Source organism: Sceloporus occidentalis, unplaced genomic scaffold (assembly GCF_023333645.1).
Source record: "Sceloporus occidentalis isolate IW3139 unplaced genomic scaffold, rSceOcc1.0.p SCAF_146, whole genome shotgun sequence".
NCBI classification, from domain to species: Eukaryota; Metazoa; Chordata; class Lepidosauria; order Squamata; family Phrynosomatidae; genus Sceloporus; species Sceloporus occidentalis.
Window position 1 is genome coordinate 1,627,272 of NW_028317126.1, and position 72,089 is coordinate 1,699,360.

Sequence of the window (72,089 nt, forward strand, 5' to 3'; positions counted from 1 at the left end):
ATTTATAAATGATCTCGCAAGCTGCATTGAGAGCCATGTCACAATTTTTGCTGATGACACAAAATTAGGCCAGGTAATTCAGACTAATCTTGATGTTTCTTTTTTGCAGGAAGATTTAGACAGAGTTGGGGACTGGGCGTGCAAGTGGCAGATGAGGTTCAATATTGAGAAATGCAAAGTTATGCATTATGGTAAAATTAATAAAAATGCAACCTATTCTTTAAATGGAATATCCTTGGGGGAAACTACCAATGAGAAGGACTTAAGAATAATGGTTGCCAGCAAGCAGCTGTGAGGGTGTTACAGGGTCACCGTACCCAAGGCTGGGTACCCCTGTTTGAGGGCTGAGGAATCACCAGTCAGTCCCTCATACGGATAGCACTCAGCTATCCACGGATCATCTAGACCACCATTCGTAGTAAACCAACAAATCCCATCAGTATACAGGGGATGTATCAGGTGAGGGGATTACAGAATACAATGGGTTCCCCCACCTGTGTTATCCCCCCTGTAGTGCGGGTGCCGTCTGGGCAGACAGGGCTGTGCTGGCTGATTAAGAGCCCCAGCCAGATTATAGGATTGTCTCTTTAAAGGCTGGAGCTGCAGCCACATTCAGTCTCTGGGTCGAATACACAATAAAACGTCTTATAAAATATTACCGGGTCATGGTATACGGAACCGGACACAAAACTGCTCCATGACCCGGCTAAACTTCATATGACACATGAGCCAGCTAGTCTGGCCCTGTCACAGAGGGCCAATAAGGTTTTGGCATGCATAAAAAGAGGTATTGATTCAAGGGAGGAGGATATTATCTTGCCTCTTTACAGGTCATTGGTAAGACCTCACCTTGAATGTGCGGTACAATTCTGGGCACCGGTCCTTAAAAAGGACATTATGGAATTAGAAAAAGTGCAAAGGAGGGCTACGAAATTAATAAAGGGATCGGAAGATACTAGTAATGAAGAGAGACTAAAAAAGTAAAAATGATATACGCTCGAAAAATGGCGTCTCAGAGGGGATATGATAACATTATATAAATATATGCAGGGCCAATATAAAGAGCTCTTCAGTGACCTGTTCATTAACAGAAATATACAAAGAACAAGAGGTCACCCTCTGAGACTGGAAAAGTGCAGGTTTCATAGACGACAAAGAAAGGGATTCTTTACAGTGAGGACAATAAAATTCATTTCCAAGGAAAGTGGTGTTATCCAATACATTAGATACCTTCAAAAGGGGCCTAGATATTTTCTTAGAAAGGCATGACATACAGGGATATAAATAGAATAACATTAATATTTGAGAGCTTCTTGATCCAAGGAGAAATCCGATTGCCTCTTGGAATCAAGAAGAAATTTTTTCCCCTGATGGCAGAATTCGAAGTAGCTTAATTAGGATTTTTTTATTGCCTTCTTTTGGATCAAAAATAGGAAGGTTAGGTAGAAGGGTTGAACTTGATGGACTTAGGTCTTTTTTAAACCTTATGAACTATGTAACATCTCGGGCCCGGCAGCAAAGCCCTGGGTCGAGCTGGAGCTGGGTGTAGGATTGGATGTGGCGTAGAGCAGCCTTGATTTTCACTACTTTGGCGGTGTGGAGGTGCGCGAGCCCTCGGGCACGGCTCTCCACATCGCCCTCTCCCATGTTGTCCCTTTGGCAGATCCTCGGGGAGGTTGGTATTCTTGGGGGCCCCGCCGCCTGTTGGCCTACATACACTTTTGGGGAGCAGAGTATTCTGCCCTTTACATATTTTCGCACGCATGGGATTCCTTCCTGGTCTTCCGCTGCACTTACAATCAAATGTCACATTATGTGTTCTCCCTCCTGAATCAACACTGTTTATACAGACTTTGTGCATTAAGAAGCGCCCGCCGGACGGGGCCATCTCCTTGCTATACACAATGTTACTGTCAATGTTGTCTGAAACGCCACCCTCATTCTGCCTGACTTGGAGTCCTCTTGTGACGTACGACTTTCCAACGCGGACTGGACTAAGATCTTTACCCTCGCCCACCAGTTCTAGGGCCACTAAGACGCAGGAGACGAACTACAAAATTCTGACCATATGGTACCGTACACCCGAAAAATTACATGTCATGTTCCCGACTGTTGGAGGTGCGGCGGGGATGTGGGCACTATGATTCATATCTGGTGGGCCTGCCCCGCAATCCAAGTATTCTGGAGAGAGGTGTACCGGGTCATCTCGGAGCTCACTGACTCACCCCCGCCTTTACAGGCTTTGTTTATGCTTTTACATCACACTTTGCTTTAGGACTGCAACAAATAATCGATAATTATAATCGTTGCCAATGAATTTCATTATCGATTAGTTGAATCGTTTTTTATCGATTATAAAATTAGGGCAAATGCTCTGAAAAATACCCCTCGTTTTATAATCCGTTTCATTCAGTGTGACTTAGTTACCACTTGGCTCCGCCCCTTTCTTTCTCCCAGTCCCTTCCTAAAGTCCTCTGCCGATTGGCCCCTAGTGTGGCTCAGGAAGCCATCTGACTATGAGTATAACATTAATATTTGGGCTGCTGAAAGTTAGGGGAGGTGGGGGTTAATTTAGGGGCAGTTGTGATTAATGGGGTGTTTAGGGTTAATTTAGGGGCAGTTGTGGTTAATGGGGTGTTTAGGGTTAATTTTGGGGCAGTTGTGGTTGATGGGGTTTTTAGGGTTAATTTAGGGGCAGCTGTGGTTGATGGGGTCTTTAGGGTTAATTTAGGGGCAGTTGTGGTTGATGTGGTCTTTAGGGTTAAAGCCACCCCATGATGCTGGCTGAGCATCATGGGAAATGCAGTTAACAGTTGATAAAGCTGCAGATGTTAGCTGTGAGTAACAATTCCCATGATGCTGAGCCGACCAGGTGTCCACCATGATGCTGGCTAAGCATCATTGGAAGAGTAGTCCACAGCAGAAGAGTTTTTTTGTTTTTAGAATTACAAAATTTTCTATTGTTAGCCATTCTTTTTAAAATTATATTAATACCTATTTAGTCTTGATTTATATAATGCCGCAGCCTTCACCTCATTGTGTATTGTTGCCCCTTTTTTTTTTGTTACCTTTTTTTCTGACTTTCCCGCCTGCTCCGTGCTCTCGTCCACGGGACTGACTGCCACAAAAGGAACTCTATTGACTCTGAGCCCGCCCCCTCCAGCGTCGCATCACATCTTTATGGGGGCGGAACAAAGAGCCTCACTGAAGCAGAAGCAGCACACACAAGCCGGCTGCTTATCAAATTGCGCAGTTCCTGTGCTCCACTGGCCAGCCCATGGGACAGTAAATCAGGACAGAGGTAGGGACAGGCGGACAAAATTGGGACTGACCCGCCTAAATCGGGACAGTTGGGGGGCCTGTACAATCTGGATATGCCTGGGCATGATTGCAAGTGTGATTGCTGTTAGCAATCATATATATTTAATATTGCAGTCACACTCCTATCATGCACAAGCAGCCAACACATGCTGAAACCTGGGCTACCTGCCCCTTTTGTATTCATGCTGCCAGCACAGATAAAATGCTGCCTTGCAAGATGGGGTCTGCACATCACTTACAGCCTACATGTGCCATGCCCCCCTCCCACTTACACATCCATGCTATCACACTTATATTCATTAATTTACACAAACATTCATTCACCCATTCATATACTCATTCACAAATACTCGTTCATACATCCTCCCCCACCCCCTTACCTGAACTACAGACTTCACGGTGTGTCAGGGTCCGGCGACCCGACGCGGCAACCTACCTGGGTGCCCGCTACGTCATCCTCTGCCTCCTCCGCTGTCCGTCTGTCTTCTGCTAGGCGCGTGCCCCGTTGTAACGTTATTGTTCCCCGAACACTGTTCTACACTGACTTGTCCTACACTGAAGTTGGGCCCCAAGTTCATTGGTCCATTTCCTATTGTGCGACTCTTCTCCTCCTCAGCAGTGGAGTTACAACTACCTTAGTGAAACCTTGGGTCATGAACCCATTTCCCGGTAGACACACTAGTCCTCCTCCACCGGTTATGATAAACGATTCTCCAGAATACGAGGTTGAAGAGATTCTGGATTCGTGTTATTTTCACAATCATCTGCAATACTTGATTCGATGGAGAGGCTATGATCCTGACGAGGACTCTTGGGAACCTGCCAATACGGTTCATGCTCTTGCTCATGTTTCCTCTTTTCACCGTAGTCACCCTGGTCGCCCAGGTCCTAACAGAGGCCTTCCATTGGGAGGGGGAACTGTCAGGGTCCGGCGACCTGACGCGCCAACCTACCTGGGCGCCAGATCCAGCACGCCATCCTCGGGAACATGATTCAGCTTTGCTCAGTGCTCAGTTATTGTGCTTCCCTGTTACATCCTGAGTGCGTTCCTGATTTGATTTATCCATGTACCTACCTGACTTCGCTCCTGTCCGACCCTTATCTGCTAAACGGCTCGTGGTTTTTCGTGTACCTACCTGGCTTCCCTCTGATTATGTTTTGGCCACTGACTTGACTTCTGTTCATCCCTAGTCACAACCAACACAAAAGCATGTACATGTACGGGCCCAAAATGCATTGTTTTCAATGCGTTTAGGGACTGCCCATTGTCCTTAAGGGGTTAAGAATTTTAATAAGTGGTTCTTGCATTCATTCTCCAAATGATATTTGCATATGTAAGTAGCTTAACTTTTATTTATAATTAAAAATCAATTATGTACCATCACTAAAGCTATACCGCTAAATTAGTAAATTAAACGTATAACAAATGCATACTCTCTTCCTCCCTCTTCCTCTAACCCATCCTCCATAACTATTTTAGAAGATCTCCCACATCCTCTTCTTCTGTGCAATTTGATATTGGCCAAAAATTCACAGTCTTACCTCCGTGGCAGGTGCTCTGGTTCTCCCTCCTGTGTCACTCTCTGTTAAAACTGAGCCATCATGGATCCTACAGGAATGGCCAACGCACTTACCTAGCAACTTGTTACTCTGATGCAGACAATCCCAAGATTTGCAAGCAGGGCAGCTCCATCTGAACCAGGAACTCCAGAATCTTAAGGTTGGTGTCTCTTAAGTACTCGATTCTCCACCAGCCCACTCTTTGGCTTCTCTTGGAGACTTAGCATCTAGTACTTTTCTCTTTCAAACCATGTATATATGGCTCTGATTTTGTCACATCTATACCGTGATTTCTCTGCTTTCAAGTGAACCACACAAATGGGCCTGTCATCGTTAACTCCTGGTCTCCTTTTATCAAAAGTCATGGACACCTTGTAAGAAAGCACACAAGATCTACACCTCTCAGGCCCTAATTCGCAACATGGCCTTAAGCGCCGGGCTGTACGAGTGTATTCTAGATTCTATCTGTAGAACTTGTAGAAGATGAGACTTCAACGCCTCCCAGATGGGGTAATGCTGCCCGGAGTTCTTGAAACCGGCAGGTAAGTAACATGGGCACTGTTCTTTTCTCATTTTCAACTCCATGTTGCTTAACTGCCAGGCTCCAAGGACAGGGCAGTCTTATCTTGTCTGGGTGATGTTGCTGTCCCATCTTCTACCTGGTCTATGTTTACTATCTTTCCTCCTAACGTGTTCCTTACCCTACAATCTGCCCTTGTGGATACCATTTGTCCCAATGGTAAATTGCAGGACTTACCCATGTCCTTCAGTACTGCCACTACTCAGGACTGGGAGGACATGGTGGAATCCACAAGACCAAGGAAATGATCTTTTGTTGGTTTTGGTGGGACTTTATTTGTAATCTGCCTCCTTGGCAGGGTTATAATCTTTTTAGTGATCGTATCTTACTTTTCTAAGATAGCTGGTTTTGTTCCTACTGAAGGTCTTACTTCCTCTCCAGCTTTGATCTTCCTCCGTGAGATTTTCTGTTTACATGGTCTTACTCAGTCTATAGTCTATAGTATCTGACAGAGGAGTACAATTCACAGCCCGCTTTGGGAAAGTTTTTTTGTGTGAAGGACTTGGTATCACTTGCCTTTTGTCCACAGCCTTCCATCCACAAATATTAATGGGCTGACAGAAAACTAACCAAAGCCTGGAACAACAGTTGAGACGGTTTACCTTACATATGCAAAACATCTGGTTTCCTTTTATTGCCATGTGCAGAATTTGCTTACAACAACCTGGTTTTATGTTAATGGACTCCACCCTCCTGGATGAACCAAGAGTTACCAATGTTCTTGAGAGTTTCAACTGCATACAGGCCTTAAATTCTCAATTCCTCACTATAAAGAGTATTCTTCAGAAGGCTCACAAAACATATAAATGCTTTGCAGACCATAAGACTAGACCTTCTCTTATTTATAGGGTAGGTGACAAGATACGGCATTCCACCACTAATTTATGCCTATCTTTTCCCTTAAAGCAGTTAGCCCCAAGATTTATAGGTCCTCTTATTAAATGTTTTTTATTTTATCAACTCTTTGGTCAGACCTTCAGCAGTTTGTCTGAATCTTCAGGCTCACTATCGCCTTCGTCCTGTATGCCATGTGTCCTTTCCGGCTCTTCTTTGAAGAATGATCAGAAGAATTTGAGGCCGAAGCTATTCCATAGTCAAGAGGTCATCTGGAATATTTGGTGGAGTGGAAGGGCCATGGCCTGGTAGAATGTTTGTTAGAACCAGCCCGGAATATACATGCCCCCAGGCTAGTGAAATAGTTTCACCAAGCTCAGCTTCAGAGCATGACTGGAGGTCACCCATAGGGAGGGGGCTAATGTCACGGCCAAGACTTAAGTGGCGGGTGCTCCAGTACCTGCTGCCCACCATGTCTCCCTCCCACAGGCCAAGCCTAGGCCCTCTTCTCAATGGGCATTGACAAGCTTCCCTCAGCTTCACCACATCATGTGGTCTCGATGCTTGCCAGCCCATGGGGGTGGGCTCTTAAGGGCACTACTTACCATTAAGGGCAGAGTACTCCCAGAGGCTATACCACCCTATAAAAAAAACTCTGAACACGTATAGACAGGTGCTCAGTTGTATTGTGTGCCTTTCCTGTATAATTCAGCGTGAGCTGTAGTGCCTGCTGAGGCATCGCAGTGAGTGAAAGGAGTTGCTTGAGTGTGTGTCTTGATATGTTTGTGTGTACGAGTGGATATGTCCAGTGTGTGAACATGTGTCTCTGGGTATGCATGTGTGGGTGTCTCAGTATGTTTATGGGTGTCAGTGTGTAAACATGTTTTTTGGGGTATGTTAGTGTGTATCTGGTATGTTAGTGAAAGTGTGTCCAGGTATGTCAGTGCCTGAACAGTGCCAGAGCCTGATGTCTTTGTGTGGGTAGGTTAGTGTGAGTGACTGGGTATGTTAGTTTGTGTATTTTATTGCGTGAACGTTGTCTGGGTATTTCACTGAAAGTGTGCGTGCCTGGGTATAATAATGTGTGAACATGTGTTTGTTGGGTTTTTTTGCTTTTTTTTGATATGCACACTGCATGCTAGTTTGTAAGTATTTGTTTATACAAATTACAACTAACAATTAACCCCTGCAATACCACGAATGTGTCATACACAATTGTGACATTGAAGGGGTTAACGCGGCACTGTCGCTCTCATGGAGCGATCAGGCAGCAGGGGGGTGTTGGGGCTGGTCTCTACACTCATGTGGAGACCAAAGAACCCTCTCCCCCTGTCCCTGAAGCTGCCTCTGGCAGCTGGGACGCAATTGCTGGTCTATAGACCAGCCATTGCAGGGGGAGTCTCTTTGATGACTGCTGTAGGCTTCCATGCCTACAGGAGTCATCACAGGGCTTGTTGGGCTTCTAGGCAGACCACCAGCAGCAGAGCCCCGTACAAAATGGGAATTAACCCCTAAAATGCCGCATTGAAGGGGTTAACGCTGCACTTTCGCTCTCCTGGAGCGATCAGGCAGCAGGGGGATGTTGTGTCAGGTCCCCACCCAATCAACACTCAACCCCCTTTCCTGAAGCTGCCTGTGGCAGCTGAAAATGCGATTGCTGGTTTTCCAGCAACTGCGTTTTCAGCCTACAGAATCACCCCGTGGGAGTGATCTGAGGCTCGGGGGCGGGCTCTGAGTGGCTGTGCTGTCTGACTCCTGGGCAGACAGCAGCAGCAGCAGCTGACAAACACCTAGGCGCCTGGGATTTGTCGAGCCCTGCCTTATACCCCAGATATGGCACTCTACCCCCCAAATAGGCCACTATGCCCCCCAAATATGCCTTATACCCCCTATAAGCCAATGTGCACACCCAATATAACTTATATCCCCTAAATGCCACTCTGCACACACACCCCCGGACTTACCCCCCAGCACCGGACTCCTTGGTGTCTAGCAGGAGAGGCAGATGAACGTCTGCGCGATGCACATAGACAAATCTCTGCTGCTGGAACTTCTGTGACTGAGCACCGGAAGGTCAGTGGACCCCAGTGGAAAAGCCAGCAGTGTCAGAGGGTGTCTGAGCGCATCGCAGACACCCACCGGCTGCCAGAGAGGAAGATCTAGGTCCCTTGCAGCGCTGCGGGGGATCCACCTCTCTGGCAGCCGGCGAAGGCTGCACAATGTGCACATACAACCTCCGCCACTGATCGGTGCTTCCACCGGGACTTCTATTGTGGAGCATCGGAAGGTAATGTGACGCTGGTGCTCCATCATAGAAGCCCCAGCTGAAGTGGAGGACAGTAGGATGTCTGTGTGCATCACACAGACGCCCACCGGCTGTCACAGAGGAGGATCCGGGTCCCCTGCAGCGCTGCGGGGGATCTGGATCTTAGTGTTATTATTATATGACAAAGGGTGTTTTTCAAAGCATTTGCTTTGAAGAAAACTCTCATCTTATATTCGATAAAATCGATTCAACTAATCGATAATGAAATTTGTTGTCAACGATTTTCATTATCGAATATCGATTTTATCGATTAGTTGTTGCAGCCCTAGGGAAGGGTGAAGGCAGAAAAACAAGAAGCGCCAGAAGAAGAAGCAGAGCTCTGAGAAAGTAGATAGGGACACTGAAGCAGTCAGTAGGAAGACGTTAAGTGAGTGAAAGAGTATGAGCGTGGTTTTGATGTTTGTGGGGGGCAGTGTTTCATGCTTGGACCCAGGCAGCACAATCTATTGGGCTGGCCCTGTCCAGAAGTAACTGCTGACTGCCTCCTGGCGCTTAGATGGTCACACAATGAGCAATGGAATAAAATAGAGCAATGGAATGAAAGGCATGGCTAAACTAAAGGTATGATTATGTACAGTTGTGCTCAAAAGTGTGCATACCCTGGCAGACTGATAATTTTTTTTAAGGCTAGCAATCATATGAAGCCATTTTTTTTATTTAATTTGTAAGATTTTCCATATTATACATATTAAGAAACTCCTTCCATAGTTAATGAAATTTTTTTTTTTTTCATAATTTCAACATTTTACAGGAAGGTAAATACCAATATAATCTCAATTGCCAATTTAACATAATAATGTTCAAGTCATACATTCATACATCATTCATTCATTCATTCATTCATCATGTATACTTGGGGATAAGATTTAGGCGAGAGGAATGTCACTGGGCCACTGGGGAATGTCTATTCTTTTTTTATCACTAGGGAGATTTTCCCAGGGTCTCCAGATTTGTTCGTATAATTTATATTGACCTCTAGATCCAAAGAAACCTAGTTCCATCTTTTGATATTCAAACTGTATGACAACATCTTTCCAAGCAATTTTTTCCACTAGTTTCCATTTTCTTGCCATACATATTTTGGCTGCTATATGTAGCTGCGGTATTAATATTTGTTTTGGCTTATTAAGTACCGGAAGGTTTATATTAAATAGAAAGGATTCCACTTTGATATCTTGATTTATTTTTAACCCCTTAACGCCTATTGCCGGGTCAGGCATGTCATGCAAAACGGTCACTTAACGACCTATGACGTGCCTGACACGTCATGAGTCTTAAACAAGCTTCTTCGCTTAACCGGTGTTGCTGTAATGCCTCGATGTCGAGGCATTCAGCAACACCGAGATCGGCATCATGGGCCATGTCTGGTCCCTCCCTGTGGGCGTCAACATCCCCCATACACTGTATGGCGGCAGACGCCCGTTTTCAAAGTTTAGGAGGCAATCAACGATCACCTCCTAAACTTCAATGGTGATCACGAGGCATTCAGTGACACCAAACACTTACCCCAGGACACTCTGTGACCGCTGCGGAGAGTGGTCACAACCGCCACTGCGCCAGCCGCAAAATGGCGGTCGCCCTGTAAAAAAAAAAAAAAAAAAATGAAAAACTTCGCTAGATGGAGCCTTCATTTATTTTGATCAGCAAAAACTGTGACATGGCTCTCAATGCAGCTTGGGAGATCATTTATAAACAAATTAAAAAGAAGAGGACCGAGGACAGACCCTTAAGGCACTCCACTTAATACCTGTGTACAGGCTGAGAAACATCCATTCACAACAACTCTGCATTCTATCTTTCAGCTAATTTCCGATCCAAATACAGACATTTTCCCCTAAGCCTATTTCTGTTAATTTGTAGAGTAGCCTTTTATGTGGGACCATATCAAATGCCTTAGCAAAGTCCAGATAAAACACATCTACAGCCACACCCAGGTCTATATTTTTACTAACCTCTTCATAAAATGCTAATAGGTTGGTTTGACAAGACCGGTCTTTCACAAATCCATGTTGACTTCTACTAATTGGAATATGGATCAAGATATGATCTTGAATGTATACCTTTAGCAACCTTTCAAATAATTTCCCCACTACTGGCTTGTAATTGCCCGGTTGAGATTTTGCACCGTACCACACCTAAGCTGTGCATGGGACGCTCTTGGACTTTCCAACACAACCATTACCCTAAGCCAGGGGTGAAAATGAGCGGCATGCTGGGCTGCCGACTGCTCACCTACATCATGCTGTGCCCCCCAAATTGAAACGCCGGTTTTTGATGTTTTTGCAGTCAGGAGAAAGCACTAGACACGGAGGAGAGAGGGGGGCGCCAAGAGGTTGCTCAAGTTTTCAGCAACCACAACCTGGGGGGGTTAGATAGTAAGAAGGAAGGGGAGAGGGGGGTTAGATAGTAAGAAGGAGGGGGAGAGGGGGCTTAGATAGTAAGAAGGAGAGGGGGTAGATAGTAAGAAGGAGGGGGAGAGGGGGTAGATAGTGAGAAAAGAGAGTAATAAGAATGTTGAAATATAGTCAGAGTGAGAGAATGGACAAATGAATTTGTGTATGAATTGTGTAAATGAGTTAGAGAATAAATTAATGTGTGGAAGAATTGTGTGAATTGAGTGAAAGAATTAATCAAAATGTGAGAATGCATTAATAAATATGTGTAACTAAATTGTGTGAGAGTGAAAGAATGAATGATTGTATGAATAGTGAGTGACTGTAAAAGCCTCTGTGTATTATAGATGTAGTAATTGATTTTTGGAAAGATCGCCCGGGCAGGGTGTTTATGGCATAAAAGGTGGCACAGGTAGCGTGTTTATGGGACAAAGATGTCATATGCGGGGCTGTTTGGGGACAAAGATTGCAAATCCTATTTGTGTTACCTGTGTGCTGGTCAGGTTCTATGTGGACAGTGTGGACGCCAGAGCTGCTTTGGGGTGTGCAACCTGTGATCTAATTCCAATTGATCTATACTTGCAAAGCTGTTTCCATACATTATTTATGTATACCTGCAAATACGGGGCTTGTTTGTCTTATTATTATTGTCATTATTATTTTTTGAGGGGGTAGGTAGGAGGTTGGTTCCAGTGTATGGGGGGGGAGGTGAAAAAATGCACCCAAACGAAATTTCCACCTTTGCAGTGAGGCGGTTTTCTGAGAGAGAAAAGCAGTTTTTCATGATGTTCCTTGTTTAAGGAATATAATTTTTTTCAAATATTTACTTTCTCAACCATTCGCTCCTCTTTGAAATTATTGCCGGCACACTAAGGGACTTGAAGGTTTTACTTTGGTATACCACTACCAAAAGTTTGCCTACCCCTGCCCTAAGCACAAGGCCAAGTTAACCCTCCAGTGGTTACAGCAGAAAAAGGTGAAGGTTCTGGAGTGACCATCACAGTCTCCTGACCTTAATATCAACGAGCCACTCTGGGGAGATCCTAAACGTGTGGTTCATGCAAGACAACCAAAGACTTTGCATGACCTGGAAGTATTTTGCCATGATGAATGGGCAGCTATACCACCTGCAAGAATTTGGGGCCTCATAGACAACTATTACAAAAGACTGCACACTGTCAACAGGGATCATTTCATTTTTGTTGCCGTGTTTAATGATTGTGCCGTTCTGTTATAACCTACAGTTGAATATGAATCCCATAAGAAATAAAAGAAATGTGTTTTCCCTGCTCACTAATGTTTTCTTTAAAAATAGTACATATATTACCAATTCTTCAAGGGTATGCAAACTTTTGATCACAACTGTAAGTCTGCGTTAATGTGTGCATGTGTGTTGGCGTGAGTGTGTAAGTCTGCAAGTGTGAGAGTGTGTGTAAAAATGTGTTACAGAGAGAGGTCAAATATAATGAGTAAGAGGAGAGATTGACAGAAAGTGGATAATGAGAAAGGGGAGAGAGTGTGTTCTGAAAGTGTTTGTACAGTGGGGCAAAAAAGTATTTAGTCAGCCACCAATTGTGCAAGTTCTCCCACTTAAAAAGATGAGAGAGGCCTGTAATTTTCACCATAGGTACACTTCAACTATGAGAGACAGAATGAGACAACAAAGTCCATAAATCACATTGTCTGATTTTGAAAGAATTTATTTGCAAATTATGGTGGAAAATAAGTATTTGGTCAATAACAAAAGTTCATATCAATACTTTGTTATATACCCTTTGTTGGCTATGAGGTCAAACATTTTCTGTAAGTCTTCACAAGGTTTTCACACACTGTTACTGGTATTTTGGACCATTCCTCCGTGCAGATCTCCTCTAGAGCAGTGATGTTTTGGGGCTGTCGCCGGGCAACACGGACTTTCAACTCCCTCCAAAGGTTTTCTATGGGGTTGAGATCTGGAGACTGGCTAGGCCACTCTAGGACCTTGAAATGCTTCTTACGAAGCCACTCCTTTGTTGCCCGGGCGGTGTTTTTGGGATCATTGTCATGCTGAAAGACCCAGCCACGTTTCATCTTCAATGCCCTTGCTGATGGAAGGAGGTTTTCACTCAAAATCTCACGATACATGGCCCCATTCATTCTGTCCTTTACACGGATCAGTCGTCCTGGTCCCTTTGCAGAAAAACAGCCCCAAAGCATGATGTTTCCACCCCCATGCTTCACCGTTGGTATTGTGTTCTTTGGATGCAACTCAGCATTCTTTCTCCTCCAAACACGAGTTGAGTTTCTACCAAAAAGTTCTACCTTGGTTTCATCTGACCATATGACATTCGCCTAATCCTCTTCTGGATCATCCAAATGCTCTCTAGCAAACTTCAGACGGGCCCGGACATGTACTGGCTTAAGCAGGTGGACACGTCTGGCACTGCATGATTTGAGTCCCTGGCGGCGTAGTGTGTTACTGATGTTAGCCTTTGTTACTTTGGTCCCAGCTCTCTGCAGGTCATTCACTAGGTCCCCCTGTGTGGTTCTGGGATTTTTGGTCACCGTTCTTGTGATCATTTTGACACCACTGGGTGAGATCTTGCGTGGAGCCCCAGATCGAGGGAGATTATCAGTGGTCCTGTATGTCTTCCGTTTTCAAATAATTGCTCCCACAGTTGATTTCTTCACACCAAGCTGCTTGCCTCTTGCAGATTCAGTCTTCCCAGCCTGGTGCAGGTCTACAATTTTGTTTCTGGTGTCCTTCGACAGCTCTTTGGTCTTGGCCATGGTGGGGTTTGGAGTGTGACTGTTTGAGGTTGTGGACAGGTGTCTTTTATACTGATAACAAGTTCAAACAGGTGCCATTAATACAGGTAATGAGTGGAGGACAGAGGAGACTCTTAAAGAAGATGTTACAGGTCTGTGAGAGCCAGATATCTTGCTTTGTAGGTGACCAAATACTTATTTTACCGAGGAATTTACAAATGAATTCATTAGAAATCCTACAATGTGATTTCCTGTATTCTTTCTCCCCATCCTGTCTCTCATAGTTGAAGTGTACGTATGATGAAAGTTACAGGCCTCTCTCATCTTTGTAAGTGGGAGAACTTGCACAATTGGTGGCTGACTAAATACTTTTTTGCCCCACTGTATGTTAGGGCAAGTAAGTGTCTGGATGCAAGGACAAGTATGAATGCGCGTCTATGAATGCAATCTAGGTGCTGGGTAAATCCTGAAGATACAAGTCCCGTGTGTGTAATCTGGTTGCTGGGGCAAGTCCTCATGTGTGCAATTTGGGTACTAGACTAAGTCCCTTTGAGTGGAATATGGATGCTGGGCAAGACTTGTGAATGCCATCTGGGTGCTGGGGCATTCCAATGTGTGCAATCTGGGTGCCAGGACTGCCCTCTGATTTGTGCAACCTGTGATCTATACCTGCAGTTTAGGGTTCACATACATTATTTGATCTATACCTTCAGTGCTGAGCTGAGGTCTAGCACATCTTTGCTAGACCCTCGCGGCTGGGGGCAAGTCATGTGTATGATGTGCTCACCTGACTCAGTTCTAAGGACAGGGCATAAACGGGTGGGGCCCAAGGGGGTGACAAAACAAAGCTTTGTCTGGGCTGGCAAAAATCCTTGTACCGTTCCTGCCCTCGTGTGTCTGGTTTTCAAAAGTATATGGTTTGATGGGGAACAGGATTACTAAATTTGAAGAAAAAAAAATAGCAAACACTGCTTGTACTTATTGCCCTGTAACTTGAAAAAAAAAAAAACATTAAAACAGTATTTCTAAAATCTGGGCAAATATCAGAATCTATGTAGAAGGTTTTTTTTCGATTTTGTAGATGAGATAACAATAAACAGCATTTTGTTCAATTTTTCACCATATTTTATTTCTTTATGTAATAAATTAGATGATATGATCAAAATAATGGTATCTAAAGAAATCGCTTCTTGTCCTAAAAAAAAAACAAAAAACATTTTGCGTGGGAACAGTAAATAAGAAAATAACTTAACAAAAAACAGCAGAAGCGTTAAAACAGCCTCAGTCATGAAGGGTACAAAAATGAAAGAAAAAAACAGCCCGGTCCTAAAGAGATTAAGAAATAATTGTTGCAAGTCCCACCTTTGATCTCAAATGCTGCCTGTCTGGCAGGCATGAGCATCACTCATCCTGCAATGCAGAGCTATGTGTGGGTTTGCTGACAGCATCTCTAGAGGCACATTGTCTAATATGACACATGCCACTAAAAACTCTAGAGGAGGAGGTGTTAGACATATATCCTTTTGATAGGGGTGATTTTTGGACTCGTTGGTGTAATAAATTTTAGTAAAATTGGGACATACATATATATATATATATATATATAAATTATATGTTATATATTAATATATTGTGCACATTTGTATTGACATATCAGAAATTCCTTCAGACATGGCATCTCGCATCGGGCTTCGCATGCAGCTAATGAAGGAGCAGGCACAACAGGAGGAGCAGAGGGAGCGGATTCAGATGCAACATCAGCAGAATTTCCTGCAGCAGAATCACATGGTGACACCAGCTGCTACTCCTGCAATCAGCACCCCGGCATCTTTCCAACCACCCCCGCCTGTCCCAGTAGAAGTCCTAAAGGTAATGCTACTTTTGATGCATACATCATAAGACATGCGTTATCACTAATGGGTTTGATTTTTAGGTGTACATTCTGTCAACATTCATCAACATTTTATTGAAGAACAAGGAGATTTATTTATATTCCATCTGTTAACTGCAACAGTCCATTACTTTCCATGGTGATAAGAAGGTTGCACCAGAATCTGCTCTTTAATAACACAGTTTAAATCGATAGGTTATTCTTTACTAATTTTCTTATCAAATGATGATAAACCTGTTCATGATCAGATTAAAAGGTAGGCTCCGTACAATTTATTCAAAATTATTTTAATATATTTTACTTTTTATGGTTTCTTATGTAAAATATGACATTTTTAGCAGGAAATAAACACAAATTGACTTAAATTATTTTAGCGAGCTAAAAACGGGATGGTTATAGCTGCGATTGATGGGTCCAACAACCTATGAGAGTTTTTCCTTTTTTTTTCATTCTGGCCAATCAGCAAGAGGAATGGATAAGAATTGGATATAAGTGTGCTGATGCCATTTTAACAGACAGATGAGAGTTGAAGTGTGAGACCGTGAGAGTTAGGTTAGTAGAGATTAATGCTCATTGCTCACCTACCATACTACTATTTAATCCAGTATCTTATTTTAGTGCAGAGAGGTAAATTGCAGAAGCTGTATTGACTACTGTAGTGTATTACAGGGGTTTCAGCAGACAATTTTTTCCCTGTTCCAGAGTAGGTTAGTTGATGAAGACACTTGCCCATTTACTTTAGTACCAGCCAAACCTCTAATATGTGGACAACACAATATATTTTCAATTGTCTTCAATTAATTGCTGAATAATAATTGGTGACAAAATCTGGCATTTGACTGCTTGAAATTCCTAAATGGGGAGTATACCTTTTAATCAGTTTTGTCCCAAGTAGGCAAAAGCCTTCTGGCTTGGAGTCAGAAGTTGAGCTACCACCGCCACGAGTCGCATGCAGCAGTACCGACTAAAATCTTGTCCACCCCACCTACCAAAGCAAAGAGAGGTTTTAGTCACAATACAACCAAGTACTCACTAAAGGGTCAGGATCCCTTGCAAGCTATTTTATGTTGACGCATGGAATAAAACCACCACTCCAACCATAACGGCCCTTAAGGCTACTACTACCGTAAGCACTGGCAGGACACTCCAGACCAAAGAGAGGTAGCAAGCAGTGACACTGTCAGATAACAGTAGCAGATCTCTTTTTGCCCCAGGATATAGTGAGGAAAAAGAGGGAAGGTCTACCCTTGCAGGAGGAGCACACCTTACTTCGCCTTCTGCCCAGGTGGAAAAAGACATGTCATCTTTGATGATGACGTTGATTACGACAATGACCTGGATTTAGATTATGAGCCAGACTTGGGGGAGTCAAGCGACACATCTCCCAGTTTCTCTGTTGAATATGTTCCTCCTAACACTTCCTCTTCCCCTGCATGCACTAGCAGCATCACAATCATTACAAATTATCAATCAATTATGGAAAAAATGAACAAAATATCACTAATACCACTGCTACCTTGTCTGGTGGGCGACATCATAGTAAAGTGTGGGAGCATTTTTGTGGGAGATGGGGGCATTGCAAGTTGTCGTAAGGTAATGATCAGGGGTAAAGGAAAAGGGACATTTCACCAAATCTTTGATGAATCAAAACCTACATACACATCACAGTGCAGCTTTGCTTCACGGGGAATACAGAAGGCATTGGCAACAAGAGCCGCCACTAGCAGCAACCTTCTCGAGGAGTGTGACTGATTCCCACAGACATCCACTGCACCAGCCTAACCTAGAACGCTTTCGGGCTTTCCATTGAAGGCCGAGCTGTCCAAGGCAGCTGGACAAACCACCCACTTCACCTCCGACATACGGTGCGCCACTAGTGCACAGCATGCTTTTCTTTCACTGACAACACACTGGTGACCACCAATGTTCCCTAAAATTTTTCTTAGGTGGTGTGCGCAGACAATTTCTGTTCCCAGAGCCAAAATTTTGTGCGCAGAATATGCTTCTACAGTCCATATAAAGAGAAGTGGAGCTGAAAAAAAAACTGCTAAAGTTAATTATGAGTGAATCGCGAGTGGGGGCTCCGGGCTGCATAAAGCATCAATATATATATATATATATATATATATATATATATATATATATAAAATATTTTTTTTTTATTGGGAAAAACTGCATAGCTTCTGTCGTTAGGCAACCATTGACAGGGGTACAGCATAACACCTATCACTATATACTGAGGCACACATTGACTGCATAACACCTATCACTATATACTGAGGCACACATTGACGGTGTTGCAGCATAACTGCTATCATTATATACTGAGGCAAATATTGACAGTGGTACAGCATAACTGTTATTATATACTGAGGCACTCATTAACAGTGGTACAGCATAACTGCTATCATTATATACTGAGGCAAACATTGACCGTGGGGCAGCATAACACCTATCACTATATACTGAGGCACAGCAGAACACCTGTCACTATACATTGAGCCAGACATTGCCAATAATGTAGCATAACCCCTATCACTTTATACTAAGCCAAACATTGATGTGGTGTAGGCCTACCGCTTCAGTGTCTGGCTTAGTATATAGGGATGCACCAAAACTGAAAATTCAGCATTCATATGACCAAAACCGAAAATGATCCCCCCTTTAAAAAAAAACACTTTATTAAAAATAACACACCAAAATTGGACAAAAAAACCCAAAAACAATATTATATTATATACATATATATATATTTATATATATATTTATGATTGCTAACAGCAATCACACTCCTATCATGTCGAGGCTGCCAGTGTATGCTGGAACCTGGGCATCATATGAATGTGATTACAGCCTCCCTATGCCATGCTATCCCCTCCCACTTACACATCCATGCTATCACACACACACACTCATTCACAAACATTCAGCATAAACTACAGCATAACACCCATCACTCTCACACACTAATCCACTCTAACTTAATGTTTTCCTACCTTTGTTCTGTTACTTTTCCTCCTCCTCTTCGTTCTTCCTCTTGACTCTTCTTCTTCTGTGTCCTGTCCTTCCGGTGCAGTGAAGGTGGTGGGCGTGGCTTCAGTTTTGTGCGCCGGGATCTGACATCAAATCCCGACGCACAGCATCAGTTGCCGTGCGCATCGCAAGGGAGCAGAATCGGAGGTCTATATTAACAGACCTCCCGCTCCCTTGATTGATTTTAAGCCGGTTACCGAGCTTGCTCCTCCAGCGGCGGACATTACTGTCCGTCTCTGGAGGAGTGCAAGCATGGTGACACCCCCCTGATGAGCGGCACCCTGGATGGACTGCCGGCCCCCCCAGCTCCCCGTTAGGTACTGTGCGCACAATTTTGGGACGTGTGCGCTCTTTCTAAAAGTTATGTGCGCGCGCACAGCTTAGAGGGAACTCTGGTGGCCCATATCTTTGGAGTACAAGGTCCAACATAACCCAGCACACCACTGCTTGCCCCATCCATGCAGGATGGTGGGCAGAGAGAGACTGAACTAAGATTTTGCATTCAACAGGCATATTAAATCAACGTAGGTGTGCCCTCGTTAACATATCAAAAGACACATTTGGGCATCGGCCCTTGAAACTTTGGTGGGTACTAGTACCACCCAAGCTACCCAAAGTCAGAGTAGCGCCTCTGAGATGATGAATGCCTTGAGGAAGTTCCAGTACCTCCTGGTACTGATCCTCTATGTTATTGGGACCAGAAAGCTGTTGTCTGGCCAGGCCACTCTTTCGTGGCCCAGCAGTTGTTTTCGTGCCCACCCACCAATGTTCAAACCGAGAGGGTTTTCTCTGTGAGAGGCAACATACTAAACCCCCAGACACAACCGGTTGAAACTTCTTAAAAGTTCAATCTTCCCAAATTAGGCTACTCAATGTTCAAACTAGTGAGGTCTAGTGCTGCTGCTCTCCCTCCTTCCTTGCTCTTATTTTGTTAAATTCAGTCCTTCTGTACAGGGCTGCTTCTGCCTATCTGCCAGTATCTACCTGCCCAGGCCTGGTGCTGTACTACTACTACTACTGCTGCACCTCTTTGACTGTCCTTACTCTGGGAGAAAAATAATTTCTATAATATTGGGAAAATCCAGTCCTACTCCACAGGGCTGCACGTGCCTATGATGTGCCAGTGTCTGCCTGCCAAGGCCTAATGCTCTACTGCTGCTGCTGTACCTCTTCTTCCTCTGGGGGACCTTTTTCCCCCCATTCTATAATTAAAGGTGAGTTGGTTTGCCGTGTACATGTCTAATAAGCAACAGCGATTCTTCGATGGTAAGTTAACATAAGGAATTTTTCAAGGACTGCTCCACTGCTGTTTGTAATGGTTTAAAAAGCTATATTTTTCTAGCTTTCTGCATATGGCATATGGCAAGCGATAAATTACACATTGAATCTCTTTGCACTTACAGGTTCAAACTCACCTAGAAAACCCAACTTCATATCATTTGCAACAGTCTCGCGACAAGAAGGTTCGGGATTACCTCTCTGATACCTACGGAAACAAGTTTGCTTCCCAACTGAGTCCCCTGAGACTTTCCCCGAAGCCCCCACCTGCTCCCTCCTCTCCTGCCCACCGTACTGCACGCCTCTCTTCCTCGGCCGGCAATAGTGCGCCCAACAGTCCCATGGCCAGGCTTAACTTGTGCACAAATGCAGAGAGGGAGGTGAGTATTACAATTGTGACTACAGTGTTTTCTTCCACACTGTGCAGCATAGTCCCCAAAATACATATTTGTCCCAGTACTCAGTGTTTTCTGGATTCTCCAAAAAAAAAAAAGGGTCAACAGTATGCCCACAGAGGTAAATAATAACAGTGTTGGGATATTTCATAATTTGTTTTGTCATGTTTTGTCATATGACAAGTAATGCCTTGTTTTTTATTATTATTCATGATACAGTCACTATTTCTCACTTGCAGATGGATGATGTCATCGATAATATAATGAGTTTAGATGACATGTTTGGATACACACAGCCTGCACTCTCAATGCCAAACACGGTATGTGTGAAAATATGCTTGAATGCAATTGTTTTAATGTGGTTTGATAGTATTTTTCATAGCTCATCTCTCTCTTACTTTGTTCCTTTCATGCATACACTCTCTGATTACTTCTGAAATTGTTTCAGATACATTTTTGTTGCATTTACCTATCTCTCATTATAGCTATTCCCTTTTTCTCTGCAGCTTCCCTTTTCCAGCAGTCACTTGGGACTGTACAGTGAAAACTCACTGCTCTGTGACACTGTTGTGGGAGTCACAAGCAATTCATGCCCTGCTGACCTAGCGATTAAAAGGGAATTGACTGGTAGAAATAAAATATGCATGTTGTACTGTACATTATGTTCTGCGTCCCCTTATGGCCAATTTGTTATGTGATTTGTGCAGTACTACTGGCATTATAGCCTGTTCTTGCTTTGCATGAATGTGTTCTATGTATCTGTGATCTGCTGCGTTAAAAAAGTTTTTTTCCCCTTTAAATCTTTTTCACTTTTTCTAATATCTTTAGTCATGTCTACTTTATACTAATTGTGTTGCAATGTCTTTATTGTATTCTGCTTCTGTGTTTTTTGTGTAGTAACCGGTGGCCCTGATGTATTTGTGTTTTGGTCATCCGGTTTTATGTTCTGTTTGTGTGCCATGTAATATCAACATTGTCATCATTGTGATCTGCAGTGTCTGAATCGTGTTTTTGTGTTGTGCAATGTCTATATCTGATTTGTGTGGTTTTATGCTGTGTGATGTTTTGTCTTTATAATATCTTGTGCTTCTGTGCATGTGTGTTTTTTTTTGGGGGGGGGGGTGAGTGTTGTAATGTACCCATATTACATTCTGCACCTTTGTGATATTTATTTTCGTATATTTCACATTTGTTTTGTGCAAGTTCTGCTTTTATATATTGTACTTGCTGAACTTGTCATATCTCCAGATGCAGAGAACAGAGCAATTGCACGGGAACGTCAGAAAAAGGACACACATAACATGAGTAAGTCAACGTATCTTTATTAAACTTTTTATAATATTAATCATGTATCCTAGACAACTATTACTGCAGGTTGCAAAAGTGGTCTTGTCAGATTTAAAAAAAAAATGAAGTCAATGTACAACATAAGAGTTTTATATACTGCTAAACACGGTGTAGAGTTGTACCAAGTTAGCCATAGAAAGAGAGAAAGCAATGGTCATAAATATGATAACTTTATTGGCTAAGTGGCGTATACTGGATTGGAAGCTTTCAAGACTATCTAGGTCTCTTCCTCAGGCATATTATGACAAAATGTCGGAAAAAGAGATCTGCATAGTCTAATAAATGTATCTTCTTTTCTAAATATACTATAGCAAGGAACGTCATAGACAATTGACCAACGGGTAGACATCCCTGAAATAGAAACATTGAATATGAAGGCAGATAAGAACCATTAGGCTTATCCTGTCCATTTTCATGATGTAATGACTGTTAATCAGCCCTTGGCCTTGTCATAGATGCAAGATAGCTTTATGCAGATATCATCCATGTTTAACCCCTTAATGACCAATGGAGTGTCAGGCACACACCCGAAAACCTGTTTCTAAATGTCATACTTTGTTTATTGTAGTTGAAAGGAGGAGGAGATTTAACATCAATGATCGGATTAAAGAACTAGGGACACTGATTCCAAAAACTAATGATCTGTAAGTATTTCAGTATTACAATTTGCATAAAATTACAGTAGATTTCCTGGGTGGCATATGGGAGACATGTTATGCCATTGACTATGTAAAAAAAGCGGTAGAGCCCTTTGCTTCTATCTAAAAATACAATGCAAGATATTATTCAAGAAATGTACTTTCTACTTACAAGGACAACGAAAAAAATGATCCTATATTAATATAATTTGTGCATGTACACTGGGAGCTTTATGAACATCATTATAATTAAATGAACAAATTTTGTTTTTGCGGCAGTTTGTTTCAGACGGAGGTCTTTTTTTTTTTTTAATCAGTATGACATTCCCAAAAGGGGGAGCTCCCTGACACCTTTTAGACTCACTTACACTCTGTACAGACGTTTAAACAGCAACTGGATGGATACTTGGAAAAACATAATATTCCGGGATATAATCTTTAATTATGGGGAAACAGTTTATTGATCCAAGGAGAAATCTGACTGCCCTTTTGGGGTCAAGAAGGAATTTTTTCTCTGGTTAGTGCAAAATTGGAAAGAGCCAAACTTGGGTTTTTTGCCTTCTTTTGGATCAACAGCAACAAATTAACCGATATAGGAATGGCTGAACTTGATGGACGCATGTCTTTTATCAGCCTATATATAACTATGTTATGCAGTGCAGTAGTAGTAAAGCATTGGTCCTGGGCAGGCAGACACTTGCGAATGATATGCACATATATTATGATGCCTGGTTTGCCACCAATATTTATTTATCATAAGAATAATAGATGATAGGATTATTCCTTGCAGTATTGTATATGAGTAATGAGCATTAATCTCAGTCTCTGCTAAGATGCCAATGTCTCAAATTCTAACTCCCATCAGTCTGTAACAGCTGCTACTGACTAGTTAAAATGCTTCAGCACACTTATTTGTCTAATTCTTGTCCCTTTCCCTTGTAAATGCTGATTGGCCAGAGTGAAAAACGTAAGGAAAAACTCACACAGGTTGTTGGACCCATCAGTCACAGCCTTAACAATTAATGAGAACACTCCCATTGTTTTGGCTACTTCTACCTATCGGTCATTGATATGTTACCTCCCACACACAGTCCCTCCCTCATCAATGGCTTTTTTTGTAATACTGGTTCTAATGGTGGATACAGCTGGCAATGAATTCAAACAAATTTTCTCTAGTTTTGTCGGAGATTGCCCTAGAGAAAATTAATGCACAAGTCTAAACTGCATGTTCTAGTCAATCATATAATTTTAATTTTGTAAAAGTACACCCTCATACATAACAGTTGTTAACAGTTTCAGGACTGTTGAATTCCAAGGCATGTACCAGTGTGATTCCATATTAATCCCCAAGGCAAATCTGTCCCATCTTCAGGAGTATATTCAGATATGCTACACATACAGTACTGTGCAACGGTCAATGCTGTAAAGTGAGAATGCTTTTAAAAAATAGACATGTTATTAGTTTACCTTTATCATTTAACAAAATGCAAAGTGAGTTAACAGAAGAAAAATCTAAATCAGATTGATATTTGGTGTGACTGTCTTCAAAAGAGCATCAATTCTTCTAGTTACGCTTGCTCATCAGATAGGTTGTTCCCATCTGAACATCTTTGAAAACTAATCACAGTCGTGTTATCCTTGACAGACTCAATGATGTGTGTCACGATAACCTCTCTGAGGCTGAGGAAACATGGGGGTAGGTTTGAGTAGGAGGAGGGCTGTGACGGATTCATGAAGAGACTCCCTGTCTGCCAATGAGCACAGATTGGCCGGAAAAAGCCCTGTCTGGTCTGCCCTAACCAGACTTCCAAGGATTAGCCGGCTATGGGAGTTAAAAATGGCCAGAGATGCTCCATGCACCTAAACTGGACCTAGGCGCAAATCCTCGGAACTGTATGGCGACATTTAGAACAGAGTCGCTACGGACATCTATTGCCCTACCGCGTCACTCTTTTGGGGTGATACTTGGCTCATGGTAGGTCACGATTAGAGGTGGTTACGGAGAGGGAGCTCATTTGGGAAACCTGGTTTTATTACCCATAACCGAGAGCTGCAGCTACCATATGGAGTATTTCCGGGAACATTCCTGCACTGGTGCACAGGATACCAACGACGAATGAAGTCGCTTTTTGGAACGTAACATTCTTGGACTCTGAGCTCTCCATCAGTACCCCAGGATTGACGGCTGCTCCCTCGGGATCACCTCGAAATAGTGGGCATTGCAATCGAACTGTTTGGATGTGCCAAGCTGTCTGGTAGTTGATGGGATTATATGTCTAATTATGTTTGTGTGTAAAAATGTTTATGCTTTTTGAGTTCTGAGTTCTGTTTGCTACACTAAGTCTCAACTAGTGCTTGGGTGAACACAAAGGGTTTAAAGTCCTGGCACGTCAATTGTCGTTAACCCTTTGTTTTCGGGTGACGTGTCTGGATCGTCAATTGTCATTAAGAGGTTAAATGTAGTAAGTTGCAAATTGTGTTTTAGCTTTTTTATTCTAGATACCCATCATAGGTACCCTGTAAAGCACCAATAGTTTCAGAGTTATACAAGAGTGGTAGTTAGTACAAGCTAAATGTATAGTGTATCGCACTAAAGAATTTTTTTATAATTTATTTTTTTTAAAAGAAAAATACACAGTAGAATGGTAAAACAGTATTTTACCTAATGAACAGGAATACATGTCTTTTAACATTTTTGGCATCTATTATGCAGTTAGCATATGTTATATACAAAAAGAAACTTGGAAAACCAATAGCCATTTTAAAGTCCCTCCTTAATTCATAATGCACTTTACTTAACGACAAAGTCTGTACATGTACGGGCTGCTGTTTAATACCTTCATCGGCTTTGCAGATTCCACGGAAGCCTGACAAGTGAGGCTGGCCGTGGATCATGGGAGGAAAGCCCTCCCCCCAAAAAACTGGCTGCCGCCAAACTGATCAAGACAGCAACCGGCTAAAACAGTGCTTAGGAAGCGATCAGCAATCGCATCCTAAGCATTATCGGTATTTCTGACATGTCTCGATATCGAGGCATGTCAGTAACTCACCCCCTGCCGCGATAGCCTTGTGATTCCCCCGAAAAGCAACCACAAGCGCCATCAGTAAATGCCATTGCTGCCATTCACAAGATGGCGGCGCCAACTGTCATATCAATGACTTCACAGAGGGTCTATCCAGACCCCCCTGAGAACTCTCGAGCTTCCCCTGCAGGTTGAATGCAGTTCAATGGAGCCCAGCTCACATTACATTACATTTATTTATAAAGCGCAGCCAGATTCAGCAGCGCTGTTACAGTCAGTAGAACAATTTCATATACAATAACAAACTGGTGCAAAGGAGAGGAGGACCCTGCTCTTGCAAGCTCACAATCTAAGTGTATCCATCTTGTGATGGCTACTTCAAGCAGGATAATGCACCGTGTCACAGCTCACATCATCTCAAACTTGTTTCTTGAACAAAACAATTGGTTCACTGTACTCCAATGCCCTCCATAGTCACCAGATCTCAATCCAATAGAGCACCTTTGGGATGTGGTAGAATGGGATATTTGCATCATAGATGTGCAGCCGACAAATCTGCAGCAGCTGCATGATGCCATCATGTCCATATGGACCAAAATCTCTGAGGAATGTTTTCAGCACCTTCCAGAAAGTAACGAAGAATGAACGCAGTTCTGAAGGCAAAAGGAGGTACACCCCTCACATTTTTGTAAATATTTGATTATATCTTTTCATGTGACAACACTGCTACAATGTAAAGTAGTGAGTGTACAGCCTGAATAACAGTGTGAATTTGATGTCCCCTCAAAATAACTCAACACATAGCCATTAATGTCTAAACCTTGGCAACAGACGTGAGTACACCCCTAAGTGGAAATGTCCAAATCGGGCCCAAAATGTCAATATTTTGTGTGGCCACCATTATTTTCCAGCACTGCCTTAACCCTCTTGGACATGGAGTTCACCAGAGCTTCACAGGTTTCCACTGGAGTCCCCTTCCACTCCTCCATGATGGAGCTGGTGGATGTTAGAGACTTTGCACTCCCCCACCTTCCATTTTGAGGATGCCCCACAGATGCTCAATAGGGTTTAGGTCTGGAGACATGCTTGGCCAGTCCACCTTTACCCTCAGCTTCTTTACCAAGGAAGTGGTCGTTATCATGTCGGAATACTGCCCTGTGGCCCAGTCTCCAACGGGAGGGGATCATGCTCTGCTTCAGTATGTCACAGTACTTGTTGGCATTCATGGTTCCCTCAATGAACTGTAGCTCCCCAGTGCCGACAGCAGTCATACAGGCCCAGACCATGAAACTCCCACCACCATGCTAAACTGTAGGCAAGACACACTTGTCTTTGTACTCCTCACCTGGTTGCCGTCACATACGCTTGACACCATATGAACCAAATAAGTTTATCTTGGTCTCATCAGACCACAGGACATGGTTCCAGTAATCCATGTCCTTAGTCTGCTTGTCTTTTTGCGGGCTTTCTTGTGCATCTTCTTTAGAAGAGTCTTCCTTCTGGGATAACAGCCATGCAGACCAATTTTGATGCAGTGTGCAGCGTATTGTCAGGGTCCGTACACTAGACCCCGATGCAGTGACTCACCTGAGGGTCCAGGTCTGCATCTTTGGTCCTCTCCGTTTCCTCTGCATCCCGCGTGGATTAATTTTAATTCTTTATTTTAATATTCTTACTACCCTCTTTCTCACTATCTACCCACTCTCCCTCCCTTCCTCACTGTCTACCCACTCTCCCTCCCTTCCTCAATATCTACCCACTCTCCCTCCCTTCTCACTTACTACCCCCTCTCACTATCCACCCCTCCCCCTTTGTAGTTCACTTACCTTCCAGAGGTCCCCTGTCTCCCTGCTCTGCCTCAGTGCATGAAAGCCTACAGGAGTGATCAAAGAGACTCCTCCCTGCAATTGCTGGTCTATACACCAGCAATTGCATCCCAGCTGCCAGAGGCAGCTTCAGGGACAGGGGGAGAGGGTTCTTCGGTCTCCACATGAGTGTGGAGACCAGCCCCAACCCTCCCCTGCTGCCTGATCGCTCCATGAGAGTGACAGTGCAGCGTTAACTCCTTCAATGCCGCAATGTGTATGACATAATCGTGGCATTGCATGGGGTTAACATTTGTCCCCACAAGCTTGTGGGGACTAAATATCAGTCAATGATGTGCTCCAATGGAGCATCAGCACTGAAAGAGTTAAAAAAAAATTATCAAAAAAAAATAAACAGCACTGACCTGAAAGTCCAGGGTGCTTCCAGGTCAAATGCTGTGAGTTTAGTAAGTGGGCTGATGATGATCAGGTCACTCCTGGCCAATAGGAGTGATCTGATAATTATGGCAGCCCCTGGATGACCTTGCCTTAGAAAGAGGGAGGGGTCATCTAGGGTAATTGTGGAAAAAAAAATATTAATAAAAAAAATACATCATTTTTACGTGATCACTTGTCGGTGACATTTTAAGTCACTGATTATTGATCGGTCTCCCTGATCCATGGCCTAAACTTGTCACTAACAAGCCTGAAATTTCAGAAAATTAGAAAAATGAAAACTGAAATGCGCATGTTCCAGTTTTGGCCTCATAGCTTCCTCAAAAAATGCATGAACCATGCATGTGAGGCCTTTTTGAAATCAGGGGATGTTGGTGAACAAAACGTGGTACTTTAGTCCACTGTTGCACTTATGGTGTGCAAGAAATTCAATGCAACGTTGAAATGTATGCGTTAAAAACGCAATAAAATAATTTCCCTGTGAAGCTTGGCAGACATCAGTGAAGAAATGGCTGCCTAAAAACTGTCAAAATTACCCTAGTTGAACACCTTGACTTGTCTACTGTTCATAAACATATACTTTCATGGAGTAAATTACAGTGGGGGCTTCCAAAATGTCCCAAATGGGATATGGACCCAGTAAACCAATTTCTGAAAATTCCAAATTTGAAATCTAAAATGTGCATGTTCCAGTTTTGCCCTCATAGTTTCCTCAAAAAATGCATGAACCATGCATGTGAGGCCTTGTTGGAACCGGGGGATGTTGGTAAACACAATTTGGTGTTTTTTTCTGCAGTTGCACATATTCTATACAAAATATAATATGAAATCTAAAACAACATTGCAACATATGCAAAAAAAACCCCACAAAAATATAAAAATACCTCAAAATTTTGCAGCAATTGGTGATAAAATCCCTGTTTGAAAAGTGTCAAAATGACCCTAGTTGTACACCTTGACTTATCTACTGTTCATAAACATATAATTTTTGGGGAATAATCAGTATCTGTGACAACTATTGCTGTTATTAGCCTACCATGCCAAATTTGAAAAAATAACATTTTAAAAACGTGATGCATGCCTTGCAACATTTGCCCTATACTGGTCAAAATAGATGAAAATCCTGGCCATATTGGGTGGTTTCCACATCAGGACAAGTCAATTAATATATTCTGGATAATTTTTTTCCATTGGTTCAATGTTTGTACAATTTGTATGTATACAAAACTGTTAAATATGTTTTTGTTTTGTTTCCCCCCCCACCTTTTTAAGTTTATGTCAAACAAAACAATGTACTACCCAGCTTAATATGGTTTCAAATGAAAGTCCTACTTGTGCAGAAAAAAACAATATATGATTCGTGTGGGTGCACTAATTGAGAAGAGAGAAATTGCAGTTGAAGAAAGACATAGCAAAAACACAAAAACGGTCTTTTAGCGCAACCTTAACAAAAACCTGGTCCTGAAGGGGTTAAGCTGTTTACAATCAACAAATAAAACAAAAGCAATTGAAATACCTCAACACAACAAATGCTTCAAGTGGTTTCCTTAAATTCAACCGCAAATACAACTTATAACAACTTCTCCAGTCTCAAAATTATTTAACCCCTTCATGGCAAGATATTTAGTAGTTAGTAGGGCACCCTTTTTGCTTTTATGACCTGCTGCAAACAAGATGCATATCCAGGCTCCAGCTTCTGGAAGTGTTCCTGAGGAATCCTCATGAGCAATGGCCTCCAGTTCAGTAATATTCTTGGTCTTGCTACAACTCCCTTCTTCAAATCCCACCAGGTGACTGTGATGGCCACTCTAGAATCGTCCAGGACTTATGCAACCAAGCCTTGGTGGAATTTGAGATATGTTTAGGATCATTGTCCTGTTGGAAGGTCCAATGATGCCCAAGCTTCAGCTTTCTCACAGACGGCATGATGTTTTCTAATAGGAATCCATCTTGCCTTCCAGACACACTGCAGTTTTTCGGTGTCAGAGAATGCAAAGCAGCCTCATTGCTTCACAGAGCCACTGCCATGCTTAACTGTAGAGTGTGCTTTTCAGTGTATGCTTCATTCTTCATCCTCCAGATACACCGCTCATCCATCAGGCCGAAAAGTTCCAGTAAAAATAAAGTGCCAAATTTAAACTTCCCCACTCTTCCTTTGAGGTAGACAACAAACAAAGCAATAACGGACCACTAGTTATTCAGCTGCAAGGACTACAATACAGAGATCAAAAGCTTTGTGTAGCGGTTACAAGCAGGGATAATCTTGATCTTCAACAAAGAATATCAGGACTACCACCAGTCAGGAGCAGGACCAAAGCATGGACTTTTCACATTCTTCCTTAACCAGATCCACATCGCAGGAAGGTAACCCTCTGGAGGCACAGGCGATCCTGTGGGCCAGGCAAGGGTGCAGTCAGTCAACCTGCAGTTCGGTCAACAATCTTCAATATCTAGAGGGTTAGCAATTATCAATCATCAGAATGCCATTGGGATTACTTCCCCACTTTCCTTCCGAGCTCAACCTACAAATACATCGCACCTGCGTGTGTCCTATGTCATGACGCTATCTTTCACATGTCTTAGTGAAGTAGTGGGCCACTTCATCAGAATTGTATATGTGCGAGGGCCGCACTCATTTTTCACTGTGAGAAAATATGGCCTTTATTAAAATATGCAGATTAAAATAAAGTAAATGACACTAACCCTTTACTTTACCTCTCACTGGGCCTAGAAAGTTTTGTGAGTACAAATTCAGGATTCTAGATAAGTAAAAATGAAATAGTTCTATTTATTCTAGGGATGCACCAAAATGAAAATTCTGGACCAAAACCAAAAATTCAGGGTTCACTTAGTCAAAACCGAAAATGACCCCCCACCTTTAAAAATAATTTTAAAAAATCCCACACTTTTAATAAAAGTAAGTTACACACCAAAAATGTAAAAAAAATAAATATATATATATATTATGATTGTTAACAGCAATCTTAGGCATACCCAGATTCCAGCATGTACTGGTTAGCTGGGCATGATAGGAGTGTGATTGCTGTCAACAATCATATATAAATTAATATTGTTATTGTATTTTTTGTCCAATTTTGGTGTGTTAACCACACTTTTATTAAAAACACCACAATTGGACAAAAAATTCAACAATATGACTTGGCATGATAGGAGTTTTATTGCTAACATCAATCACACTCCTATCATACCCAGGCAACCAGTAAATGCTGGAACCTAGGCATGATGAGACTGTGATTGCTATTAGCAATCACACTCCTATCGTGCCAAGTCAGCCAGTACATGCTGAAACCTGGCTAGCTGCCCCCCTTGTGTATTGATGCAGTCAGCAGTATGGGGTCTGCACATCACTTACAGCCACCCTGTACCATGACCCCCCCCCTTACACATCCATGCTATCTCACACCCACACACACACACTAATTCATTTATATACTCATTCATTCACAGATTCATTCCCTCAATCACGCATACTCATTCAAACACCCTCCCCCAACTCCTTACCTGCACTGCAGCTCTCTCGATGCCGCTCACAGACTTGTGTTCTCTTGTACTGCACAGAGGAAGCAGGACTGGAGCAGAGTCATGTTATATCATGTACATTCACGTGGCTCTGCTGTGTTCCGCGTCTTCTGTGCAGTACAAAAGACCCTCCCACAGCTAAGCAGCAGGGCTCTTGTGATCCCGGTTTCCCTGGCTGCTGATCTCACACGGGCCGCACCTCGAGTTGGACGCCCCTGTAATAGGGCAATAAGTAGTGGAATGCTTTTTCAAAACCTTTTTTCATATTTGGTGATCCTGCGCCCATGTCCTACTTGGGACATCTTTGAAGCTGGCCATGCACTAAAACTACAACCTTTGTGAAAGGTTGTGGTAGTAATTTTTATTTATTGTTTTTATTCGCACACATTGTACTTCAGGTATGAATTTACAGCTCCTGATAAATGGCACTACTTAAAACCGCACTGTGTTCTGCAAAATCTCCTGAGTACAGTGATACCACCATTGCATAGGTTTGTCGGATTCTGTGGGTGGCTAAAATCCCACATAGGTGTGCATTTTTCAATTTGGAAAGTACAAGCTTTCCCCCTCTCTACCAGGGGCCAGCTAGTGATACTTATAATGATCTCTATTATATCTAATATATAATATTTTAGGATGTCCTAAAAGTCTTATATAAACAAAAGCCGTAGCCGTGTAAAACCCAAAATCCCAAACCAACCGCTGAATTACCCATAAAAATAAATGCATCTGTAAAATACAAATATTGCTGGTACTGTTCCTTATCCACAGTGTGTGTCATTTGTAAAAGGCTACTCAAATCTACCAAAAATGTCACCCAGTCATAGCCACTGATCAAGAAAAGTCTGTAGTGAGTTTGAAAAGTCCACTGTGACTACTCAGTCATTTGTCAAGCACAACTTTTCTGTGATCAGTGTGCAACTGTAGTAGAAGACTCATGTAGGCATCTCTTCTTTCCTGCAAATAGAGCCTATCGGCCTGATGTTGGAAGTGAGGATGGAACGCCATCCTTTTTGGCACAACACTAGAAGGAAGATAATTATTAAAGGCATACTTTGTGATGCTATCCAGTGTTTCCATTGTCACGCATACCTGTAAACAACAATGAATTATTAAACCTCAAAGGAGCTTGTGAGGAAACAAAATAAAATGAACTATGAAAGACCAATATATTAGATTAATCATTTATAGCTAAATGAACCAATCTAGATATAAAAAAATGATTTAGCTTTTAAAAGAAGGGGGACAAAAACAGCATTTTTTATATGAATGAGACACCTTGAATGGTTGTTGGGGACAGAAGATCTGTAGAATGAATGTTTGTAGGTCCTTGTTTGAATATGTTTTGTAAATTAGCCCATGAAGGGATAAACAAATTATTATGGGGTCATCGACAAGCTAGCTATTGTACAGACTCAGAGTTTAGGGGTAATAGATTTGCAATCTTTTTTTCCTTCACTAACGCAGTGACACACGCTGGAATAAAGGCACTATCCTGAGGGCATCTGTAGAATACATCAAACATATGCAGAAGGAGCAGCAAAGGAGCCGAGAGCTGGAGGCACACTCTAAGCAGCTGGAACAGGCTAACAAGCAACTGTGGCTGCGGATTCAGGTAAAACATATGCTCCAAGTCGCTCAGCGGTACACTGAGTTCCAAATGGCATGATGCTATGTGCTTCAGGATGATGGGCACACTTGAGTTGCCCTGTACCTGTTCCTCCTTCTGCTTCCGAAAGTAGATGTGACGTCTGTGCGCAGATCTTTATCCCTTCCCCAGGTGCCAAAAGCTCTGCTTAAGCCTCTGGCTTACAGCAAAAAATTGACACTACTATTAATTATGGTTACATGTTGCCCTTAACATAAAAAAGTCTACTTTTTCATTTGACGCTTTCTTCTACAATCTTCTCCCTTGCAGGAGCTAGAATTGCAAGCCCAAGCACATGGTCTCCCAACTGCTTCTCCTCAAAGTTTGAACCCACGTGATCTCATAAAACAGGAGCCTGATACAGTTCCAGATCTCCAGCAGCAGCTAACAGCTCCACCACAACCAACCTACCAGCAGCAGAAGCTGGAGTTTCCCACAGACCTGGGCTACCAAAGCACCACTTGTGCAGACTCTTCTTTTCCTGATTTATCCAGGACAGATCTGGACCTCATGCTGATGGAGGACACCATGCTGACATCTGATCCCATTATGACCTGTGACCCACTCATGTGCACCCTGTCCCCTGACACTTCTAAGGCCAGCAGTCGGAGAAGCAGCTTTAGCATTGATGAGGTTGATGGACTGTGACTGTGGATAGACACTGAACCCTGAGTGTTTTATAAGAGTGTATGGGCAGTGGCCTCTTAATACTGTCTTATTTAAAGGACTGTTTGGATAGCTATGCACCGTTTTCAGATCACTTACCTTGATCTGTATGCACTGAGAAATGCACACTTTTAAGTATAATAAACTTAACTAGTCCCTACATGCAAATATACCATTACATATAGGTACATCAAGTTCAGGGATGTAATTTGATACGCAGAGAAACATGTTAAATTCCAGCAAGAAAGGATGACGCATGCAGCTGCCGTTTGAAACGTGCAAACATTTTTAAAGGTGTTGTTCCGACTAAAGCTGTGTGAGAATGACTCTACCATAAAGGCTACAACTTAGCTGAGACAGCAATATATGAGACGGTGAAACTTCTCATTAGCTGAAGTGCTTTGTGAAAGTTAACATTGTGAGAGTTAACATTGGATAAAACATTTATATCATATGTCATTTATAGACAAAAGTGTATTGTGACATGGATTTGTCATGTTCTAACATTATTAGGTTTTGCTCCAATGAGTAATTTGCAATATACATACATATAGAATCTACTGGACTTACTATAACATTCAGTTGAGTTTTGCCCTCTAAATATTGACCCTTGACATAAGCCGACAGTGCCTATAAACCTTTTTAACTTACCATGTTTTGTGGTTTGTTTTATATACTGTGTGCGTGTATATATATATATATGTATATATATATGAAACCCTCACCCTTGTTTCTCATCGGTTGCAAGTTGTCTTACTATGTAACACTCACATGTGTCTAAAAATACGACTTAAAATGCATTTATAGCTTGCATTGTTACAGCTATTGTAATTTATAGGTGTAAATTCATAAGCAGGCCCTACAGCATTTAATGTGTACCGTACAATTAGTTCAGGCCATAAATGCTAAAACTACTTAATATTCTAGTGACTGGTTAGTAATGATTGCACACCTTATTCTTTGTTAAATTGCTTTATATATTTTGTTTTCTTTTTACCGCTCATCTGTTTTGTCTCATCCCAGTTATTAAATACTGAGTTCACTAATCTCTCCTGATATATCTATCCTGCAAACCATTCACCATTTTAGTAACCCTTGTGTGAACTCCCCCCCAAATATCTAAAGCTTCCCTCAACAGACATCTGGGAATTTCCTGAAGTTTCATGATTTGCATTACTTAGAAAAAAAAACATATGTTGTGTGGATGTCTGAGGGTTTATATTTAGATCAACACACAGGCGTATGTGTTTTATATAAAAATGTAATAAATGTGTTTGTATGTTCTTTAAGGTATCTCTTTCTAATGACATGTTTTATATAGAGCCCATATCTGGGAATATACTGTGGCCAAATTCTGGAATAAGCCATATGTTGCATGTGCTCAATGTAAAATATAAACTATTTAACTGGATGACAAGATGTAAAAAATCCATAGACCACTTTTAATGTATTTGTTCCTCTGTGGTTTAATACTATCACAGGACTGAAAATGACTGCCAAAGTGATCTTGCAATAAATTAAGACATTTATGACTGTGAAAAAACATATTCCTTAAACCAAACGAAAGGCACATTGACTAATTTAATTGTCGTTGGTTGTTATTGGAAATGACTGTTTCATGAATGTCATAATGTGTACATTTTTTAATGTCTTATAACATGTTTGAGGCCTTTAGAAAATGTCTATACTTGTAGGCTAATGAAGAAATTAATTCTGCTGTATTTTTTCTTTGTGGGTTTATTTATACATTCCCCATTGCTTTCAGGAACAAACATGCCCATTTTGTTACACACACTGGAGCTGTAATTTCAGTGATCTGTTTAATGTCCATTTGCTTTTATACTGGCACAGTACATTCTATTCACCTCCTGCTGTTTATCCTATATCTTAACCACTAACACTGTAAACGTAAAATGGACGGTTAGGTCCATGGCTACCGTGTTTCCCCGATGGTACAACAATCTACATTTATTCAAATATAGACCTGACAGGGGGAGCCGACCTTGTTGATGGGGCTGCCCGCACCTCTCCGGTCACCTCCGAGATAGCAGCTGTCAGGATGGGTCAGATGAGAAGGGCTGCCCGTCTTCTTTACCGCTCCACGCCGGTACGCTGCATAGCCACGTCTATCACTATGTCTTATTTTCGGGGTATGGCTTATGTTGCGCAAATGCTTAGAAATCCTGCTACATATGGGTATGTCTTATTTTCGGGGAAACGGTATTATTCTTATAATATTTTAAATACCAAATTCAGTTGGAGATATTTTTGATGTCATGTAGCCTACATGCTGCTATCCCAACTATTGCCAATTTGAAATACTTTTTTAGTTTAATGGTGGATTTAGTGTTAAAATCAGTGCAGGTGCCTGAAATACCAAAGGAACACCTCAAAACCTTATATTTCCTGTATATCACTTTTAATCGTTATATGCACACATAGCCATTTATACAAATTACCTGCTGGCTTTCAACTAATATACTTCCAACGTTTAGCACAAGAGGGAGCCAAAAGCACACAAAATGGCCCACGCAAGCTTATTACAAACAGATTTTAAATGTTTGCTATGTTTTATAAGATAAAGTGATTTTATACTCAATCAGTTCATTTTTAATTTGGTTTTATAATAATATGTAAAATGCAAAGACCACTGAGGTGATCTTGGGCACTTCAGCAAATTAAAATCACTTATGATATTCTCTATGGGTGGCTTCCTAAGCATGGTGATTATTTCATATAAGCAGACCCTACCTAGGCTAGACAGGTTGTGTCTATATACCACAGGAGAACTTCCCCTCTTTTTGGACATCTGCCTCTAAGTCATTACACAGATAAATGACTAATGCATTTTAATTTTATCTGAATATAACATAGATTTTAATGTTTAGCAGTTGACATAAAATGTTAGGGTTTTGTACAACTAGTTAAATTTTTTGCAGACAGACTTACAGTTTAAAAACTATTTGCACTTTTTCTCAGTGATTATAAGTATTTAAAAAAACAAAAAAGTTTATTGCAACCCCAATAAATTTCATAGATTGTTCCCGGTTATTGTGTAGTTAGGACTCCCATGATGCTCAGCGTTCTAAAATAAAATGGTTGTGCCTGTGGTTGTGTAAGCAGCTTGGATGTTGGATAACAATTCTTTCTGTATGTTAAAAATCTTAATAGTAAGTAAAACAAAATTTTATTTTTTTTGTATATCTTTAACACTGATATGTTGACTGCTGCTGATGATATCACTAGATTGTTTGTATACTTGTGTGCTAGTTTTTTGGGGTTTTTTTATAACATTTTGCAGGGAAATGCAAAGTGGTATCTTCTTGTTGTGATTGCCAGTACAGTGTATTACTTGTTGTGATTGCCAATACAGTTCTATTTTGTGAGTAACTGAAAATGACATTACTGCTAATGAGCAGTAGTGTCATTTTCAGTTACTCACAAAATAGAACTTGCTGATAACCGTTTCAGGCTTTGCAGGTAATGTAATCGGTAGATTAAGATGTAGCTGCAAAACCTAAAATTCCACTTTGGTAAATACCAATTAGAGATATATGCATGTTTTCTATGATCATCACACCACCATATTAAGCAAATCAGAACGTTACAAGGCTCAATATTTATGTTTGGATTTCTCTGTAGATATTGCTATCTCTTTATTTGCTGTCAGAATTTTGATCATTTCTGATAATAGAAATGAATTATCAAAAGCCATCAGGTACTGTGGGATATTGTTTTAAAATAAAGTCTATATAAATGAATGTACTTCTATTACATAACCAGAGTTCTGTTATTATTGCTTGTGCATAAATAATTTATCCAGAATTCAGTGGAGTCGCCTCCATAGGAGCACATGCGCACGTGAACCCCCAAGCGCAAAAGGAAAAAAAAATTCAAAATTCATCAAAAATCCATTTTAACCTTATTTAGGGACATACTAAAACGAATGACAAAATGGAATGCCCATAGATTTTAATGGGGAGGAATGCCCATAGACTATAATGGGGAGGAATGCCCATAGACTATAATGGGGAGGAATGCCCATAGACTATAATGGAAGGGAAAAGAAAATTTTTAAATAGTATTTAGACCTTTGGCACACATACTCCCTTAGGACACACATGTGATCTAAAACTCAGATTACGTTGGATTATAGCTGTTTTCTATGGAATGACAGGTGAATGACAGTTTTGAGGGAATGCCCATAGGATATAATGGGAGAAAAAATATTGTTTTTTTTGAGAAAACCCTCTGACATATCATATAGATATTTGTCATGTATACTCCCCTTGTACAGTTATAGGTTCTAAACCTAATATTAAGTGGAATTATAGCTGTGTTCTATGGAATGACAGGTGAATGACAGTATTGATGGAATGCCCATAGGATATAATGGGAGAAAAATCAAACCTGTTTTTCAGACAAAACCCTGTGAAATATCATATCGATCTTTGGCACATATACTCCCCTAGTACAGAGACAGGATCTAAAACTCATATTAAGTGGGATTATATCTGTTTTCTATGGAATGACAGGTGAATGACAGTATTGATGGAATACCCATAGGATATAATGGGAGAAAAATCAAACCTGTTTTTCAGACAAAACCCTCTGAAAAATCATATAGATCTTTGGCACATATACTCACCTAGTACAGATACATGATCTAAAACTCATATTATGTGGGATTATAGCTGTTTTCTATGGAATGACAGGTGAATGACAGTTTTGAGGGAATGCCCATAGGATATAATGGGAGAAAAATGAACTTGTTTTTTAGAGAATACCCTCTGACATATCATATAGATCTTTGTCATGTATACTCCCCTAGTACAGTTATAGGTTCTAAACCTCATATTAAGTGGAATTATAGCTGTATTCTATGGAATGACAGGTGAATGACAGTATGGATGGAATGCCCATAGGATATAATGGGAGAAAAATCAAACCTGTTTTTCAGACAAAACCCTGTGAAATATCATATCGATCTTTGGCACATATACTCCCCTAGTACAGAGACAGGATCTAAAACTCATATTAAGTGGGATTATATCTGTTTTCTATGGAATGACAGGTGAATGACAGTATTGATGGAATACCCATAGGATATAATGGGAGAAAAATCAAACCTGTTTTTCAAACAAAACCCTCTGAAAAATCATATAGATCTTTGGCACATATACTCACCTAGTACAGATACATGATCTAAAACTCATATTATGTGGGATTATAGCTGTTTTCTATGGAATGACAGGTGAATGACAGTTTTGAGGGAATGCCCATAGGATATAATGGGAGAAAAATGAACTTGTTTTTTAGAGAATACCCTCTGACATATCATATAGATCTTTGTCATGTATACTCCCCTAGTACAGTTATAGGTTCTAAACCTCATATTAAGTGGAATTATAGCTGTATTCTATGGAATGACAGGTGAATGACAGTATTGATGGAATGCCCATAGGATATAAAGGGAGAAAAATCAAACCTGTTTTTCAGACAAAACCCTCTGAAATATATAGATCTTTTGCACATATACTCCCCTAGTACAGAGACAGGATCTAAAACTCATATTATGTGGGATTATAGCTGTTTTCTATGGAATGACAGGTGAATGACAGTATTGATGGAATGCCCATAGGATATAATGGGAGAAAAATCAAACCTTTTTTTCAGACAAAACCCTCTGAAAAATCATATAGATCTTTGGCACATATACTCTCCTAGTACAGATACATGATCTAAAACTCATATTAAGTGGGATTATAGCTGTTTTCTATGGAATGACAGTATTGATGGAATGCCCATAGGATATAATGGGAGAAAAATCAAACCTGTTTTTCAGACAAAACCCTCTGACATATCATATCGATCTTTGGCACATATACTCCCCTAGTACAGACACATGATCTAAAACTCATATTAAGTGGGATTATAGCTGTTTTCTATGGAATGACAGGTGAATGACAGTATTGATGGAATGCCCATAGGATATAATGGGAGAAAAATGTAACTTGTTTTTTAGAGAAAACCCTCTGACATATCATATAGATCTTTGTCATGTATACTCCCCTTGTACAGTTATAGGTTCTAAACCTCATATTAAGTGGAATTATAGCTGTATTCTATGGAATGACAGTATTGATGGAATGCCCATAGGATATAATGGGAGAAAAATCAAACCTGTTTTTCAGACAAAACCCTCTGAAATATCATATCGATCTTTGGCACATATACTCCCCTAGTACAGAGACAGGATCTAACACTCAGATTATGTGGGATTATAGCTGTTTTCTATGTAATGACAGGTGAATGACAGTTTTGAGGGAATGCCCATAGGATATAATGGGAGAAAAAATATTGTTTTTTTAGAGAAAACCATATGATATATCATATAGATCTTTGGCACACATACTCCCCTAGTATAGTTATAGGTTCTAAACCTCATATTAAGTGGAATTATAGCTGTTTTCTATGGAATGACAGGTGAATGACAGTATTGATGGAATGCCCATAGGATATAATGGGAGAAAAATCAAACCTGTTTTTCAGACAAAACCCTCTGAAATATCCTATGGATCTTTTGCACATATACTCCCCTAGTACAGAGACAGGATCTAAAACTCATATTATGTGGTATTATAGCTGTTTTCTATGGAATGACAGGTGAATGACAGTATTGATGGAATGCCCATAGGATATAATGGGAGAAAAATCAAACCTTTTTTTTAGACAAAACCCTCGTAAAAATCATATAGATCTTTGGCACATATACTCCCCTAGTACAGAGACAGGATCTAAAACTCATATTATGTGGTATTATAGCTGTTTTCTATGGAATGACAGGTGAATGACAGTATTGATGGAATGCTCATAGGATATAATGGGAGAAAAATCAAACCTTTTTTTCAGACAAAACCCTCTGAAAAATCATATAGATCTTTGGCACATATACTCTCCTAGTACAGATACATGATCTAAAACTCATATTATGTGGGATTATATCTGTTTTCTATGGAATGACAGGTGAATGACAGTTTTGAGGGAATGCCCATAGGATATAATGGGAGAAAAATCAAACCTGTTTTTCAGACAAAACCCTCTGACATATCATATCGATCTTTGGCACATATACTCCCCTAGTACAGACACATGATCTAAAACTCATATTAAGTGGGATTATAGCTGTTTTCTATGGAATGACAGGTGAACGACAGTATTGATAGAATGCCCATAGGATATAATGGGAGAAAAATCAAACCTGTTTTTCAGACAAAACCCTCTGAAATATCATATCGATCTTTGGCACATATACTCCCCTAGTACAGAGACAGGATCTAACACTCAGATTATGTGGGATTATAGCTGTTTTCTATGTAATGACAGGTGAATGACAGTTTTGAGGGAATGCCCATAGGATATAATGGGAGAAAAAATAATATTGTTTTTTTAGAGAAAACCATATGACATATCATATAGATCTTTGGCACACATACTCCCCTAGTATAGTTATAGGTTCTAAACCTCATATTAAGTGGAATTATAGCTGTTTTCTATGGAATGACAGGTGAATGACAGTATTGATGGAATGCCCATAGGATATAATGGGAGAAAAATCAAACCTGTTTTTCAGACAAAACCCTCTGAAATATCCTATAGATCTTTTGCACATATACTCCCCTAGTACAGAGACAGGATCTAAAACTCATATTATGTGGTATTATAGCTGTTTTCTATGGAATGACAGGTGAATGACAGTATTGATGGAATGCCCATAGGATATAATGGGAGAAAAATCAAACCTTTTTTTCAGACAAAACCCTCTGAAAAATCATATAGATCTTTGGCACATATACTCCCCTAGTACAGGTAAAGGTTCTAAACCTCATATTAAGTGGAATTATAGCTGTTTTCTATGGAATGACAGGTGAATGACAGTATTGATGGAATGCCCATAGGATATAATGGGAGAAAAATCAAACCTGTTTTTCAGACAAAACCCTCTAAAATATCATATAGATCTTTGGCACATATACTCCCCTAGTACAGAGACAGGATCTTAAACTCATATTATGTGGGATTATAGCTGTTTTCTATGGAATGACAGGTGAATGACAGTTTTGAGGGAATGCCCATAGGATATAATGGGAGAAAAAATAAACTTGTTTATTAGAGAAAACCCTCTGACATATCATATAGATCTTTGGCACACATACTCCCCTAGTACAGGTATAGGTTCTAAACCTCATATTAAGTGGAATTATAGCTGTTTTCTATGGAATGACAGGTGAATGACAGTATTGATGGAATGCCCATAGGATATAATGGGAGAAAAATCAAACCTGTTTTTCAGACAAAACCCTCTGAAATATCATATAGATCTTTGGCACATATACTCCCCTAGTACAGAGACAGGATCTAAAACTCATATTATGTGGGATTATAGCTGTTTTCTATGGAATGACAGGTGAATGACAGTTTTGAGTGAATGCCCATAGAATATAATGGGAGAAAAATCAAACCTGTTTTTCAGACAAAACCCTCCGAAATATCATATCGATCTTTGTCATTTTGAACACTGATGACACTTGCAATATGTGGATAAGGAACTCTGGTGCTTAACTGTTCCAGGAAAGGCCAGCTCCCCAGTAGATCAAAATAAATAAAGGCTCCAGGCACTCAAGGGTTCCAGCTCAGGCAGATTTATTAAAGGAAGACAGCAACAACGTTTCAACCTCACAATGAGGTCTGTATCAAGTTGATAAAACTGTTATTTTATTGAATTGAGTCCTCACACAAGTATGCCATCCACTCTTCTCTGATAAAGCATAAGTTTGCCAGTTGGTAACAAGCAGCTGCAATAGACAATAATATGTCACAATTTTCTTTTGCTCTTTCTTTTTCCTTCATGGAATCTATGACTATCACCTCCCTGGTATTAAAAAGGTATTAAAAAGGCCAGTATAACTGAGCTGCAAAAGCAAATTCTGCATTTCTCACCACTAACTAATGTAAACCATCTCATACTTACAGGCAATAGGAAGCAACTTCGAATAAAGTAAACATTGCCCTAGTAAATTAGATAAATGGTTTAAATGTTATAATGAGGCTTAAAGTGATATTTATTAACTAAAATAAACTGAGATAGTGGGTTCTATCAGACCCAGAGGTGATAGTCATAGATTCCATGAAGGAAAAAGAAAGAGCAAAAGAAAATTGTGACATATTATTGTCTATTGCAGCTGCTTGTTACCAACTGGCAAACTTATGTTTTATCAGAGAAGAGTGGATGGCATACTTGTGTGAGGACTCAATTCAACAAAATAACAGTTTTATCAACTTGATAAAGACCTCATGGTGAGGTTGAAATGTTGTTGCTGTCTTCCTTTAATAAATCTGCCTGAGCTGGAACCCTTGAGTGCCTGGAGCCTTTATTTATTTTGATCTACTGGGGAGCTGGCCCTTCCTGGCACAGTTAAGCACCAGAGTTCCTTTGGTGTGTGTGCAGATTCCTCATTCTGGTGACCAACATATTACAAGTGTCACCAGTGTTCAAAATGACAAAGATCGATATGATATTTCAGAGGGTTTTGTCTGAAAAACAGGTTTGATTTTTCTCCCATTATATCCCAGGGGCATTCCATCAATACTGTCATTCACCTGTCATTCCATAGAAAACAGCTATAATTCCACTTAATATGAGGTTTAGAACCTATACCTGTAATAGGGGAGTATGTGTGCCAAAGATCTATATGATATGTCAGAGGGTTTTCTCTAAAAAAACAATATTATTTTTTCTCCCATTATATCCTATGGGCATTCCCTCAAAACTGTCATTCACCTGTCATTCCATAGAAAACAGATATAATCCCACATAATCTGAGTGGTAGATCCTGTCTCTGTACTAGGGGAGTATATGTGCCAAAGATCGATATGATATTTCAGAGGGTTTTGTCTGAAAAACAGGTTTGATTTTTCTCCCATTATATCCTATGGGCATTCCATCAATACTGTCATTCACCTGTCATTCCATAGAAAACAGCTATAATCCCACATAATCTGAGTGTTAGATCCTGTCTCTGTACTAGGGGAGTATATGTGCCAAAGATCTATATGATATTTCAGAGGGTTTTGTCTGAAAAACAGGTTTGATTTTTCTCCCATTATATCCTATGGGCATTCCATCAATACTGTCATTCACCTGTCATTCCATAGAATACAGCTATAATTCCACTTAATATGAGGTTTGGAACCTATAACTGTACTAGGGGAGTATACATGACAAAGATCTATATGATATGTCAGAGGGTTTTCTCTAAAAAACAAGTTACATTTTTCTCCCATTATATCCTATGGGCATTCCATCAATACTGTCATTCACCTGTCATTCCATAGAAAACAGCTATAATTCCACTTAATATGAGGTTTAGAACCTATACCTGTACTAGGGGAGTATGTGTGCCAAAGATCTATATGATATGTCAAATGGTTTTCTCTACAAAAACAAGATTTTTTTTCTCCCATTATATCCTAAGGGCATTCCTCAAAACTGTCATTCACCTGTCATTCCATAGAAAACAGCTATAATCCCACATAATATGAGTTTTAGATCCTGTCTCTGTACTAGGGGAGTATATGTGCCAAAGATCTATATGATATTTCAGAGGGTTTTGTCTGAAAAACAGGTTTGATTTGTCTCCCATTATATCCTATGGGCATTCCGTCAATACTGTCATTCACCTGTCATTCCATAGAATACAGCTATAATTCCACTTAATATGAGGTTTAGAACCTATAACTGTACTAGGGGAGTATACATGACAAAGATCTATATGATATATCAGAGGGTTTTCTCTAAAAAAAACAAGTTACATTTTTCTCCCATTATATCCTATGGGCTTTCCATCAATACTGTCATTCACCTGTCATTCCATAGAAAACAGCTATAATCCCACTTAATATGAGTTTTAGATCATGTGTCTGTACTAGGGGAGTATATGTGCCAAAGATCGATATGATATGTCAGAGGGTTTTGTCTGAAAAACAGGTTTGATTTTTCTCCCATTATATGCTATGGGCATTCCATCAATACTGTCATTCACCTGTCATTCCATAGAAAACAGCTATAATTCCACTTAATATGAGGTTTAGAACCTATACCTGTAATAGGGGAGTATGTGTGCCAAAGATCTATATGATATGTCAGAGGGTTTTCTCTAAAAAAACAATATTATTTTTTCTCCCATTATATCCTATGGGCATTCCCTCAAAACTGTCATTCACCTGTCATTCCATAGAAAACAGATATAATCCCACATAATCTGAGTGGTAGATCCTGTCTCTGTACTAGGGGAGTATATGTGCCAAAGATCGATATGATATTTCAGAGGGTTTTGTCTGAAAAACAGGTTTGATTTTTCTCCCATTATATCCTATGGGCATTCCATCAATACTGTCATTCACCTGTCATTCCATAGAAAACAGCTATAATCCCACATAATATGAGTGTTAGATCCTGTCTCTGTACTAGGGGAGTATATGTGCCAAAGATCTATATGATATTTCAGAGGGTTTTGTCTGAAAAACAGGTTTGATTTTTCTCCCATTATATCCTATGGGCATTCCATCAATACTGTCATTCACCTGTCATTCCATAGAATACAGCTATAATTCCACTTAATATGAGGTTTGGAACCTATAACTGTACTAGGGGAGTATACATGACAAAGATCTATATGATATGTCAGAGGGTTTTCTCTAAAAAACAAGTTACATTTTTCTCCCATTATATCCTATGGGCATTCCATCAATACTGTCATTCACCTGTCATTCCATAGAAAACAGCTATAATTCCATTTAATATGAGGTTTAGAACCTATACCTGTACTAGGGGAGTATGTGTGCCAAAGATCTATATGATATGTCAAATGGTTTTTCTCTACAAAAACAAGATTTTTTTTCTCCCATTATATCCCAAGGGCATTCCTCAAAACTGTCATTCCATAGAAAACAGCTATAATCCCACATAATATGAGTTTTAGATCCTGTCTCTGTACTAGGGGAGTATATGTGCCAAAGATCTATATGATATTTCAGAGGGTTTTGTCTGAAAAACAGGTTTGATTTGTCTCCCATTATATCCTATGGGCATTCCGTCAATACTGTCATTCACCTGTCATTCCATAGAATACAGCTATAATTCCACTTAATATGAGGTTTAGAACCTATAACTGTACTAGGGGAGTATACATGACAAAGATCTATATGATATATCAGAGGGTTTTCTCTAAAAAAACAAGTTACATTTTTCTCCCATTATATCCTATGGGCATTCCATCAATACTGTCATTCACCTGTCATTCCATAGAAAACAGCTATAATCCCACTAATATGAGTTTTAGATCATGTGTCTGTACTAGGGGAGTATATGTGCCAAAGATCGATATGATATGTCAGAGGGTTTTGTCTGAAAAACAGGTTTGATTTTTCTCCCATTATATCCTATGGGCATTCCATCAATACTGTCATTCACCTGTCATTCCATAGAAAACAGCTATAATTCCACTTAATATGAGTTTTAGATCCTGTCTCTGTACTAGGGGAGTATATGTGCACAAGATCTATAGGATATTTCAGAGGGTTTTGTCTGAAAAACAGGTTTGATTTTTCTCCCATTATATCCTATGGGCATTCCATCAATACTGTCATTCACCTGTCATTCCATAGAAAACAGCTATAATTCCGCTTAATATGAGGTTTAGAACCTATAACTATACTAGGGGAGTATGTGTGCCAAAGATCTATATGATATGTCATATGGTTTTCTCGAAAAAACCAATATTATTTTTTCTCCCATTATATCCTATGGGCATTCCCTCAAAACTGTCATTCACCTGTCATTACATAGAAAACAGCTATAATGCCACATAATCTGAGTGTTAGATCCTGTCTCTGTACTAGGGGAGTATATGTGCCAAAGATCGATATGATATTTCAGAGGGTTTTGTCTGAAAAACAGGTTTGATTTTTCTCCCATTATATCCTATGGGCATTCCACCAATACTGTCATCCACCTGTCATTCCATAGAACACAGCTATAATTACACTTAATATGAGGTTTAGAACCTATAACTGTACTAGGGGAGTATACATGACAAAGATCTATATGATATGTCAGAGGGGTTTTCTCTAAAAAACAAGTTATATTTTTCTCCCATTATATCCTATTGGCATTCCATCAATACTGTCATTCACCTGTCATTCCATAGAAAACAGCTATAATTCCACTTAATATGAGGTTTAGAACCTATACCTGTACTAGGGGAGTATGTGTGCCAAAGATCTATATGATATGTCAAATGGTTTTTCTCTAAAAAAAACAAGATTTTTTTTTCTCCCATTATATCCTATGGGCATTCCATCAATACTGTCATTCCATAGAATACAGCTATAATTCCACTTAATATGAGGTTTGGAACCTATAACTGTACTAGGGGAGTATACATGACAAAGATCTATATGATATGTCAGAGGGTTTTCTCTAAAAAAACAAGATTTTTTTTTCTCCCATTATATCCTATGGGCATTCCCTCAAAACTGTCATTCACCTGTCATTCCATAGAAAACAGCTATTATCCCACATAATATGAGTTTTCGATCCTGTCTCTGTACTAGGGGAGTATATGTGCAAAAGATCTATATGATATTTCAGAGGGTTTTGTCTGAAAAACAGGTTTGATTTTTCTCCCATTATATCCTATGGGCATTCCATCAATACTGCCATTCACCTGTCATTCCATAGAACACAGCTATAATTCCACTTAATATGAGGTTTGGAACCTATAACTGTACTAGGGGAGTATACAGGGCCGGACTGGGACTGAAAAGCAGCCCTGGAAAAATTTGGAGACCAGCCCCATATAGTTTATCTCACGGTGAAGCTCTTATACCCACACGCACCCCTTATACATACCCGAGTCACACTATGTGCAATTCTTTTTATCTCATTATTTGTATTAAAATGCCAGAAAGCAAAAGTGTTAAAAGGCCCTAATAAATTAAATACATTACACATAATAGGATCAAAACATTTACTACTGCGAACATTGTTAGATGAAAGAGTTCCATTTTATTTAGTGGAACAAAACACTGATCACATTATTCTTCACGATATTCTGGTAAGAAACTTTTATTTCTTTATTAATTCATGTAGACTATTTTTTTCCATATTTAATAAAAGCTATGATTGAGACATATTTGGTTTTTATTTCCTTTCATTTGACAACCTACCCCCGAGTTATGCACCTCTGCCCCCAGGCTTGCCACTCTGCCCCCCTGATATGCCTTCTAACCCCCTATATGCCACTCTGCCTCCAGAAATGCCTTATACCCCCTATATGCCACTCTGTCCCATGATATGCCTTCTAACCCCCTATATGCCACTCTGCCATATAGGGGGTTAAAAGGCATATCATGGGGCACTCTGCCTCCAGAAAAGCCTTATGCCCCACTCTATGCCACTCTGCCTCCCTGATATGCTTTATACCCTCTCTTTATACCCTCACTCTGCATCCAGAAATGCCTTATACCCCTATATGCCACTCTGTCCCATGATATGCCTTCTAACCCCCTATATGCCACTCTGCCATATAGGGGGTTAAAAGGCATATCATGGGACAGAGTGGCATATAGGGGGGTATAAGGCATTTCTGGAGGCAGAGTGGCATAAAGGGGGTTAAAAGGCATATCATGGGGCACTCTGCCTACAGAAAAGCCTTATGCCCCCTATATGCCACTCTGCCTCCCCAATATGCTTTATACCCTCCTATATGCCCCTCTGCCCCATGACATCCCTTTTAACTCCCTTTATGCCACTCTGCCTCCAGATATGCCGTTGACCCCCTATATGTCACTCTGCATCCAAAAATGCCTTATACCCCTATATGCCACTCTGGCATATAGGGGGTTAAAAGGCATATCATGGGACAGAGTGGCATATAGGGGGGTATAAGGCATTTCTGGAGGCAGAGTTGCATAAAGGGGGTTAAAAGGCATATCATGGGGCACTCTGCCTCCAGAAAAGCCTTATACCCCCCTATATGCCACTCTGCCTCCCTGATATGCCTCAACCCTCCTATATGCCACTCTGTCCCATGATATGCCTTCTAACCCCCTATATGCCACTCTGCCATATAGGAGGTTAAAAGGCATATCATGGGATATTTTTGTTTACTTTATATGGCAAGCCGATCCAGCTTGCCATATTAAATAAAAAATAATATATGCCACTCTGTCCCATGATATGCCTTCTAACCCCCTATATGCCACTCTGCCATATAGGGGGTTAAAAGGCATATCATGGGACAGAGTGGCATATAGGGGGTATAAGGCCTTTCTGGAGGCAGAGTGGCATGAAGGGGGTTAAAAGGCATATCATGGGGCACTCTGCCTCCAGAAAAGCCTTATGCCCCCTATATGCCACTCTGCCTCCCCGATATGCTTTATACCCTCCTATATGCTCCTCTGCCCCATGATATACCTTTTAACCCCCTTTATCCCACTCTGCCTCCAGATATGCCTTTTGACCCCCTATATGTCACTCTGCATCCAGAAATGCCTTATACCCCTATATGCAACTCTGGCATATAGGGGGTTAAAAGGCATATCATGGGACAGAGTGGCATATAGGGGGGTATAAGGCATTTCTGGAGGCAGAGGAGCATATAGGGGGACACACTTACATACACACACATGCCGATTTTTTTTGTTTTTAACAAATACAAAAAACATTATACAGTACAAAAAATACATTATTTTACTCACCTTCTACTTCTCTTGACTTCCTGGTAGCTGCACACTGTTCTCCTCTATGCTGACAGGATGCCACTGACCTGACATCCGGTGCTGCAGCAGTCTGAGTGCGAGGGGGCGGAGCTTCCACCTCACGCTGCTCCCATCACTATGCAGCCATCAGACTGCTGGGAATGTAATCTAAACGGCCGGTGCGTGCTGATGCCGCCGGCCGGAGCTACTTTAACACTTTTTTTTTAATTTATATGGTAAGCTGGATCGGCTTGCCATATAAAGTAAAAAAAAAGTATTAAAGCAGAGCCGGCCGGCGGCATCAGCACGCACCGGCCGTTTAGATTACATTCCCAGCAATCTGATGGCCGCATAGTGATGGGAGCAGCGTGAGGGGTGAAAGGTCAGTGCGAGGGGGCGGAGCTTTCACCCCTCACACTGCTCCCATCACTAGACGGCCATCGCACACGGCTGCTGGGTGCTGATGCCGGCCGGCCGCATCAGCACCCAGCGGCCGCTTTGGTTAGATTTCGGGAAGCCTGGGGGGCAATTGCCCCCCTGCCCAGCCCGCCCCTGGCACCGAGGGAGGCGTTCATTGCCATTTGCAGCCGCTCAGCGGCTGTCTTCATGGTAAGTCTGCCGGCCGCCCAGCCCACGGACCTTCCGGCCCACCGGGAAATTTCCCGGTATCCCGGTGGGCCAGTCCGGCCCTGGGAGTATACATGACAAAGATCTATATGATATGTCAGAGGGTTTTCTCTAAAAAAACAAGATTTTTTTTTCTCCCATTATATCCTATGGGCATTCCCTCAAAACTGTCATTCACCTGTCATTCCATAGAAAACAGCTATAATCCAACGTAATCTGAGTTTTAGATCACATGTGTGTCCTAAGGGAGTATGTGTGCCAAAGGTCTAAATGCTATTTCTTAAGCTTTTATTTCAAAATCAATTATTCTTTTCCCTTCCATTATAGTCTATGGGCATTCCTCCCCATTATAGTCTATGGGCATTCCTCCCCATTATAGTCTATGGGCATTCCATTTTGTCATTCGTTTTAGTATGTCCCCTAATTTAGCATCAGAGTATTTAAACTACCTTTTCCTGATTTGAAGCCACACAGTACCCTACAGATAGGGCATTTTTAACATTTTATGATTTTCTTAAACTGGTTTCAGAAGATATTGTGTTTCTTTAACCTAAAAGTTTTATATCTAATCTGATCTATAAGCTGTTCCACATAAGGCCCATCTGACGTTTTGCTTTTCTATTTAATGCTAGTGATGTCCGGATCATGAACGAATCGTTACTTTGATCCGATTCTTTTTCAGTGATCCGGATGAATCGGTTCAGTAGACTGAACGATTCATTTGTAACAGTTCAGTCTGTGAGTCATGCAGTTGTATCCTGATCCTAGAGTGAGTCATCTGCACAGCACTTAGAGACAGACTCTGGATCAGGTTACAGCTCATCCATTCACAGAGGAACTATGACTCATAGATTCAGAGTCGTTCAGAGATTCGAATCCTTCAGAGAATGATTCAGAGAATCTCACTGACACTATGCTTTTATAAATTAATCTTCACTGCCCCCAGGATTTAGATTCCTCTTAGTTTGCCCACCTTTACCTCTAACTGCACCTTAAGTTCACTTTATAAAATTAATTAAATTAACCCTCAGTCCTCAGCATTAAATTAACCCTAAAGACCCCATTAATGGAACCTATTCTTTACATGGAATATCCTTGGGGGAAACTACCAATGAGAAGGATTTAGGAATAACAGTTGACAACAGACTTGACGCAATGCCAGCAAGCAGTTGCGAGGGCCAATAAGGTTTTGGCATGCATAAAAAGAGGTATTGATTCAAGGGGTCGGCACGTCTTTAAACGGGTGCAGAAAGCGATCTACTTTCGCTTTCTGCACCCAAACGGCGTTGCTGTAATGCCTCGACCTTTGAGGCATTCAGCTACGACACGATCGGCACTAGGGGTCATCTCTGGCCCCTCCCCGGGTTTAAAAGCGTTTAGGAGGCGATCAACTATCACCTCCTAAACTTAAATGGTGTCGTTGGAATGCCTCGATCAGGAGGATCCAGCGACACCAAACACTTACCCCAGGATTGACTGTGACCGCTCCGGAGAGCGGTCACAGCCGCCGCTGCCGGTGATCTTCACCATCAGCAAGATGGTGGCGGCCTGGGAAAAAAACCAATAAAGATGAAAAAGTTTGCTAGATGGTCTCCAGACCCTCTAGAGAACTCTGGCTCCACTTGCAGGTTGAATACAGGTACTGCATTCAACCATACAAGTCAATGGAGCCCAGCTTTCTAATCACAGTGTGATTAGTAAAAATAAATTATAAAATAAAATTAATACTAATTAGAAAAAAATAGTAAAAAAAACCCAGTAAAATGTAAAAATAATTTCCCACTGATGTCGATATCAGGGGAACCTTCAAGTTGAAATTTTTTTTTTTTAAAAAAGGCAAAAAAAAATAAAATATATATATAAAAAATATATTTTTGTGAGCAAGTTCTAAAATTAGCATATTAGCTTAAAACAATTCTCGCATGGAAAGAGTTAAAATACTGGCATATTAAATGCCCATGGGGTGTCTACTTTTAAAAAATGTATGATTTGATGGGGTAAATTGAATTGGCTGGGTTCAACAATGCCCCAATTAACCCGGGGGGGGGAAGGATGGCCACACATCTAATTTCCAATTAGAAAAATGCACACGTACCAAATGTGGCCTTTTAGTTCCCCCAAAAAATGACAAACCCATGCATGTGGGGTATCACTGTACTCAGGAGATGTTGCTGAACACATATTGGGGTGTTGTGTGATAGCGGCATATACCAGGAGCTGTAAATTCATACATAACATAGGTGTGTGGTGGGAGAAATACACACAAAAGAATACTACTGCAAACTTTGAAAAAATTCTGGTGGTAAAATGTGTGCATACAAAGAGTTAAAATACCAGCATTTAAAATACCCTGGGGTGTCTAGTTTTAAAAAATATATGGTTTTGTTGGGCACACTGAAATGGCCCGGCTCAAAGATGTACCAAATAGGGCATGGGCAGTGGATCCCCAAATGCCAAAGTTCAACATTGAAAAATGCGCATGCCCCAAATGTGGCCCTTTTGCCCCCAAACAGCCAGGCAAAATCATTCATGTGAGGAATCACACACCCATCTGTAGCTGGAATGTGGATATCTGCAATGGATAAAAGCCTTCATAGAGCAGTACAGCAACAATATTTAGCATCAAAAACAGAAAAAGGTGGCCAAAATGGACAAAGGCTCAGTGTTTCCGTTTAGCTGTAGTTTTCTTTTTTCCCATTTTGTGCACCCACACAAATTCAGTTATGAATTTTCCGCTCCTGTCAAACAACACCTCAATATGTGTTCAGCAACATCTCCTGAGTACAGTTAGGTTATTTGGGAGGTGTGTATTTTTTTGCCATTTAGACATCTGGTCAGTCTGTGCCCAATTCCCATATTTGGGACATCTTTAAAGCCAGCCAATAGAATGTACCCCATCAAATCATAGATTTTTAAAACTAGGCACCCTATGGGCATTTATAATGCCAATAGTTTAACTCTTATTAACTTATTTTTTTGAAGATATAGCGCTAGTGGTAGGGCTTGCTCATAAAAACTTTACATATATGTGTGTGTGTGTGTATATATACCGTATTTGCTCAATTATAAGACGACCCTGATTATAAGACAACCCCCCAAAATCTGAATATTAACTTAGGAAAAAAAGAAAAAGCCTGAATATAAGACGACCCTAAAGGAAAAAAGTTTTACCAGTAAATGTTAATTCATGTAAACAATTTTTTTAAATAAAAGCTATGATTGAGAAAAATATTTTTTTTGTTTTTATTTCCTTGTATTTTCCAACCTGTCCCCCAGTTACGCACATCTGCCCCCAGGCTTGCCACACCAATATGGCACTGTGGCCCATGATATGCCTTTTAACCCTCTATATGCCACTGTGCCCCATGGTATGCCTTTTGACCCCCTATGTGCCACTCTGCCTCCAGAAATGCCTTATACCCCTATATCCCATTCTGGCATTTAGGGGATTAAAATGCATATTATGGGGCAGAGTGGCATATAGGGAGGTATAAGGCATTCCAGGAAGCAGAGTGGCATTAAGGGAGTTAAAAGGCATTGTATAGAGCACTCTGCCTCCAGAAATGCCTTATACCCCTATTTGCCACTCTGGCATTTAGGGGGTTAAAAGGCATATTATGGGGCAGAGTGGCATATAGGGAGGTATAGGGCATTTCAGGAGGCAGAGTGCTCTATTAAATGCCCCCTTAACGCCACTCTGCCTCCTGAAATGCCTTATACCTCATTATATGCCACTCTGCCCCCTAATATGCCTTTTAACCCCCTAAGTGCCAGAGTGGCATATAGGGGTATAAGGCATTCCAGAAATGCCCTATGCCCCATTTAACACACACACGCACATACACACACACACACACACACACACACTTACCGGTGCTTCCAATTTCCTGCTGTATTGCCGGGGCAGCGGGTTGACGTCTCCTTCCGCTGCAGCCAGAAGGAGGTGGAGTTGGCAGCGGGGGTTTGTCTGCGGGGAACTCTGATCTCTGACAGTTGGGGAAGGTATCCGCGACGGACGCAGACAACCCCCGCTGCTAGCCACACCTCCTTCCGGCTGCAGTGGACGTTGTCTACGCGGATCGCTTAGACGTCAACCCGCTGCCCCGACAATACAGCAGGAAACACCGGTAAGTGTGTGTATGTGTGTGTGGGGGGAGGGAGACAGGAGGATCCAGGTCCCCTGCAGCGGTGCGGGGGATCTGGATCTTAGTCTCATAATCAGTCCTCTATTTGAGGTCTGATTAGAAGACGACCCCGATTAGAAGACGAGGGGTATTTTTCAGAGCATTTGCTCTGAAAAAAACCTCGTCTTATAATCGAGCAAATACGGTATATATATATATTAATTTACGTGATGCCACTTGTGGTTACATGAGCAATCGCAAGGCGATCGGTGTAGTGGGGTTGTGTTGCTACATGCCTCGATATCGAGGCATGTCAGCAACACTGATTATGCTTAGGAAGCGATTGCTGATCACTTCCTAAGCTGTTTTAGCCGGCCGCCGCGATTTTTGATGATCGGGGCGGCCATTTTTCTTGTGGGGAGGGCTTTCCTCCCCGGATCCACGGTCAGCCTCACTTGTGAAGCTTCCGTGGATGCTGCAAAGCCGTTTAGCAGCCCATACATGTACGGGCTTTGTCGTTATTGCATTGCACTGCAAGCCCGTATATGTACAGGCTTTGTCGTTAAGGGGTTAAAGGAGAAGCGTTGGAGGATATCAGCTCCTCACTCCATCCTTTCTGTTCCTTGCCTTGTTTCCTGTCCTTTGTTGTGTCCTGTACCATGTATGTCTTGTCTGGTTATATTTAGAATCAGTGTTCTGTGTATTCTTATTTATGTTCTGGTTTGCGGGTTATGCTTTAAGTTTTCCATGTACTTTTCTCTCGCTATGTTTCTTGCTCGGTCCCACTTGCTCCCCCTTACTTGTTATGTGTTTCTATACCCTCTGATATTACTCTGCTTAGCTTCCTTAATCCTGCACATTTTTCTGTAGAGCTATGTCTCATGCCTGCTCCAGGATGCCTGCAGGATATCACCAGGTTCTGTTTTGTACTAGACAACATCCGCTGCTATGTCAGGGCCCTGGTTGTGGCTGCACAACCCTAGGTGCTCAACACCTGGAAGAGGGTGGTTGCCCTGCCCCAGGCCCTGTCCGACTATGCTACTGTGCAATATCTCCTGAATACTATCAATGTACAATCTGGGTCATTACAGTCATCTGTCATGCAGTCCCCCATATTTAATATTTCATGAGGACCAAGTTGTTCTGAGGAAAATACCATATTTTTGTCTCTCGACATTTATCAGGAGCTTGTTCTTCCTTCCTTCTGTTCAAACCCTGTTTCACCTTTGGAAGTGAAGTTTCACTCTTTAGACGTGACACCCCATCTTTCCAAATACCTGGAAAAATCTTTCAGTTTAAGACGATCAGATAACCTGTTTTCCCTTTTTCAAGGACCTACTTATGCCTTCTAAGTCTTCAATTTCTAGATGTATTTAAGAGACAACCAAAGCATCCTATCTTTTAGAAGGCGTTCCTCCTCTGTCTTTTATTTTGGCCCATTCCATGAGAGCCATAGCTACTTCCTGGGCTGAAAAGGCATTGGCTTCTCCTGATGAGATCTGTAGAGCCACCACATGGTCATCGCTCCATAGGTACTCTGAGGAGCGATGACCATGTGGTGGCTCTACAGATCTCATCATGAGAAGTGTCAGGAAGCACTTTTTCGCTGCCTGAACCATGGCATAGAAATCTGCTACCACTAGTGGCCACCCTCTGCCCCCTGGAGCACTCAGAACTCAATTACTGGGATCAGGTGTGCCTTGTTACCTGGGTTTAGCCCTAGTCAATACATGCAGCTGGGCCTTGTTACCTGGAGTACCCTGCCTTTATGAACCTGCCCTTCAGTCAGGGCCTTTGTATTGAAGTCTGTGGACCTTTCTGTTGTCGCTCTGCACCTGTACCGTTCCTGGTTACCTGCTTTGTGTCCTGATCAAGTGGATTCCCTGCTTTGTGTCCTTCCAAGTGGATTCCCTGCTTTCGTACCCTTCGAAGCGGGCTGTGTGCCTTTCGTGCCCTTCCAAGCGGGCTCTCTGCCAAAAGACTTATTACTGGTATTTATTTTGCCATACGTCCGGTTTTTTGTTTAGACTGTATTACCCTTATTTGCTTGTCCTGTTTTATACATAAAATAAATTGCATTACCTGGATTTCTGCTTGTGGTGTCTTTGTTTGCATAATCATGCACTGTGGGGTTACAGACCGAATGTGGCTCCTACCTGACCTGATCACCTGACAAGAAGCCAATGCCTTTTCAGCCCAGGAAGTAGCCATGGTTTTCATGAAATGGGCCAAAATAAAAAACAGGCAGTGGTGAAATGTTATAAACAATCCAGCGGCATTTGGGGGGTTATGTGAGGTATGTTACTCTCCATTGGGTCAATACTTACAGGGCAGAGCGCTCCATGGCCAGTATTTGCACCAGTATCTGATATCCAGCAGGTTTCAGCCAGAAGTTGGGGAATTGCCCATGTTTACAATAGCTGAGGTGGGCTGAGTGCAAATACTGAGCCATGTGCAAAAAAAAAGGACCTGATGGAGAATTGTGTGTGGTTTGCTGTGTCTATTGTATGTAAATTACCCCCTTGTACTGTTTAAATACTGGTGTGTTTTCACCTGTCTGATGTTTGGGGTGTGCAGTTTTGATAACTTATTGTCCTTTTTAGGACAATAGTAACACTGTAGCTCAGCTTCTGCTAGCCACAGTGCCAAAGCAGCTCCGGTGCCGCAGTTTCTCTCTATAACCCTGGTTCTGTCTGATGCTGAAGGAGTTAATCGCTGGTGTCCCGACAGGAGGAAGCAACGTATTGCGGGAGTACCTATTGGGGGTATAGGGCATCCCGTCACAATCTTCTTATGAATTACTTGTGTTTGGCTTTCTACTTTCTTGGGATTTGTGGGTATGGTGAGGCTTTATATCCTTGGGAGGGGGAGGAGCCTATAATTAAACTTATTTTCCTGTTCCTGTCCTGCTCAAAAGGTTTCAGGAAGAAACCCATATGAATCCTGCCAATGCCAGCTTTGCATCGGGTAAATGAAACAAAGGGTATTTGTATGTAGACAACGTATATGTTTGGGCCAAGACAAAGGGCCTTAGGATGCCATCCTGCTTCTAGGCCTACAATAGGCATATGGGTGAGATGATTTGGCCGATCAACTTTCCTAGCCATTCCTCATTAAGAGGAAAACAATCACATTGTATAAGAAGGTTGCAATCTACATAATGTAGGTTATAACCTGTAATGCCTTTTTAATTTTATTATTTTTAAAGACTACAAAAAAGCTATTTTTTTATTCAGCTTGAGTTGATTAGAGGTATCTTAGTGTAAGATGATTCTAGTCCTTCTGTATCTCTAGAAATTAAGCGAAAATTGGGACAGAACATTTCGCTTTCAAATTTCTTATGACTTTTTCAAGTCCGGCAGTTGGCAATGTATATTTGGTTTATTCATTACTACAGGATTTAAAAAGTTTCCCCAAAACATGCCCAACCTATGCATTAGTTCAGGGAATGTTGGTGAACAAAGTCTGGTGTTTTCAGCTATAACATTATGACTACTGACAGATGAAGTGAATAATATTGGTAATCTTATTATCGTGGCACCTATAAGTGGGTGGGATATATTAGGCAGCAAGTGAACATTTTGTCCTCTAAGTTGATGTGTAAGGATCTGAGCTACAAGGGCCAAGTTGTGATGGCTAGACAACTGGGTCAGAGCATCTTCAAAAATGCAGCTTGTGTAGGGTGTTCCCGGGCTGTAATGGTCAGTACCTATCAAAAGTGGAAGGAAAAATGGTGAACCAGCGGCTGGGTCATGGGCTGCCAAAGCTCATTGATGCATGTGGGGGGCTAAAACTGCTCTGTGTGGTCAAGTCCAACAGACAAGCTACTGTAGCTCAAATTGCTGAGAAAGTTAATGCTGGTTCTGATAGAAAGGTGTCAATACACAGTGCATCACAGTTTGTTGTGTATGGGGCTGTGTAGCCACAGACCAGTCAGGGTGCCCATGCATTCCCCATAGTAACATAGTTCATAAGGTTGAAAAAAGACCATAAAGTTCAACCTATATACATATTGTGTCTCTACTGTGTTGATCCAGAGGAAGGCAAAAAACCCTTATGAAGCAGATGCCAATTGCCCCATACCAGGGGGAAAATTCCTTCCCGACTCCAAATATGGCAATCAGAATAAATCCCTGGATCAACATTCTGTCCCTATTAATCTAATATCCATAACTTGTAATATTGCTTTCAAGAAACACGTCCAGGCTCCTTTTGAACTCTTTTATTGAGTTTACCATTACCACTTACTCTGGCAGAGAGTTCCATAATCTCATCGCTCTTACTGTAAAGAACCCCCGTCTGTGCTGGTGTAGAAACCTTCTTTCCTCCAGCCGTAGAGGATGTCCCCTTGTTATAGATACAGTCCTGGGTATAAATAGGTCCTGGGAGTGATCTCTGTACTGCCCCCTTAGATATTTATACATAGTTATTAAGTCCCCCCTAAGCTGTCTTTTTTCCAAACTAAATAACCCTAATTCTGATAATCTTTCTGGGTACTGTAGTCCTCCCATTCCCCTTATTACTCTGGTTGCCCGTCTTTGAACCCTCTCCAGCTCCACTATATCTTTCTTGTACACTGGTACCCAGTACTGTACACGGTATTCCATGTGTGGTCTGACTAGTGACTTGTACAGTGGTAGAATTACTTCCTTGTCGTGGGCATCTATGCCCCCTTTGATGCACCCCATGATTTTATTTGCCTTAGCAGCAGCTGCCTGACACTGGTCGCTACAGGTACATTTACTGTTAACTAAAACTCCTAAATCCTTTTCCATGTCAGTCGTCCTCGGTGTTTTCCCATTTAATACATATTCCCAGCCAGTGTTCCCTCTAAGCTGTGCGCTTGTGCGCGTGCACATAGCTTTTTTAGAGAGCGCACACGTCCAAAAATTGTGCGCACAACAGTTTTTCCCAAAAAAAGAAAAAAATAATAATTTTTTGGAAACTTTTTATGCGGCGCGGATATTGTGCGCACAAAATTTTTGCTCTGTGAAAGATTTTGCACAAGAGAAATTTTATGCGCACGCCAACTAAGAAAAATTAGATGGAACATTGTTCCCAGCCTGGATTTTTCTTCCCCATGTGCATAACCTTACATTTATCTGTGTTGAACCTCATCTGCCACATCCCAGCCCAAGCCTCCAACCTATCCGGATCCATTTGTAACCGTGCACTGTCCTCTATTGTGTTAACCACGTTACACAGCTTAGTATCATCTGCAAAGATTGATACTTTACTATACAATCCCTCTACAAGGTCATTAATAAATATATTAAAAAGAATAGGACCCAAAACTGACCCCTGTGGTACCCCACTAGTAACAGTCACCCACTCAGAGTATGTACCATTAATAACCACCCTCTGTTTCCTATCACTGAGCCGGTTACTTACCCACATACACACATTTTCGCCCAGCCCAAGCATTCTCATTTTATGTACCAGCCTTTTATGTGGCACCGTATCAAATGCTTTGGGAAAAATCAAGATATACGACATCCAGCGATTCAGCCCGATCCAGTCTTGAGCTCACCTCCTCATAGAAGCTGATCAGGTTAGTTTGACAGTCATACATTTATTTTCATTGAGATACTCCAAATTAGCATCTCTTAGGAAACCCTCAAACAGTTTACATACAACAGAAGTAAAACTAACAGGCCTATAATTCCCCGGGTCACTTTTTGTCCTCTTTTTGATTATTGGCACAACATTTGCTATGCGCCAGTCCTGGGGAACAGACCCTGTCACTATAGAGTCCTTGAATATTAGAAATAGGGGTCTATCTATTACATTACTTAACTCCCTTAGAACTTGCATAGGTTGGGTGAATGCCATCTGGACCTGGTGATTTGTCTATTTTGATTTTTTTTTAGGCGGCACTGCACTTCTTCCTGGGTTAGACAGGCAACATGTACTGGGGCATTTATCTCATCCTGCTGTATATTACCTGGCATTTCATTTTCCTCTGTGAATACAGCAGAGAAGAATATATTTAATAGATTAGCCTTTTCATGATCCCCGTCTATAACTTCTCCCTCATTACTTTTTAAGGGGCCAACGCTTTCATTTTTAACCTTTTTACTATTTATATAGTTAAAGAACATTTTGGGGTTTGTTCTACTCTCTTTGGCAATGAGTCTTTCTGTCTCCACTTTTGCTGCTTTTATCAGATTTTTACATATTTTATTTTTTTCCCGATAGCTTTTTAGTGCTTCCTCACTGCCTTCCTGTTTTAGTAGCTTAAATGCCTTTTTTGCCATTTATTGCCCCCTTTTTATTTATCCACATTGGTTTTCTCTTGTTCCTGACTCTTTTATTCCCATACGGTATGTACCTTTCACAGTGAGAATTTAAGATATTTTTAAAAATCTCCCATTTAGTGTCTGTACTCTTGTTTTTGAGGACATTTTCCCAATTTACAGTGTTAAGGTAGTTGATCAAACTTTGCCTTCCTAAAGTTCATAGTTCTTGTGGCTCCTCTAAGAGTTCCCCTATTGAAGGACAAGTTATAATGTATAATATTGTGATCACTATTTCCTAGGTGCCCCCTGACCTGCACATTAGTTACTCTGTCAGGTCTGTTGGCAGGGGCGTAACTAGACACCTCAGGGCCCGGGTGCGAGAATCTGTTAAGGGCCCCCCCACCCCCTCATCCCCCCAAAAAAACCATGATTTTTACCCAACAATTTTTTTTCAACTAATTCAACAAATTCAATTTACATATTGAATCATATCTGTAAAAAAATCAAAGAAAAAGGGGCGCATGTACAAAGGGCATAATCCAGGGGTGTCCAAGTTTTTTCTGCAGTGGGCCACTTCATCAGAATTGTATACGTGCGCGGGCCGCGCTCATTTTTCACTGTGACAAAAAATATGGCCTTTAATAAAATATGCAGATTAAAATAAAGTAAAATGACACAAAACCTTTACTCTTCCTCTCACTGATTTCTGGGCCTTGAAAGTTTTGCGACTACAAATTCAGGATTCCCTAGATTTATTCTAGGGATGAACTAAAATGAAAATTCTGGACCAAAACATTCAGGGTTCACTTAGCCAAAACCGAAAATGGCCCCCACCTTTAAAAATAATAAAAACTCACATGTTTAATAAAAGTAGGTAACACACAATTGGACAAAATTAGCAATATGACTTGGCATGATAGGAGTGTGATTGCTAACAGAAATCACACTCCTATCATACCCAGGCAACCAGTAAATGCTGGTACCTAGGCATGATGGGACTGTGCTCGCTGTGATTGCTGTTAGCAATCACACTCCTATCATGCCAAGTCAGCCAATACACGCTGGTACAGGGTGGCTGTAAGTGATGTGCAGACCCCATACTGCTGGCAGCATCACTACACAAGGGGGGCAGCTGGCCAGGTTTCAGCATGTACTGGCTGACTTGGCATGATAGGAGTGTGATTGCTAACAGCAATCACAGTCCCATCATGCCTAGGTTCCAGCACTTACACATCCATGCTATCTCACACACACACACTCATTTATTCATATAATCATTAATTCACTGATTCATTCCCTCAATCACACACACTCATTCAAACACCCTCCCCACCCCCTTACCTGCACTGCAGCTCCTCGATGCCGCTCACAGACTTCAGCAGGGGGCGCGGCCTCCCTCTGCCTTCTCTGCTAAAGCACAGAGGAAGTAGGATGTCACGTGAACTCCGCTTCCTCTGTGCAGTCCAGAAGACCCTCCCACAAGTAAGTAGCAGGGCTTGAGGTGCGGCTCGCGTAAGATCGGTTGCCCTGGCTGCCGATCCTACGCGGGCCGGACCACGAGGTCTCGCGGGCCGCCGCATTTGGCCCGCGGGCCGCATGTTGGACGCCCCTGCCTTATTTAAAAAATAAACGGAAAAAAGATTTCGGGCGGCCCCTTGGCTTGGGCCCCCCTGCCGCCGGGGGCCCGGTCGCAGTCGCGACCCCTGTGACCCCGGTAGTTCCGCCACTGTCTGTTGGTTAATATTAAGTCCAGTAGGGCGCCCCCTCTGGTCAGGTCCTGTACCATTTGGGACAGATAATTATCTTTACTTATAGTCAGAAACAGATTTCCTTTATGAGATTTACAGGTCTCGGTTTCCCAGTTTATGTCGGGATAGTTAAAGTCCCCCATAATAACCACCTTATTGTGATTTGCTGCCTTGTTTATTTGCTTTAACCCCTTCGTGACAAAGGCTGATTTTACTTTTTGTACCCTTCGTGACAATGGCCTTTTTAACATTTCTGCGCTGCTTGTGTTTAGCTGTAATTTTCTTCTTTCCCGTTTACTGAACCCACACACATTAGATATTGGTTTTTTCAGGACAAGAAGGGCTTTCTTTAGATGACATTGTTTTGATTGTATCATATTATTTACTACTAAAAAAAGTATAAAATATGGTGAAAAATTTAGAAAAAAATGACTTTCTAACTTTTAGTTGAAAAATCTTTTACTCATCTATAAAAGGTAATGAAAAAACCTGCTAAATGGATTCTACTATTTGTCCTGAGTTTAGAAATACCCAATGTTTTTATGTTTTTTTGCTTTTTTCTACCCATTATGGGGCAATAAGTACAGGTAGCGTTTTGCTATTTCAAAGCCATTTTTTCCAAATCTGGTAATTCTTCCCCCCATGTGCCATTTCGGGTATCTTTGAACCCGGCCAATGCAATTTACCCCATCAAATCATATATTTTTGAAAACTAGACAGCCCAGGGTATTCCAAATGCTAGTATTTTAACTCTTTCCATGCACCATATCTACCACCAGTTTTTGTCAAACTTTGTGGTAGTCATTTTTTTGCATTTGTTTTGTCACACACATTTTACTTCAGGTATGAATTAAAAGGTTCTCGTATATGTCACTATCACAAAACACCCAATATGTGTTCAGCAACATCTCCTGAGTACAGCGATACCTCACATGAATGATTTTGCCTGGCTGTTTGGGGGCAAAAGGGCCACATTTGGGGCATGCGCATTTTTCAATGTTGAACTTTGGCATTTGGGCATTCACTGCCCATGCCCTATTTGGTACATCTTTGAGCCGGGCCATTTCAGTGTGCCCAACAAAACCATATATTTTTCAAAACTAGACACCACAGGGTATTTTAAATGCTGGTATTTTAACTCTTTGCATGCACACATTTTACCACCAGCATGTTTTCAAAGTTTGCAGTAGTATTTTTGTGTGTGTATTTTTCCCACACACACCTACTTTATGTATGAATATACAGCTCCTGGTATATGCCGCTGTCACACGACACCCCATAATATGTTCAGCAACATCTCCTGAGTGCAGTGATACCCCACATGCATGGGTTTGTCATTTTTGTGGGAACTAAAAGGCCACATTTGGTACGTGTGCATTTTCCTAATTGGAAATTAGGTGTGTGGCCATCCTTCCCCCGGTGTTAATTGGGACGTTGTTGAACCTGGCCAATTCAATTTACCCCATCAAATCATACCTTTTTTAAAAGTAGACACCCCACGGGCATTTAATATGCCAGTATTTTAACTCTTTCCATGCGAGAATTGTTTTAAGCTAATATGCTAATTTTAGGACTTGCTCACAAAAATATATTTTTTATATATATATATTTTTTTTGTCTTTTTAAAAAAAAAATTTTAACATTTTTCTTCAACTTGGAGGTTCCCCTGATAGTGACATCAGTGGGAAATGATTTTTACATTTTACTAGTTTTTTACTATTTTTTTTCTAATTATTATTAATTTTATTTTATTTTTTAATTTATTTTTACTAATCACACTGTGATTAGAAAGCTGGGTTCCATTGACTTGCATGGTGAATGCAGTACCTGTATTCAACCTGCAAGTGGAGCCAAAGTTCTCTAGATGGTCTGGACCATCTAGCGAACTTTTAAAATTCGTTGGTTCCTGTTACAGGGCAGCGGCCATCTTGCTTGATGGCGAAGATCACTGGCAGCTGCGGCTGTGGCCGCTCTCCGGAGCGGTCACAGCCCATCGAAAGGTAAGTGTTTGGTGTCGCTGGATGCCTCCTGATCGAGGCATTCCAGCGACACCATTTAAGTTTAGGAGGCGATCGTCGATCGCCTCCTAAACGCTTTTAAAACGGGCGTCCGCCGCCATACAAAGTATGGCGGATGTTGACGCCCCGTGGAGGGGCCAGAGATGGCCCCTTCGTTCCGATCGCGGCGTTGCTGAATGCCTCGAGGTCGAGGCATTCAGCAACGTTTTTTGGGTGCAGAAAGCGAAAACAGATCGCTTTCTGCACCCGTTTAAAGACGTGCCGGTCCTGGCACGTCAATTGTCGTAAAGCACATGCTTTTCCGTGTCGTGCCAGGACCGGCAATTGTCGTTAAGGGGTTAATAATTGATCTTCTGCTGCTTCCATTATATTTGGTGGCTTATAGCAAACCCCGATCAGTATTTTATTATTTTTCTTTCCATATATTTCTTTCCATAATGACTCCACATTATCATTTCCTTCACATATATTCTCCCCCAGTGTGACCTTTAGGCAAGACTTTACAAAAAGGCAAACTCCTCCCCCAATCCATTTCCTGAAGTGCTTACAATGGGCATGTGAGCATAAGATCTAGATAGTGATGGGAAGTTCGGATCATTAAAGTGAATCGGATCATTTCGATTCGTTCACTGAAATGATCCGATTCATGATCCGGATCTTCGGATCACTCAGTGTGTCTGCACGGAGTTACTGTTTTCCAGTAACTCCGTGCAGGCACACTAACGATTGGCCCCGCCCCTTTCATTATGAATCCTCCCCCCTGCCTCCAGTGATGTCAATGAAGGCAGAGAGTCGTTCAAAGATTCGGATCTTACAGGGATCCGAATCTTACAGTGATCCGGATCACTGTAAGATCCGGATCATTGTAAGATCCGGATCATTGTAAGATCCGGATCATTGTAAGATCCGGATCATTGTAAGATCCGGATCATTGTAAGATCCGGATCTTTGAACGACTCTCTGCCTTCATTGGCATTGTAATCATTCAGAGAATGTCACCATACTGTTATAAATAATACATTCATAATCACTGCCCCCAGGATTTACATTCCCCTTTACCTGCAACTGCACCTTAAGCTAACTTTATTAAATTAATTAAATTAACCCTCACCATTAAATTAACCCTAAACACCCCATCAACCATGACTGCCCTAAAATTAACCCTTAACACCCCATCAACCATGACTGCCCCTAAAATTAACCCTTAACACCCTATTAACCATAACTGCCCCCAAATTAACCCTAAACACCCCATTAAGCATAACTGCCCCTAAATTAACCCTAAACACCCCGTTAAGCATAACTGCCCCCACATTAACCCTAAACACCCCATTAAGCATAACTGCCCCCAAATTAACCCTAAACACCCCATTAAGCATAACTGCCCCCAAATAAACACTAAAGACCCCATTAAGCATAACTGCCCCCAAATTAACACTAAAGACCCCTTTAAGCATAACTGCCCCCAAATTAACACTAAAGACCCCATTAAGCATAACTGCCCCCAAATTAACCCTAAACACCCCATTAAGCATAACTGCCCCCAAATTAACCCTAAACACCTCATTAAGCATAAATGCCCCTAAATTAACACTAAAAACCCCATTAAGCATAACTGCCCCCAAATTAACCCTAAACACCTCATTAAGCATAACTGCCCCTAAATTAACACTAAAGACCCATTAAGCATAACTGCCCCCAAATTAACCCTAAACACCTCATTAAGCATAACTGCCCCTAAATTAACACTAAAGACCCCATTAAGCATAACTGCCCCTAAATTATCCTTAAACACCCCATTAAGCATAACTGCCCCTAAATTAACACTAAAGACCCCATTAAGCATAACTGCCCCTAAATTATCCTTAAACACCCCATTAAGCATAACTGCCCCCAAATTAACACTAAAGACCCCATCAACCATACCAATTTATTAGGTAATTTATCTGGAGTACATGCAATTAATTTAGGGGCAGTTATGGTTAATGGAGTATTTAGGGTTAATTTCAGGGGCCGTTGTGGTTAATGGGGTCTTTAGGGTTAATTTCAGGGGCCGTTATGGTTAATGGGATCTTTACGGTTAATTTCAGGGGCAGTTATGGTTGATGGGGTATAAGGGTTAATTTTATGCTGATGATTGAGGGTTAATTTAATTAATTTAATAAAGTTAACTGTAGGTGCAGTTATAGGTAAAGGGGGGCAAACTCAGGGGAATCTAAATCCTGGGGGCAGTGTGAACATTATTAATGTATTTATTTATAAAAGTATGGTATCAGTGATTTTCTCTGAATGATTCGAATCTCTGTAAGATTCGGATCCTTGTAAGATCCGGATCCCTGTAAGATTCGAATCATTCGACTCTTCGGTTCATTCGACTCTTCGGTTCATTCGACTCTTCGGTTCATTCGACTCTTCGGTTCATTCGACTCTTCGGATCATTCGACTCTTTGAACGAATCTCTGACTCTATGAGTCATCGTTCCTGTGAGAATTAATGAGCTGTAACCTGACCCCAGAGTGCTCTGCAGATGACTCACAGCTCTAGGATCAGGTTACAGCTGCATGATGATTCACAGACTGAACCGCTACAAACGAATCGTTCAGTCTAGTGAACCGACTCATCCGGATCACTAAAAAGAACCGGATCAAATGAACGATTCGTTCATGATCCGGACATCACTAGATCTAGACCATGAAGCAATGGAACAAGGTATTACATTACATTATATATTTTTATATACATTATATATATATTTATATCATATTTTTACATACATTATATATTTTTATATACTATATCTTTTTATATATTATACTTTTTTATGTATTTATATATTTTATCAGAAAATACTATATTACCTTATTTTATTATTAATACTATTTATTGAATATATTATTATTATCATTATTATTAAATACTATTTATTATATTAACTTTATAATACCAGGGATTTATATAATTTTTTGGGATATTATAAATATTAATATGTATATATATCCATAGTATCTCCCATTCATTTCACACTCAAACTCTCTCTTTTTAACCTCATCCACTTATATCCAAATTTAAACATCAGATGTACCGTTATAATCACTCTTTCCCGTTTTCTGGGCTATATTTTGGGTATCTATCCGAAACACTCACTCAAATAATTCACGCCCTATGATGAGTTAATATTTTATTTACATTTTTCTGTTTGTGCCTTATAAACTGTTCCGTTGCTCCATTTTCTCTATTCTTCGGTCCAAGCCGCCGTCCGTCATCACAATATAAGAAAGACAAACAGAAGAAAATGTCCTATGAGAAAACCACTCCCCCATGCCGTTCGATTGTAACCTCATAAAGAACTTTATTGATAAGCTACAAACAAGGTTTCGGCACACCAACATAGATGGACGGCACTAACGTGATGACGGAATTACGCGAGGATGTCACCAGGAACCCATTGAAACGGAGCTTTGATACGGATACCTTCAGACTGTAGCCTTTTCATCGTATCTATGTTTTTAAAGTTTATTTTCTCCTGAGAAAGCAGAAACGCGTTGAGATCCAGATACCTATTTATTCAACTGACTTTTATCATCATCCAGACTTGCCTGGGACTTTTTATCTTTACTGCTTGCATGCATAACACATCGGTTATGCCAACTTGTTTGTAAGTTGTTTGAAATGTCCTTATTAAAGATTTACAAGAAGATACTATACTATTTGTGGGCTTTCACCCATATTACAGATCTTAAGAAGAAACAGAGTTCTGTTGATGAGCCTAATTTGAAGCTACCGTATTTGCTTGATTATAAGGCGAGGTTTTTTTCAGAGCAAATGCTCTGAAAAATGCCCCTTGTCTTATAATCGGGGTCGTCTTATGATCAGACCTCAAATAGGTCTGACTAAGATCCAGATCCCCTGCACCGCTGCAGGGGACCTGGATCCTCCTGTCTTATGCCCCCTTGTCTTGTGCCTGCAGCCGGAAGGAGGTGCGGTTAGCAGCGGGGGTTGTCTGCGTCCATCGCGTAGACCTTCCCCGGCTGTCAGAGATCAGAGTTCCCCTCACCCGCTAATTCTGTCTGACAGCCGGGGAAGGTCTGCGCGATGGATGCAGACAACCCACGCTGCCAACCGTACCTCCTTCCGGCTGCAGCGAAAGTTTCCTACGCGAATCACGTAGACGTCTACACACTGCCCGGACAACACACCGGGAGTCAGAAGCACCGGTAAGGCATTTCTGTAGGCAGAGTGCTCTATGATATGCCTTTTAACCCCCTTAATGCCACTCTGCCTCTAGAAATGCCTTTTAACCCTCTATACACCACTCTGCCTCCTGAAATGCCTTATACCTCCCTATATCCCACTCTGCCCCATAATATGCCTTTTAACCCCCTAAATGCCAGAGTGGCATATAGGGGTATAAGGCATTTCTGGAGGCAGAGTGGCATATAGGGGTATAAGGCATTTCTGGAGGCAGAGTGGCACATAGGGGGTCAAAAGGCATATCATGGGCCACAGTGGCATATAGAGGGTTAAAAGGCATATCATGGGGCACAGTGGCATATAGGGGGTTTAAGGCATTTATGAGTCAGAGTGACAAGCCTGGCGGCAGATGTCCATAACTGGGGGGCAGGTTGGAAAATAAAAGGAAGTAAAAACAAAATATTTTTCTCAATCATAGCTTTTATAAAAAAAAATTTTTTTATATAGTTTACATGAATTAACATTTACTGGTAAAACCTTTTTCCTATAGGGTCGTCTTTTTTTCCTAAATTAATGTTCAGATTTTGGGGGGTCGTCTTATAATCGAGCAAATACGGTACTTGTGAGTGCACCTTACACACCTAATTTTTCACTCTATGTTATACTTATTACACTATTATTGTGTGTCATTTATTTTCCCACATGTTCTTGCGCCCCACTTCTGACCTATTGATTGTATGAACATTTGTGAGGAGTGTTTTTCTGGGAGCTGCAGAACGTGTAGGGTAATTTCATTTATTTATTAGATATTTTTCACGTGATTGGTGGCATTTTCCTTATTATACAGCAATGGAACAAGGTAGCCTGGTCTCACATTTCTTTACATCACGTGGATGGCACATTCCCAAAGCACCAGGATGCACTATGGGAAAAAGGCAAGCTGGCGGAGGCAGTGTGATGCTTTGGGCAATGTTCTGCTGGGAAACCTTTGGTCCTACCATTCATGTGAATGTTACTTTGCCACGTACCACCTAACTAAGCATAGCAAACCATGTACACCCTTTTATGGACACGTATTCCCTGATGGCATTGGACTCTTTCAGCAGGATAATCCGCACTGCAACAGAGCAAAAATGGTTCAGGAATGGTTTGAGAAACACAACATCAAGTTCAAGGTGTTGACGTTCCCTCCAAATTTCCCAGATCGCTATCCAATCAAGTATCTTTGGGATGTGCTGGACAAACAAGTCAGACCCATGGAGGCCCCACCTCTTAACTTACAGGACTTAAAGGACCTGCTGCAAACATCTTGGTGCTAAATACCAAGATAAATACTTCAGAGGTTTAGTGGAGTCCATGCTTTGACTGAAATGCACATGTTCCAGTTATGCTCCTATAGCTTCCCCAAAACATCCCTGACCTATGCATCTGTTGTGGAAAAGTAACTTGAAACAGCTGGTTCTAATTGAGTTATTTATTCAAATACGACTACAGTAAAGTGACATACACTGTGGGTACACGTTCCTCTAGACTGTAAGCTTGTTTGAGCAGGGCCCTCATCACCTGTTGTCTCTTGTTGTCAATTTGTTATGTTACATACTACTTGTTATATCCTGTCTACCCATTCTACAGCGCTACGGAATTTGATTAAAACTATAAATAATAATAATGTAAACTGAGCGCCCCCATTGGGATACAACAGGGGCTTCTTAAAGTCTGAACATGGTAACACTCAATTCACAAAGCCAGCAGATAAACATTTGTCTCCTTATTTTGCAGAACAGTTGGTTAGATGGAGTTCTCTCTCTTAATGCAAATGTAAGCAGAAAAAAATCTATCTTGTCCTCAGGAAAAAGTAAAATTTCATAGAATACAGGCCAAATACTGGAATTATTTTATGTATACATATTCTATACAAAATCCATGCAAGGTATTGCACCACAATGGCCCTGTGAAATAAGCTACTACGTCTACTTTTAAGCAACATATGGTTTATGGGGGTCGCATAGGGGAGAGTCCAGTTCGCAGACTTCTCTCTCCCTCCTTAATTTTCTAACAATATATAGGCAAAGAAGCGCAAACAGTTATTAGCATATTGTCTAGCCATCTGTTGGTATATTTACTTTAATTTGCTGACACACACGGTTTAAAAAGGTCAAGAAAAAATAACTCCCCCCAGACATGTGAAATCTTTACTTACAGAAGGTCAAGAAAGGGACAACTTGTCCTTTGTCGTGGTGGACTCTGATTCTTTTGTAACAAGGCACTTAGAGCAAAGAAAACACACAAAAACATACCATACGTACACATTCTTCCAAGACACAAACAAGACATAAGTAAACTAAGAAATGAGGTAGACAGGTGATTGTAGTGTTATCTTATCTGCTATCAGCAGAATAAGCAATGAGGTAAAGATCATTGTGCTGACATCCAGAAATTCTTCAACTTCCACAATATGTATTGACACTTTTGCAGTTAGAGGCCCACTATGACAAATTTGAAAAAATGGAGTTTGAAAAAACATGATGCACACCAATATTTGCCCTAAAATGTCCAAAATAGATGGAAATTTAATGAAAATAGTTTGGGTATTTTTTCCCATTGATTCTAGGTGTGTACAAGTTACATACATACAAGCCTGTAAAAAAAATTTATTCAAACAAAACAATGTATTACACATCTTAGTATGGTTTCATAAAAAGCCCTACTTCTGCTGAAAACAACAATATAAAATTTGTGTGTGTGCACCAATTGAGAAAGAGAGAAATTACGGTTAAAAAAGTCATAGCAAAAACATGAAACCTGCTCTGGTCCTTCAGTGAAAATATGGTTAAAAAAACCCTTGGTCCTGAAGGGCCTCGTGCACAAGTCTAGTACATAATAATATAAAAATCTAGGAATGTAGGGGGAAAGATGTGCAACAGCACCTTTTAAGTACTGAAAGAACTAAAAAAATAATAAAACAGTTTGACATAAATACATGGTGGGATATCTATTAGATTATATTACTATACATTATGTATGTTAAATAAGATTTTGGAAAAGGATTCGACAATTGAAATCTTTTTTGAATTATGCTAATCTCTAAGAAAGAGTTCGATTGTCTTCTGAAAATACATAAAAAATTCCTGGAAGACCCATAATCTCAGGGAATAATAATTTGACAGAGTTGCAAATGGATCAAAAACAACTCTGACAAATTGTTCGATTCATTTTTGGCCTTGGATTTTGGGCAGTGATAATGATATAAAATGGGTTTATACCATATTTGCTCGATTGTGTTGCCTAATGCCTCGATATTGAGGCATTTCAGCAACACTGATTATGCTTAGGAATTATGCATTTTTCTTGGCAAAGCATTGTCCAGCGACTGACTGAAGAAAATAAAAAGTTATTTTTCTTGAATTGCCAGAACCTGATGCTTTAGGAAGGAAACATTTGGCATTTTCACCCATTAAGTTTTTATATATTTGTATCTTACAGAATGAGCAGATGAAACCAACATACACAACTGTGACTGTTAAATGAAAGGGCTGGATAGGGATTGGACCGAGGCTGGTGGAGTGCGCATATTACTACTTACTGGATGCAGGTTATCGATTGCTGTTTTTATATCAGCCATTGGTGGTTTTCTCCAAATTGTTGTTGCTGTACAGCCACCAGTCTAATTTCTCCCATTCTATCTAAAGGAGCGCCCCAACTGTCCTGATTTGGGCGGGACAGTCCTGATTTTGGGACTCTGTCGGCTCAACATCAGGGAGTGTGAGACTCAGCTTTCATGCTCCCTAATGACCATGCTCCCTAATATGATGTTGTACCCCTGCCCTCTGCCTCAATA

General features: G+C 41.1%; 1 protein-coding gene across 1 annotated transcript; it reads left to right on the plus strand.

Annotated features, from left to right (window-relative positions):
* Positions 1-15,433: 15,433 nt before the first annotated feature.
* On the plus strand, positions 15,434-33,464 carry LOC149280827 (transcription factor EB-like). Its single transcript, XM_089500056.1, has 9 exons — positions 15,434-15,631; positions 20,090-20,344; positions 20,599-20,679; positions 20,866-20,986; positions 21,608-21,664; positions 22,275-22,350; positions 26,034-26,036; positions 32,636-32,783; positions 33,087-33,464. The coding sequence occupies exons 1-9, from the start codon at positions 15,434-15,436 to the stop codon at positions 33,462-33,464; spliced, it is 1,317 nt and encodes a 438-aa protein (XP_089356182.1).
* The last annotated feature ends 38,625 nt before the right edge of the window (positions 33,465-72,089 follow it).

Bases quoted from the DNA above. Each gene is read 5' to 3' on its own strand.
- LOC149280827 (XM_089500056.1), top strand. From the start codon at position 15,434: ATGGCATCTCGCATCGGGCTTCGCATGCAGCTAATGAAGGAGCAGGCA. The intron at 20,680-20,865 runs GTATGTGTGAAA...TTTTCTCTGCAG, and splicing joins CACTCTCAATGCCAAACACG to CTTCCCTTTTCCAGCAGTCA. The intron at 20,987-21,607 runs GTAGAAATAAAA...TCATATCTCCAG, and splicing joins GATTAAAAGGGAATTGACTG to ATGCAGAGAACAGAGCAATT.